Consider the following 72,089-nt stretch of genomic DNA (forward strand, 5'->3'; position numbering starts at 1 on the left):
CCACTGCACGGCCTAAACAAGTGGACAGCACAACCAGGGCCGACTGAAACTGATGCCCGTGCTTGTTTCTGCAGCTGGGTGAGTAATAGGCTAACGCTAACAAGAAAATGTGCACAAAGAAGATTTAAGCACTTCCCAAAGTTCAGTCTACTTCTGCTCTACCTACCCACTGGTAAACAAGAAAATGCACAGTAAATCTTAAAATATAAGCCTGGTCCTAATAAACGGCCAGTCCCTTTCAGCAGGCCAGTGTGGCTTCACATTTTGACAAATAAAGGCTTGTCTTGATTAAAGGCCTATAAAACGGAGGTATAAAACGGGTTGTTGGCTCAATAATTTAAGCAAATAATAGCCCAGGATTATGTTCTGGTCATAATCCTGGAACTCCAGCCCCCTGGTCAAATGTGCATTTATTATAAAAACAAAACAAAACAACAACAAAAAGAGCACTGTCTAAATCCCCTGACTCTGCGTACTATTTGACGATTGATGGTCCCTGCTCAAAACGGCCAGCAGATGGCAGCAGTGAATGAACTGTACTGTCAGACCTTTTGAGTGGTTATCCATTTGGTGTGATTATAGTTTGTTTCTCTCTTCCTGCATCTTTAGTTTAAATGAATATTATTTGTTAATTCTTTTGACTATATATGTGTTTTTCTCCCTTAATTTTGATCTCTTTGTGTTTTTCCCAAACATAAACTGGTATTTGTAAAGGAGGCGTGTGCAATGAAAATGTGCACACTTCATGCATTCCTCACCTACACACAGATTTAGCTGAGATAGCTGTGGGAAATATGCTAACATTGAGATTAAATGTAGGTTGAATGGAAGAAAATTGTTTTAAGGTTCATTGGCAAATGAACTGATTGCTTTATTTTTTACATCTTAGACTGCACTGTGAAAAATGTCAATGAAAGGCACATTTTTAAAGAGTTTAATTCTATAGGAGTGATGCATTTCAGCGTTATTTTTATTGACATTAACCTCCCTGTTAGCGATCATTTCATTTTATCATGGAGATTTTTGTAAAGTGAGGTTTTACTTGAGCTCTGTGAATGACTCATTCTGATGTTTAATAACCAGAATGATCAAGATTTCACTTTGACAATGATTTGCAGAAATGTGATGAATTGGTGGTGCAGATGCTACAAATATCCACAGCTGTGCGTAATGACGGTAATGTAACACAGACAGTGAAATTTCACTTTTTGCTGTATTTCACACTGACAGCTGTAATGATTTGTGGAGGGCACTCGTGTCAACATGCAAAGGGCGTTTCTACTTCCATTTATGACGAACTTTGGGTGTTGAAATGAGACTCATGCCTGTGCGCCCAGAATCACAATCAGGCATACGCACAGCTTTAGAGATCTGACAAAAAGAAAACGTTTGCATGTTTCTGCCTCCCTGCGCACACACAGCTCTATGTATCTGGCTCCAAAAACACCGTAAGAGCTACAAAAGTACACAGAAATAAATAAAACAAGCTCTTATCCCTTTGCAAACACAACCATTATCCATAAATACTCAGGGTTCCTGTTCATCCCTAAAAAGTCTTAAAAGGCACTGAATTCATTATTTAAAAATAGGGCCTGAACTGGTATTCAAATGTATTAAGTTAATCTTTGAAAAGTCTTGAAAGGCGAAGAACTAAAAAGGAGGATTTTGAAATTTGAAATGCATGGTACTTTTAAAAAGAAACAGGAAAAAAACAAGGAAAACTGAATGCCTCTGACATGACTTCATAACATCACCCAAAAAGTCATGTTTTATGTATCAATAAAAGCCCTAAAAAGTCAGAAGTTCCTTCTGGCATGAGCTGTAGGAGCACTGATACTATTTTAAGTACACATATACATGACATTGCTTTTGTATACACACACATGAAAGTCTCAACAAACCTGAGAAAACTGGCTTGCTTTCAAAAACAAGACAAGAGAACAAAATGAAAAAAGGCTACTAGATTATTTAAATAAACAACAAACTTACCTGAAAATAGGTGAAAAAAAAAAAAAAACAATAAATGAAAAAAGTTTTATAAATAAATTTTTCTTAGCTTTTCAAAAAAAGGTTTTCTGAATCTACTTATTTCTTGCAATTTGTGGATGATTTCTTATCAAAGTGCTCATTGCCATTTTTTGAAATAAACATGTTTCTGAAAGAAACCTCAGCAATTTGCTCAGGATTCACAGGTTCAGACTGTTGTGAAAGGTGTCTGAAAGCAGCACAGGAAAAGTGATGTTACTCCTGGTTTCAAAGGGTTAATCATGCAGCTATTTTTAGCATGACAGTGACAGTGATGCATAAATCAACACTTTTTTCTCCTCCAGTCAATTAAAACACACACCAGCAACGTAAACAAGAAAACATGTTAAATATCACTGCACCTTGTTTCCATTCCAGCGGACGCTCGACTTTACAAGAAAGCCAGTTTGATATTGCAGAGTAAAGTTTCACTGTTTTCCCTCCTTTGTTCTCAAACATTTTGGCCACAGTATCCTGTTTCCCTCCAAACAGGCATCAAAATAAAGGTCTCATAGGATCAAAAAAGGAAATGGGACTATCAAAATAAAGGCTTACAGGAAGTGAATGAACTTGTGCTTTAACCTAATGTGATAGAGTCATTTACTTTTTAAAGTCATTTACAACAACTGATTTCAGAGTTCAGTCTGCAGAGTTTTTATGCCTCTGTGCCGGCGAAGCCCGCATGTTTTTGGGTTGTCCGTCCATCTGCCTGTCCATTCTATTTTTGTCCCATTTATGTCAAGAACACCTTGAAGGATTTTCTTTGACATGAAGGTCAAAGGTTAAAGGTTAAGGCCACAATGACCTCTCAAACATTATTAATTTTGGCAATAACTCAAGAATTTATAGTTAAATTATGACAAAATTTTGCACAAGTGCCTAAAAGGATAAAATGATGAGATTTTATATCCAAAAGGTCAAAGGTCAGTTTCACTGTGCCACTTTTCTGCCATATTATTTCACATCATAAGTGAGGAACAAAAAGGGAGACACATGGTCAGAAACATCTGGTATAAGGTGTCCCACAGCAGTATAACCACCTGGTCCATATAATGCAGGACGAGGCCGACCAGCAGAGAGGGAAGGCTCTGTGAGTCCAGCTTGTGTTCTGGTCTTCACCGTGTCCTTGTCCTGTGAGATGTTTCATAAGAATAACCTGAATAACAATCTAAACTTTAAACAAAAACTATTTGACTTACTTTTCCTCACAGAAATGAATACAGTCTTGACATACAGGCCTTCTGTTTATACTGTGTAAAAAACAATACATGCCTGGTTACCCACAGTGAAACTTTAGCGACCTCTAGTGGGGATCAAGATCTCCATGCTGGGGCCCAACCTGTGTGTGCAGAATGGAGCTCCCTCAGTGCAACAGTGTGGCTTATTGGTGGTTTTTATCAGTGTTTTTGGACAGCTATGCAGCTTTATGAAAGTGGGATTTTTTTATGGGAATTATTCATAATAAGAGTATCACCGGACTTATCATTAACCCTTTGAAACTTGGATACAGAGCAGTTTTCTAAAACCTTTCAAAAACACATGGAAAATAGGCAATGGCCGACAAATTGCAACTAAATAGTAAAAGGTGACAACAAAACAACATAAAATTTGTTGTTGATGAGAAAATAACCACAAAAAAGGGAAAGTTGTCCAGAAAAAACAAAACACAATATATATATATATATATACATTTTGAAATAATATAGACGATAGTGTTACAGAACAAACTAAATAAATATATTCACATATTTAAAAACTGTTTTGTGTTTGTTTCGATGTTTTTGTCTTTTTGTTTTTTACTTTTTTTGCATATTATCAGGTCATTTTCATTTCTTTTTATATTTAAAATATTATATGTAAAATACATGCATTTTAATTTTTTTAATTTGTTTGATTCGATCGGTCATTTTCTTGCCTGTTTTTTACTTTTCATGTGTATTATTATGTCATTCTCTTAACTTTTCACAACTTTTTGTTTTGCTGATGTTTTGCACAATTCAGACTTTTCCAATAATTTGCACATGTGCAAAGGTTCAATTTGAATACCCGTCTACTTTATATGGCTTGCTGAAATCTTTGAAACTTTTTCATGTGTACTTAGAGGCCAAAAGTTGCAGTATGTCACTGTTGGTTAGCGGGTGCCATGTTTAAAAAAGGCTCATGGATGCATTCTATTATGGAACAGATGGAACAAAACAGTAGAATCTTGAGAAATTCTGAACGGAACATCTTCTAATAGGACTTCAGAGTCACAGGCTCTCAGTTTGACATTTGCAGACGCTTTGAACAGGTTAACCCTTTGTTGAGAGCTGACTTTAGCTACAAAACCATCGGCAACCATGTTCAATCTACCTTGCTGTGGACGACAGGTATGTATTACAGATCTTTCAGCAAGTTTTTGTAGATTCTGTTGTCTCTGAAGTCAGCTATGAAGCAAATCTTTTTTGACAACTTGCACTGAAATATATTTTACTTTAACTTTTACAGAGAAATCAAAAGGCAGCTGAGAAAGCTGAGAAGGTTGTGGAGAGTAGAAGACCACGCTCTGTCTCTAGTGTAAGGTAAGAAAAGTTACCTTTGAAGACGTTAACTTGATAACTAGACAAATAGAAAGAGCTGCATAGTTTGATGCAGTTTAAAGTGGTGTTTTGTGATATTTTGATCAAATCAGTTATATGAAGGAGTTAAAAAATAGGCTATCAAGAGTAACTAAACTCTCCACGCTGCCAGTTAAATAGACACACCTGCATTAAAGCAACATTATGCAACTTTTAGTTGACTGTTGAGTTTCATTCACATGTTGATGTTACCAAATGCATCTTTATTTTCTTTTAACCAGTTCACTTAGTTCCTTCTTCCAATGTTTTTTTTTAAACAAACCAAGCCATTTTGCTCAGATTTCATAGCATGAATTGTGTTTCATTATACCTTATAAATGAAATAAATGTTATATCTGCATCTTATTATTTAAATGGTCTGGACAAAGATATGAATCATTTATAGTTTACGATGATTCAAAAGAGATTTTTTGCTCAATAAATGACTTAATTGTTGAATCAGTTGCTGACATTGTTGGACTTGTTTTTGTGTCAGTTGACTATTTAGTTGACTAAAAGTTGACATTGCTAACATGTTGTATTTACAATAAAGAATGATTCATCTCTTTGAACAATCTCTGCTAATGAATTGTGTTTGTGTCTCTCACCAGAGTCTCAGACGCTCCTGCCGCCAAGCCCTCTGTGGAGGATCGTCCTGGGAGGACTCCTTGGCGGGACAGACTGTTCGGCCGACTTTTGGTATGTTGCACAGGAAGTGCCAAGGCTTCACATGAACCCATTTTCAATCTTTGTAGGATTCATATTTAGGCTCTGGGAACAAAATATACTTAACATGGTTTATCCTGATGATTTTTTTAGAAGACAAAAAGACGTCCAGAGGAACCTGCGATCCAACATGATCCAGCCACCACAACAACAGCTGGACATGTCAAAGCAGACAAGAAGCGCTGCTGGATATGCAGAGCCTTCGACCGCTGCAAAGTAAGTCTCTCTCACACACACACACACACACACACACACACACACACACACACACACACACACACACACACACACACACACACACACACACACACACACACACACACACACACACACACACACACACACTTACCAGACTGGACTTGTACATTACAGAGAAAAACATGGAATACTGAACCTTGAGAGTTTGTGTTTCCGCTAACAGAGAAAACATCGAGTGGCTCCAGCTGCAGGCGAGACTCCTCATGCTCCAGATGAGGTCACTGAGGTGGTGGCGTTCATCCCTGAGGAAGAGGACGAAGAGCCCAAGAAGGAGGTGGAGAAACAGAAGAAGGACGAGTGTCCCGTGGTCCAGCCTGTGAGCCGTCCACATACCACGAGGGACACGTCCTCCGACAGGTACGTCCACCCAATCACACGCTCTAACTTCTTATTCAAAAGCACAACAACAATAAGAGAGGGGCGAGGATCCATGCTCAGAACTGTTTCTGGTACCAACTGAAATTTGGTCTCAGCCATTTCTAAAGCTGTCACTGGATGTCTGATTAGATTTGTAATGTTTCTTTACTCTTAATGGACGGGTTCAGAACTTTTTGCCTTCTTCTTCGTTTGTGTTTCTAGCTGCTGGCTTCAGTCGTCTTGGTTGGGTTAGAGCTGAGTTTAGTGCAATTTTATATGCAAATTTGACTGATGAAAGAAAAAGTGAATAAATGCACGTTTCCACCCACTACAGTTACACAAATATTAGTCGTAGGGCGAACGATGATTATCGATTACTCTGCAAATTATTATTTCAATTTGTCAGTTCATCATTTGGTCTATAAAATATACAAGAAATTGTAAAGAAATGCTCGGTGACCTCTTCATGGTAGGTAATATCTTTGAAGGTTTTTAAGGATCTGTGGGAACCCTGGTTTATGCGTGGCCTAGTTACTCATCTCTTCAGTGGACGCTTGAGTCACATCAGCTCTGTTGATAGATCCACGATGCTTACTTCAGTTGAAAATGCCTGTCATGTTTGTTGACCGTGTGTTTGTGTGTTTTTCTTTCTGTAGAACCAGAACTCGTCAGGTCCACTTCAGTGATGTAGATGATGTCCCGCAGATCATCAGCACTCGGAGGCCGGCAGTTCAGCAGAAATGGTTTGGGTGAGTAAATCTGCCAAAAAACACAAGAAACACAGTTTTCTGTCAAACACCTTCATCCTGGAAGAACATCTTTGCCGCTTTTTCAACAAATCATAGAAACTGATATTGAAACTCTCTAATGTTAAAAGGAAAGAGAAAAAGAGCTCCAGTTTGTCCGTGTTCGTGATGCTCGTGTGTGCTGAGATGAGTTCTGTTTGTGTGTCAGGTTTCCAAATCCATCCCAGATTTGCTACATGAACTCCAGCCTCCAGAGTCTCATCACGCTGGCGCAGTTCACCACAGACGTCCGCTGCTGGGAGGAGCTGTGGCAATTGGTGCCTGAAGCTAAACTATTTAGGTACAGCAGCCACTCACACACACACACACACACATGCAGACTCTATCCTAATGACCAAAGTGAAATAACAGTGGAAACTTACCTCTGATTTCTTCTCCCCCCTCTGCAGAAGCTTCATGAACATCGTGCTGTGTCACCGCTCCGTAAACGTTGACCAGAAGCTCACGGCCCTCTACAGCCTCAAGTGGCTCGTCTCAATCCGGGCTCCTGAGTTTGAGGATTTCTGCCAGAAAGTGAGTCATCCAGTCTGATTGTTGTTGTTTCTCCTCCTCCTGATAGTTTGCTCTCTGTGCTTCAAACTCTCTGTGTGTCTCTGTGTGTTCAGGATGCTCACGAGTTCCTGACGACTCTTCTGGCTCAGATGAGCAGAGAGTCCCTGCTGCTGCAGGAGGTCGCTGCCAGCGTGGGATGGAGCTACAGGTGCCCCGTGGAGAGACACTTTGGGTTCAGGATGCAGACCACCTGGACCTGCAAGAGGTAAGACAACAGAGAGAAACACAGGATACACAGCAGGAGACAAATGCCAACACACTTTCAGTCTCTGCGTGTATCACTTTCACACTTTACATCCAGGCCAACAGCACTTTACTGCCTGTTCACCGTGACTCTAACCTCTGCTGCGTGGTACGGCACGGATCAACTCAACTCAACTCCTTCTTTGTTGGCTTTCTTTAGTAAAAGTTGTGGATAGTACAACTTTGTCGAGGTTTCAAGTTAGCTGAGCCTTTACTAGAAGACAGTTAAAGCGCTGCAGACGGCTGATTGGTCAAAGGGAATCAGCACTGACACAGGACCGCCTGCATCAACGCTGCTGCTTTTAAATAGCTGAGCTACTGCTTTGGCGATTAGCTGAGAATCCCCCCTCCACTGAGAGGGTGTTATCGGCATTAGAAATCGAAATGGAGAAAAGGACCTGTGCTAAAAGAGAGTTGAGTTGAGTTGAACCATGCAGTGCAAATGAGGCCTGAGCTGCATGCAGTTACATTGGGACACACAGTCAGGTAAAGTGCTGGGCAGTAGATGTAGAGCACTATAGAGGACAAGATTGTGGACGCAGCCTGACTGTTTATCTTTGAGCTACTGAAACAGTCCTGAAATTTGTTTAATAACCTCACGTTTTGAAAAATGAACGTATAGCCTGCACTGTCTTGATTAAGGAATCCATCTGTTCGACTCTGTGCCTTTGTCATCACCTCTGTAATTTTTTGTGTCCTGTCCCTTTAATGAGCAGCTGTGGAGCTTCTTCTGCACACGAGGAGAACTTCACCAACCTGTCTCTCAACCTGGAGCCTGGAAGCTCAGTCCAGGACATGATCCAGGACTACCTGAAGGTAAGATCCACCTGTCCTCTTCCAGTGACATCATCACAGCAACACACACACACACACACACACACACACACACACACACACACACACACACACACACACACACACACACACACACACACAAACACACACACACACACACACACACACACACACACACACACACACACACACACACACAGTCCTTGTTAGTTCATGTATATCTGACAGCATGTTGTCTCTGTGCTGTTTCAGGAGTCAGAGTTGGATTTCAGGTGCGACTGCGCGCCAACTCGTCCAGCCAGCAGTCAGCCTTCACACGCTGCCCAAGTAAGTGACAATAGTTAGAGTTGATTAAATACTAGATAATTGAGATTAACTGTGAAATGTTTGAGAAAATTATTAAGAATGAACACCATCGATCTTGTGCAACCTGCTCACGTTTTCTTCTTTTCACTTCCTGTCCACAGAGTGCTGATGCTGCATTTGAAGCGGTTCACCTTCACGCCAAGCGGCTGGGGCTGCAGAAGCTGAGAGACCAGGTCGACCTCTTCAGGGAGCTGATGGTGGTCTCAGAGCAGGTAAGAAATAACTCGTCTGAGATCAACTACAAAGGAAACATCTGGTCTGTGTGAACTGGTGTTTGTGTGTGTGTGTGTGTGTGTGTGTGTGTGTGTGTAGCTAACTCTTGTTCCCTGTGTTCCCTCTCAGGGTGACGGCTGGTACAGTCTGGTGAGCATCATCAGCCATCTCGGCTCCGGGCGCACGCAGGTAAGACATCTTTTCTTTTCCTGAGAAAGGAGACATTAAATGTTTCATGTTGCTGTTAAATCACTGTTGTATATCTGATCTTAGTCTATGTTTTATAACCTCTACTTGTTAAGACATCTGATGTAACGCTGATTTGTCTCCCGTTAGGACACTACATCAGTGAAGGTCTGCATCCAGATGTGGATTTGGATGACCCGCTGACCGCTGGCTGACCTTCAACGACTCAGAGGTCACACGCACCACCGGGTCCTCGGTCTGCCAGCAGCGTCAGCGTGACGCCTACATCCTTTTCTACCAGCGACGGATGGTAAGAGGACACCGTCACATCCTGGAGTCACACGGACTCTGACAGTTAGTCCAGCGACTCTGTACTGACTCCAAGTGTTCTGTGTGTTCTCAGATGTAGAGCAGTGGAGGAGGCCACGTGGAGGCGTGATGATCCCGCCCAGGTGATCTGGGCTCAGGTAGGTATGTCTGTTCTCTCTCTGTGTTTCCGCAGGCCGTGAAGGCGAGGATGGACGTTCCGTGATGGACCACCGGATGGTGAAGGACGACCAGCGCCCACCAGAGGAGCAGCAGCAGCGTGAAGCAGCAGGAGTTTCCCCCAGCCCTCAGGCGGAGGGGTTGCTCTCAGAGAGCCTGGTTCCTCCGAGGTTTCTTCCTGTGACAGGAAGTTGTTCCTCGCCGCCGTCGCCGTCAATCAAGACCAGACCCAATCAGAACTCGTCTCCAACACAATTCGGACTACATTGGCAATGAATTGGACTCATAATCATTTTTATCATCATGATTGGAGATGAGTTGGTGTGTAACAAATTGGCTTGCTCTCTGGGAAAAACTAACTTCAAATAAATAAATAAAAAAATAACTCAAAAATTAAGAATCATTTTTCTGTGTTTAACTTGTTCTCTGTCATTTTAAATCGTGGTTCAACAGTGATTTTCCTGAATGTCTCCACAACAACATTCTCTGTGTTATGGTGAAATAACTTACAGGAGAGTGAAAATGCGGGTTCACATCCTGCGTCTCATGTTGGTTTAGATACACAAACACTCAAGATTCAGAGCTTTTGTTTGTCATTCAAAGTAGGTTGACTTTATTCATAAATCATCCACAGACAAGCTGTGAACTCTAGTAAATAATTAATATTTATCGTGATTTACTTTAGCATACATTGACTTTCAATTAAAAAGGGCACAGAAACATGTACACAGATTGTAATATAATTCCCTACATGTTTCTGCTGTATTTGTGTGTATTAATCATCAAACAGTATTTTTGCAGCCTTGAAGTGATCCATAATATATTAAGTGATCATCACCACAGATTTGTAGTTTTATAGGTTCCTGTGCAATTTCAATCTTTGTACTTTGTTTTACTTCACAAAAGGATAAGTCAGGTTTATAGCTGGGTTTGTGCTGAAAAACATACACAGTGCATGTGGGGTAAGGGTATTTTTAAAGTGCTAAATGCAGATAAATGCATTGTAATGCAACAACAGACCTCTAATTAAAGGTTCAAAAGAAGACATAAGTCATAAAATAGTTTCAGATGGTATTGTTGTCACATAGGTAAATAACTGTAGAAAAGGTTATTGTGTTGAGTTATAATATATCCTATGGTTTCACACACAGTCATAAAAAACACATTGCAGGCCTGTATGCTGCTCCAAAAATATTGAGTGCAATACAAAAAAAGATAATATTAGTGGATTGTATCACTTCTTTTATTATGATTTGACCGAGTGGTACTTATATATCACACATAAAGTTTCAAAAGTGCAGTTCCCATAATGTGTTGGGGGATTAACAGGACGCAGAATTTTGCCATAATTTAACTTATGCTAGCCTCAAAATTTAACTTGTTTTTGTTTACAGTCTGGTGAAATGGCACCATTAGAAGTTCCTCAGTTTGCAATGTAAACATGGAATTACAGACAGTGTGCCAGCTACAATGCTGACCATGTGGGTAAAAGGGCCAATCAGCAGGCAAAAGTACAGAAACTAAGTACAGGCAAGTACAGTTCAAATTAAAGATTGCTGTCAGTCCTGGAGAGACAACATGGTCGTCAGAGGAGTTATCATCAGAGGCTAAAATCTTCATCAGAGGCACCCAAAGGCTTTGCCCGTCACCAGTGGAGGGATCTTTGGAGGGACCTTGGAACATTTACTGTCCAATGTGTCTCTCTATGAGAGCACCAACACAGCTTCTACAGTGACCAAGGGGGTCCATGTGAGCATCCAGCATGGTGTCCATGCTCCTTCTAGTCTGTGGTTCAACTATCCACCAGTTACACAAGCTGACATCAAGAAACTACTGCTAGCTGATGCTGGAGCTGCCGACTGTTACTTTGTCATTAATCCTTAGGAGCTGATGTGGCTTTACTTATTTATTTATTCATTTTGTAAAATTGGTCTTAAAAGTAGTAAATCCCAGGACCTGTAACTTCCGATTTCTCTATGGAAGACAGTAAAGTTATTGATGACATCATGGAGAGTTTGACGATTGAAATTCATTTTATGAAATTTAAGAGTATATTCTTGAGTTGCATATATACAGAGCACCTGGTTCTTCCATTGAGACATTCATTAGTACTGTTGTTGATGTTCTGGGAAAAGTATGTGAAAGAAATAACTATTTGTTTGTGGGGACTTTAACATTGATTTGATCAAATGGAATGAGCATAAACAGACATCAGACTTCTGTAACACAATGTTTAGTCTGGGCCTCTGGCCCTTGATCGACAAACCGAGTGGGATGACCAAAGAAAGTGCAACAATTATTGACAACATGTTTACCAATGCTCATTATAAAGCAACAAGTGGTTTGCTTATAAGTGACATCAGTGATCACCTTCCTATTTTTGTAATATAACATAATCTGAATGTTAAATATTCAGATGGTAAAGGTGAGTCTTATTGTAAATTACTGAGATTAAGGACACCAGAAAGAAGGCTTTACTGTAAAGATGGAACTTATCAATTGTAGTTGGGACGGGGTGTACATGGAGGATCCTAATCAGGCCTATGATGCATTTATGTTCACATTTTCAGAATTATATAATAAACATTGTCTCATTAGAGAGTACTGAGTGAAAGACAAACATACAGGAGAGCCATGGATGACCAAAGGTCTAGAAAGGGCAGGTAAAAAGAAAAATCCACTGTATAAGAAATGTTTACAGCTGAGGACTGATGAAAGTGAAGAAAAATATAAGTTGTATAAGATCAAATTGATCACCATTATGAGATTAAAAAAGAAGGAATATTACAGTAAGATGTTGGAGGACAGTAAAAATAATATGCAAAGGACCTGGAAAGTGCTAAACAATATTATTTGGAATCAGTGTAATATATCTGAACTTCCCAATTATTTTTTGAATGGCTCTAATACCACAGTGGACAATCCAAAAAATGTAGCTGAAGATTTCAATGATTTCTTTGTGGGTATTGGCACTACTTTGGCCAGAGAGATTGTAGTCCCTGATGACAAAAAAGATACGCTTAATGATCTAATAAATAGCAATATCCGCTCAATGGTTATTAGTGGAGTAAATGAAAATGATGTGACTGACACTGAAAGACAGTTCAAAAACAAAAGATCATCTGACATAAATGACATAGATATGGTAATTATTAAAGAAGTCAGACCTCTGACCTATATATGTCATCTGTCTTTTCAAAAGGGAATTTTTCTAATAATATGAAACTAGCAAAGGTAATTCAGTATTCAAAAATGGGGACAAGCACCACATGGACAATTATAGACCAGTATCCCTTCTTCCTCAGTTTTCCAAAATGTTAGAGATATTATTTGCAGAACAATAAGATTTGTTTGTCAGTAAAAATAAATTATAAAGTGAAAATCAGTCCAGATTTTGAGAAAACAGAATTACTTCTGATGCAGTAATGCAGATGGTTGAAGAAATTGCAATGGCTAATGAAAATGATGAATGTTCTGTTGGTATTTATGTGGACTTACAGAAGGCTTTTGATACTGTAGATCACAGCCGATTAATGATGAAGCTGGAGAAGTATGGGATACGTGGTGGCACAGCTTATTCTTGGCTACGAAGTTACTTACACAGCAGACAGAGTGTGTACAAATAAAAGTTATCATGTCAGGATTTAAGGAGATCACCTGTGGAGTACCCCAAGGATCTGTGATTGGTCCAAAACTGTTTACACGTTATATTATTGATATTTGCAATGTTACAGATCTGTTAAAATTTGTAATTTTTGCAGATGACACAAATTTAGTTTGTTCCGGTTAAAATTTAAAGGAACTTTTGAATACTGTGGAAAGGGAGCTGGAAATCCTCAAAACTTGGTTTGATGTAAACAAATTGTCTCTGAATATAAATAAAACTAAATTCGTGGGTTTTGGAAATCAAAAAGAAATTACTGCTAATATTAAATTATAAATCTGTAATACTAGTATTGTATAATAATAGTAACGTAATATCATGAAAACAACATTTTGATTATATTTTAGGGAAAATCTGTAAGTCAGCAGGAATCCTGCATAAATCTAGGGATGTATTGAATTAATGGGCCCAACATATAATTTATTGCTCACTTGTTTTACCTTACATGTCTTACTGTGTAGAACTTTGGGGATCAACCTTCAAAACAACTAAAAACTCAATAGTTGTTGTACAAAAACGAGCCATATGGATCTGGAACTGATTATTATGCTCACACAAATCCACCATTTCTAAATTCTCATGTTTGAAATTTAATGACTTGTTTTATTGTAAAATAATGCAAATAATGTTCAAAGCAAAATCAGTGTCACTGCCAGACTCTGAGCAAAAGTTCTTTTTGATACAGGAGAGCAAATATGATCTGAGAGGTGTTTATAGGTTTACTGTACAAAAAGCTAAAAAGGGATTTAAAAGGAGGTGCATCTCTTTTATTGGGGTCAATTTCTGGAATTATGCGAGTATAAGTTTAAAAATGCATAATTCACTTTTGGTTTTCAAAAGAATGGTTTTTTAAGCAATTTTTGAAGGGTACAAACATGAATACGTTTTTTGTTGGATTTTTTTTTTACATTTTGAAAGGTAGCTTAAATTGATGAGCATGTAGGTTCGGCATATATAAGCATTTTGCTGCTGCCTAAACCTGTTCAGTCTCTACATCATACACAGACTGTTTTTGTTTATACTGATGATACTGTTGGTGTTTATTGTATTATATTTGATGACTGAATAAAGTACTACTACTACTACTAAAAAAGAAGCAAAAGCAATGTCATTTGGTTTGGCAGCTTCGGAGCATTGACTTCTGAGGAAGAAAGAGCTCCCTTCGACTTGAACTTTGGGCTTTATTAGCTAGGAGACCTTTTACAAGCACAAAAATGCTATTCAAAACAATAAAGACAACAGAAAAAAAAACCAAAAGCATAATAGGTCTCCCTTTAAACAACTATTTATGTAAAATTACATTCATTCACAATTTTTTTCCTCTACCTGACCCGGCTAATAAGCGCATATTTTCAGACCAAATCGGTCAGGCTTTTGGGGCCCTGTCTGGCTCAGGTGAAGAGTGAGAACTCGACCATATATCTTTTACAAGGGGTATCATCAAAAAAGTATACTAACAGTATCAAAAACCCACAGCCTCTATATACTGTGAAATGCTACAACAGCTTTAAGTTTTGTATTTATTTTATGGTCAGGTGCTCAGTATTGAGGAGACTTGGTGAACTCTGACACTGACAAATCTGTAAATATTGAATTTTAAATGTTGAAACTGATGTAAAAAAAAACAAAAACAAATGCGCATTTAACTCTCGGAGTCCCTGACACAACACAGGCTTCGTGCTGGCTGTAGAAATGGATATTTTTGAATCATAATTCATCATTTTTACCATTTTACTACACATCCATACGCTGTCGGCTGTAAAGCCTGTAATATGGACGTCTTAGTGACATTTACTAAATGGTACTGAACGTAGTATTTACTTAAAGTTCAACTGTGTAATAATACACAGGGCAACGTTACAAGGCACCACCTTTTATTACCTTTTCGTGGGCACAACACTTTTTGATTCTGCTAATTTAATTTCTCCGATCGTGATTACGATATGATTCCCTGATAAGTTGTATATATGTGCGTGTGTGTGTGTATGTGTGTGTGTAGAGAGATAAATATACCATTATCAGATTATCATTATCATATCGTTATACCATCGATTATCAGATTATCAGGCTGGTGCTGCTAATAAGCTGATATAGCTCGTGCGAACGAGTGCTGTTCGCTTCGAGCACTCGGGTCATTTGTGTGAGTGAGGCAGTGAGTCAGAGTCAGTGCTCGGGTACTCGGCTGCACTCGGCCGCGTTCGGCTGTTGTTAATCACTTCTACGCATGCTTTATGGGCCAGAAGATCCGGGTATTTTACACTTTTCTAAACCCAGAAAAAGAGTTTTCTCTGCTTCATGCAGGCCCCCAGGAAGTGCACCACGCTCTGAAGCAAAATTTACATAGTGGCTGAAAGTGGAGTTACAGCGTCAGGTGATGCACACTGACCCGGAAAGACTTTTCCCCATTTGCTTAACATTTGAAAAAGAGACATCCTTAAATCACTGGATATTTTTTTGAGACTTGTTGACTTTTCAGAACGCATTTTTTTAATAGCCATTATTACAAATATTAAGTCCTAAAGACGGAAAATGCGCCATTTTCCAAAAATCCAGACATAAATAAACCCACATAGGACCCGCGGGACTCTACCGCGTAAACATGCATGTAACTCTTGGAGTCTCTGACACAACACAGGCTTTGTGCCGGCTGTAGTAATGGATATTTTTGAATCATAATTCATTATTTTTACCATCTTACAACACATCCATACGCTGTCGGCTGTAAAGACTGTAATATGGAAATCTTACCGTGTCTGTATCAGAGACCGTATATACAGTCTACGGTCAGTATTCAAACAGCCGATTATCAGTGTGGAGCACTAGAGACATTTACTAAACGGTACTGACCGTAGTATTCAGTTAAAGTTCAACTGTGTAATAATACACGGGGCAACGCGTTACAAGGCACCACCTTTTATTATATTTTGTGTGCACAACACTTTTTGATTCTGTTCATTTAATTTCTCTGGTCGTGATTACGATATGATTCCCTGATAAGTTGTATGTCGATGTGTCTGTGTGTGTGTGTGTGTGTGTGTGTGTGTGTGTGTGTGTGTGTGTGTGTGTGTATAGAGAGATAAATATACCATTATCAGATTATCAGGTAAATATTAAACCGACAGCACCGCTGTAGTTATACCACCGATTAGCTGCTGTTGCTAATAAGCTAAGCTAATATGAGAGGAATGCTCGTGCACGAGCGCTGTTCGCCTCGAGCACTCGACTCGGGTAACTTGTGTGAGCGGGAAAAAAAGTTTTCTCTGCTTCATGCGCCAATGAGCAGCTCTCATGGGAATGAATGAGGCCCCGCCCCCACGGCTGTATCCAGATTAAATAATAGATCCATGGACAGCAGCAGACATGAGAAAAGATGGCGTACCAGCGCCTACAATTGAAGTCAACACAGCCCACTGAGACTAAACCTTAAAGCAAGATGTTGTTGATCCGATTATAATGATAATCCGTAATTTATTCATGAAAATATAAAGTGTGTAAGAAAGTTTGCAATTCAAGGTGTATAACACAAAATATGAAGTGCTTAATATGAAGCTAAAGCTAAAGCTGTTGTAGCAGCATGATTCACTGTTGATTTGTCTGCACATCCTACCTTTACATAAGAGCAGACTGTCGTCATGAACTTTTGTTGATGCTGGCAGAGCTGTCACTCATGCTCCTCTTTTATCTTCATATCAACATGACAGGATGGGCTCCACCTGGAGAGGATGGCAGGCAGAAAGAGGAGGAGAGAACAAGGTAATGATGACAACTTTTTCTGCAATGAAATGTACTTTTTCAAAGAACTTCAATTTAATATACAATTCTACAATTCTACAATTTCATTTAGCAGACGCTTTTATCCAAAGCGATGTATAACACAAGCAAGAATTTAGACTTAAGGAAAAAACCCTTAGTAAGTGCAAAAAGTGCTTCAGGTGTGATTGGTCACAGGTATTGCCGTCTAGTGGCAGAAGAAGTGCCACAGCATCCCCCTCCCTTTTTTTTTTTTTTTTTGAAACTAAGTAATAACCAGTAGCGATCTCAGCATCTGAGATTCAACAATCTCAGTATCACTACTTATGATGACAGTCAACATACAACATCACACAACTTTGTCAGTGCTAGATAATCATTAGGTGCTGGGTTTTGGACCTTCTGACTTAATTTACCCCAAAGGGCAAAGTGGAGAAGAGTCAGGTTAAGTGCCGAGGTGTTCTCAGAACAAATGAGTTTTCAATTGTCTCTTAAAGGTAGAAAGGGACTCAGCAGAACGCACAGAGTTTGGAAGTTTGTTCCACCATTTGGGAACAGCAGAAGAGAAGAGTCTGGCTAGAGATTTAGATCCGTGCTGGGCTGGAAGCACCAGGCGTCTTTCGCATGCAGAGCGTAGTGGGCGAGAAGGAGAGTAGACCTGGATCAGGGATTCCAGGTAGGCTGGAGCAGTTCTTGTGATTGTTTTGTAAGCCAAGAGAAGTGCTTTGAATTTGATTCTGGCTGCCACTGGAAGCCAGTGAAGAGAAATTAGCAGCGGGGTGACATGTGCTCTTTTGGGCTGGTTGAAGACCAGACGTGCTGCTGCATTCTGGATCATCTGAAGAGGTTTGAATGAGCATGCAGGGAGGCCTGCCAGAAGAGAGTTGCAGTAGTCAATGTGTGAGATCACAAGAGCCTGAACCAGAAGCTGTGTGGCCTGTTGGGTCAGGAAGGGTCTGATCTTCCTGATGTTGTAGAGGGCATAACGGCAAGACCGAGAAACTGAGGCCACATGAACCTTAAAGGTCAGCTGGTCATCAATCATGACACCCAGGTTTCTGGCTGAGTTTGTGGGCACAAGTAGGCTCGAGTCAAGTTGGACACTGATCCGAGGCTGAACAGATGGACAAGCTGGAAAGACCATGAGTTCGGTCTTAGACAGACTTAGCTGAAGGTGGCGTTCCTTCATCCATGTGGAGATATCAGCCAGACACGCTGATATCCGAGCTGAGACCGTTCTGTCATCAGGTGGAAAGGAGAGGAAGAGCTGAGTGTCATCAGCATAGCAGTGGTAGGAGAAACCGTGGGAGCGGATCACTGCACCGAGTGAGGTGGTGTACAGAGAGAAGAGTAGGGGACCAAACACCGACCCTGAGGAACCCCTGTCGATAGGCCATGTGACCTAGACACCTCTCCTCGCCATGACACTCTGAAGGATCTGCCTGTGAGGTAGGACTTGAACCACCATAGGACAGAACCTGAGATGCCGAGCTCAGAGAGTGTGGAGAGGAGGATTTGATGGTTCACCGTGTCAAAGGCAGCAGACGGGTCCAGCAGCAGTAGGACAGAGGATTGACCAGCCGCTCGAGCCAGTCTCAGTGACTCAGTGACTGACAGGAGTGCAGTCTCATCTAATATAGATTTTTATATAACAGCTAAATGCTGATTAACTGTTTGAAACCTAGATGGACATCTGTATGTCTTCACAGGTATTTGAACCTTTGAAACCTGAGCAAAAAGGTTTAATTCTCTTCAGTGACATGAGAGAAAAAGCAAAAAAAGAGACAAGAAGACAAAAAATGAACTGAAAATGAATATAAAATGAAGGAGAGAGATATAAAATTATCAGAAATGATCAAAAAAGGGGGGAAATGTCTAGAAATTATATTTCTGATTATTTGACTTATCCATCATATATACATATATGTCCTGATAATTTTCCAGGGGATTTTGTTGCAAAAATACTAATTTGTTGCAAAGTTTTGGGTAATTTTTTTGTTGAGTTGCTCATTGCCTTCCTTGTATTTTTTGCCCAAGTTTGAAAGGATTTAGTGTTAAAATGCACAAACTGTGTTAGTTTGCCACTGATGCAGGTAGCAGACACTGTGTATGCAGATCTGTATGTCTGCCTTAACTAACTTTACATCTTTTTCATTTCTTTCAAGAAAAGTGGAGAGAAGGAAAAAGCATGAAGAAGCCAAACAGGTAAAACATCTGTCCTGCTTTCTTTTCTTTTTTTTCTAATGAAAAAGATATGCTCTCATTTACTTTGACTTTATTCTCTATTTTATTATTGACAGGAACTCCACGACATCCACTGCATGGCCTAAACAAGTGGACAGCACAACCAGGGCCGACTGAAACTGATGCCCGTGCTTGTTTCTGCAGCTGGGTGAGTAATAGGCTAACGCTAACAAGAAAATGTGCACAAAGAAGATTTAAGCACTTCCCAAAGTTCAGTCTACTTCTGCTCTACCTACCCACTGGTAAACAAGAAAATGCACAGTAAATCTTAAAATATAAGCCTGGTCCTAATAAACGGCCAGTCCCTTTCAGCAGGCCAGTGTGGCTTCACATTTTGACAAATAAAGGCTCGTCTTGATTAAAGGCCTATAAAACGGAGGTATAAACGGGTTGTTGGCTCAATAATTTAAGCAAATAATAGCCCAGGATTATGTTCTGGTCATAATCCTGGAACTCCAGCCCCCTGGTCAAATGTGCATTTATTATAAAAACAAAACAACAACAAAAAGAGCACTGTCTAAATCCCCTGACTCTGCGTACTATTTGACAAACGATTGATGGTCCCTGCTCAAAACGGCCAGCAGATGGCAGCAGTGAATGAACTGTACTGTCAGACCTTTTGAGTGGTTATCCATTTGGTGTGATTATAGTTTGTTTCTCTCTTCCTGCATCTTTAGTTTAAATGAATATTATTTGTTAATTCTTTTGACTATATATGTGTTTTTCTCCCTTAATTGTGACCTCTTTGTGTTTTTCCCAAACATAAACTGGTATTTGTAAAGGAGGCGTGTGCAATGAAAATGTGCACACTTCATGCATTCCTCAGGGCCACCTACACACAGATTTAGCTGAGATAGCTGTGGGAAATATGCTAACATTGAGATTAAATGTAGGTTGAATGGAAGAAAATTGTTTTAAGGTTCATTGCCAAATGAACTGATTGCTTTATTTTTTACATCTTAGACTGCACTGTGAAAAATGTCAATGAAAGGCACATTTTTAAAGTCTTTAATTCTATAGGAGTGATGCATTTCAGCGTTATTTTTATTGACATTAACCTCCCTGTTAGCGATCATTTCATTTTATCATGGAGATTTTTGTAAAGTGAGGTTTTACTTGAGCTCTGTGAATGACTCATTCTGATGTTTAATAACCAGAATGATCAAGATTTCACTTTGACAATGATTTGCAGAAATGTGATGAATTGGTGGTGCAGATGCTACAAATATCCACAGCTGTGCGTAATGACGGTAATGTAACACAGACAGTGAAATTTCACTTTTTTGCTGTATTTCACACTGACAGCTGTAATGATTTGTGGAGGGGCACTCGTGTCAACATGCAAAGGGCGTTTCTACTTCCATTTATGACAAACTTTGGGTGATGAAATGAGACTCATGCCTGTGCGCCCAGAATCACAATCAGGCATACGCACAGCTTTAGAGATCTGACAAAAAGAAAGCGTTTGCATGTTTCTGCCTCTCTGCGCACACAGCTCTATGTATCTGGCTCCAAAAACACCGTAAGAGCTACAAAAGTACACAGAAATAAATAAAACAAGCTCTTATCCCTTTGCAAACACAACCATTATCCATAAATACTCAGGGTTCCTGTTCATCCCTAAAAGTCTTAAAAGGCACTGAATTCATTATTTAAAAATAGGGCCTGAACTGGTATTCAAATGTATTAAGTTAATCTTTTGAAAAGTCTTGAAAGGCGAAGAACTAAAAGGAGGATTTTGAAATTTGAAATGCATGGTACTTTTAAAAAGAAACAGGAAAAAACAAGGAAAACTGAATGACTCTGACATGACTTCATAACATCACCCAAAAAGTCATGTTTTATGTATCAATAAAAGCCCTAAAAAGTCAGAAGTTCCTTCTGGCATGAGCTGTAGGAGCACTGATACTATTTTAAGTACACATATACATGACATTGCTTTTGTATACACACACATGAAAGTCTCAACAAACCTGAGAAAACTGGCTTGCTTTCAAAAACAAGAGAAGAGAACAAAATGAAAAAAAGTACTAGATTATTTAAATAAACAACAAACTTACCTGAAAATAGGTAAAAAAAAACCAACAATAAATAAAAAAAAGTTTTAAAAAAGTGCTTAAAAATTGTAAGATTCCTTTAACATTATACAGTTTCCCATGGCTTTTTAAAAATACATTTTCCTTAACTCTTCAAAATAAGTTTTCTGAATCTACTTATTTCTTGCAGTTTGTGGATGATTTCTTATCAAAGTGCTCATTGCCATTTTTGAAATAAACATGTTTCTGAAAGAAACCTCAGCAATTTGCTCAGGATTCACAGGTTCAGACTGTTGTGAAAGGTGTCTGAAAGCAGCACAGGAAAAGTGATGTTACTCCTGGTTTCAAAGGGTTAATCATGCAGCTATTTTTAGCATGACAGTGACAGTGATGCATAAATCAACACTTTTTTTCTCCTCCAGTCAATTAAAACACACACCAGCAACGTAAACAAGAAAACATGTTAAATATCACTGCACCTTGTTTCCATTCCAGCCGGACGCTCGACTTTACAAGAAAGCCAGTTTGATATTGCAGAGTAAAGTTTCACTGTTTTCCCTCCTTTGTTCTCAAACATTTTGGCCACAGTATCCTGTTTCCCTCCAAACAGCCATCAAAATAAAGGTCTCATAGGATCCAAAAAGGAAATGGGACTATCAGAATAAAGGCTTACAGGAAGTGAATGAACTTGCGCTTTAACCTAATGTGATCGAGTCATTTACTTTTTAAAGTCATTTACAACAACTGATTTCAGAGTTCGGTCTGCAGAGTTTTTATGCCTCTGTGCCGGCGAAGCCCGCATGTTTTTGGGTTGTCCGTCCATCTGCCTGTCCATTCTATTTTTGTCCCATTTATGTCAAGAACACTGTGAGGGATTTTCTTTGGCTCAAATTTCAACTTGGACATGAAGGTCAAAGGTTAAAGGTTAAGGCCACAATGACCTCTCAAACATTATTAATTTTGGCAATAACTCAAGAATTTATACTTAAATTATGACAAAATTTTGCACAAGTGCCTAAAAGGATAAAATGATGAGATTTTATATCCAAAAGGTCAAAGGTCAGTTTCACTGTGCCACTTTTCTGCCATATTATTTCACATCATAAGTGAGGAACAAAAAGGGAGACACATGGTCAGAAACATCTGGTATAAGGTGTCCCACAGCAGTATAACCACCTGGTCCATATAATGCAGGGGCAGGGCCGACCAGCAGAGAGAGGGAAGGCTCTGTGAGTCCAGCTTGTGTTCTGGTCTTCACCGTGTCCTTGTCCTGTGAGATGTTTCATAAGAATAACCTGAATAACAATCTAAACTTTAAACAAAAACTATTTGACTTACTTTTCTTCACAGAAATGAATACAGTCTTGACATACAGGCCTTCTGTTTATACTGTATAAAAACAATACATGCCTGGTTACCCACAGTGAAACTTTAGCGACCTCTAGTGGGGATCAAGATCTCCATGCTGGGGCCCAACCTGTGTGTGCAGAATGGAGCTCCCTCAGTGCAACAGTGTGGCTTATTGGTGGTTTTTATCAGTGTTTTTGGACAGCTATGCAGCTTTATGAAAGTGGGATTTTTTTATGGGAATTATTGATAATAAGAGTATCACCGGACTTATCCATTAACCCTTTGAAACCTGGATACAGAGCAGTTTTCTAGTGCTGTGTTCAGATGTCTTCCACAAGCTAGTTGAGCTTTTAAAACCTTTCAAAAACACATGGAAAATAGGCAATGGCCGACAAATTGCAACTAAATAATAAAAGGTGACAACAAAACAACCTAAAATTTGTTTTAAAAAATAAGTGTTGCTGATGAGAAAATAACCACAAAAAAGGGAAAGTTGTCCAGGAAAAACAAAACACAATATATATATATATATATATATATATATATATATATATATATATATATATATATATATATATATATATATATATATATATATATATTGAAATAATATAGACGACTGTGTTACAGAACAAACTAAATAAATATATTCACATATTTATTTTTATATTTTTAAAACTGTTTTGTGCTTGTTTTTTTGTTTTTGTCTTTCATTTTTTACTTTTTTGCATATTATCAGGTCGTTTCTGTTTCTTTTTATATTTAAAATGTTATATGTCAAATACATGTATATTTTTTTATTTTGTTTTTCGTTGGTCATTTTCTTGCTTGTTATTTACTTTTTATGTGTATTATTATGTCATTCTATTAACTTATTTACTTTTTTGTTTTGCTGATTTTTTGCACAATTCAGATTTTTCCAATAATTTGCACATGTTCAAAGGGTTCAATATGAATACCCGTCTACTTTATATGGCTTGCTGAAATCTTTGAAACTTTTTCATGTGTACTTAGAGGCCAAAAGTTGCAGTATGTCACTGTTGGTTAGCGGGTGCCATGTTTAAAAAAGGCTCATGGATGCATTCTATTATGGAACAGATGGAACAAAACAGTAGAATCTTGAGAAATTCTGAACGGAACATCTTCTAATAGGACTTCAGAGTCACAGGCTCTCAGTTTGACATTTGCAGACGCTTTGAACAGGTTAACCCTTTGTTGAGAGCTGACTTTAGCTACAAAACCATCGGCAACCATGTTCAATCTACCTTGCTGTGGACTGACAGGTATGTATTACAGATCTTTCAGCAAGTTTTTGTAGATTCTGTTGTCTCTGAAGTCAGCTATGAAGCAAATCTTTTTGACAACTTGCACTGAAATATATTTTACTTCAACTTTTACAGAGAAATCAAAAGGCAGCTGAGAAAGCTGAGAAGGTTGTGGAGAGTAGAAGACCTCGCTCTGTCTCTAGTGTAAGGTAAGAAAAGTTACCTTTGAAGACGTTAACTTGATAACTAGACAAATAGAAAGAGCTGCATAGTTTGATGCAGTTTAAAGTGGTGTTTTGTGATATTTTGATCAAATCAGTTATATGAAGGAGTTAAAAAATAGGCTATCAAGAGTAACTAAACTCTCCACTTTGCCAGTTAAATAGACACACCTGCATTAAAGCAACATTATGCAACTTTTAGTTGACTGTTGAGTTTCATTCACATGTTGATGTTACCAAATGCATCTTTATTTTCTTTTAACCAGTTCACTTAGTTCCTTCTTCCAATGTTTTTTTTTTAAACAAACCAAGCCATTTTGCTCAGATTTCATAGCATGAATTGTGTTTCATTATACTTTATAAATAACAAAAAAATCTTATATCTACATCTTATTATTTCAATGGGCTGGACAAAGATATGAATCATTTATAGTTTACGATGATTAAAAAGAGATTTTTGCTCAATAAATGACTTAATTGTTGAATCAGCTGCTGACATTGTTGGACTTGTTTTTGTGTCAGTTGACTATTTAGTTGACTAAAAGTTGACATTGCTAACATGTTGTATTTACAATAAAGAATGATTCATCTCTTTGAACAATCTCTGCTAATGAATTGTGTTTGTGTCTCTCACCAGAGTCTCAGACGCTCCTGCCGCCAAGCCCTCTGTGGAGGATCGTCCTGGGAGGACTCCTTGGCGGGACAGACTGTTCGGCCGACTTTTGGTATGTTGCACAGGAAGTGCCAAGGCTTCACATGAACCCATTTTTCAATCTTTTGTAGGAATCATATTTAGGCTCTGGGAACAAAATATACTCAACATGGATTATTCTGATGATTTTTTTAGAAGAAAAAAAGACGTCCAGAGGAACCTGCGATCCAACATGATCCAGCCACCACAACAACAGCTGGACATGTCAAAGCAGACAAGAAGCGCTGCTGGATATGCAGAGCCTTTGACCGCTGCAAAGTAAGTCTCTCTCTCACACACACACACACACACACACACACACACACACACACACACACACACATTTACCAGACTGGACTTGTACATTACAGAGAAAAACATGGAATACTGAACCTTGAGAGTTTGTGTTTCCGCTAACAGAGAAAACATCGAGTGGCTCCAGCTGCAGGCGAGACTCCTCATGCTCCAGATGAGGTCACTGAGGTGGTGGCGTTCATCCCTGAGGAAGAGGACGAAGAGCCCAAGAAGGAGGTGGACAAAAAGAAGAAGGACGAGTGTCCCGTGGTCCAGCCTGTGAGCCGTCCACATACCACGAGGGACACGCCCTCCAACAGGTACGTCCACCCAATCACACGCTCTAACTTCTTATTCAAAAGCACAACAACAATAAGAGAGGCGAGGATCCATGCTCAGAACTGTTTCTGGTACCAACTGAAATTTGGTCTCAGCCATTTCTAAAGCTGTCACTGGATGTCTGATTAGATTTGTAATGTTTCTTTACTCTTAATGGACGGGTTCAGAACTTTTTGCCTTCCACCCACTACAGTTATGCAAATATTAGTCGTAGGGCGAACGATGATTATCGATTACTCTGCAAATTATTATTTCAATTTGTCAGTTCATCATTTGGTCTATAAAATATACAAGAAATTGTAAAGAAATGCTCGGTGACCTCTTCATGGTAGGTAATATCTTTGAAGGTTTTTTAAGGATCTGTGGGAACCCTGTTTTATGCGTGGCCTACTTTCTCATCTCTTCAGTGGAGGCTTGAGTCACATCAGCTCTGTTGATAGATCCACGATGCTTACTTCAGTTGAAAATGTCTGTCATGTTTGTTGACCGTGTGTTTGTGTGTCTTTCTTTCTGTAGAACCAGAACTCGTCAGGTCCACTTCAGTGATGTAGATGATGTCCCGCAGATCATCAGCACTCGGAGGCCGGCAGTTCAGCAGAAATGGTTTGGGTGAGTAAATCTGCCAAAAACACAAGAAACACAGTTTTCTGTCAAACACCTTCATCCTGGAAGAACATCTTTGCTGCTTTTCAAGAAATCATAGAAACTGATATTGAAACTCTCTAATGTTAAAAGGAAAGAGAAAAGAGCTCCAGTTTGTCCGTGTTCAGATGCTCGTGTGTGCTGAGATGAGTTCTGTTTGTGTGTCAGGTTTCCAAATCCATCCCAGATTTGCTACATGAACTCCAGCCTCCAGAGTCTCATCACGCTGGCGCAGTTCACCACAGACGTCCGCTGCTGGGAGGAGCTGTGGCAATTGGTGCCTGAAGCTAAACTATTTAGGTACAGCAGCCACACACACACACACACACACACACACACACACACACACACACGCAGACTCTATCCTAATGACCAAAGTGAAATAACAGTGGAAACTTACCTCTGATTTCTTCTCCACCCTCTGCAGAAGCTTCATGAACATCGTGCTGTGTCACCGCTCCGTAAACGTTGACCAGAAGCTCACGGCCCTCTACAGCCTCAAGTGGCTCGTCTCAATCCGGGCTCCTGAGTTTGAGGATTTCTGCCAGAAAGTGAGTCATCCAGTCTGATTGTTGTTGTTTCTCCTCCTCCTGATAGTTTGCTCTCTGTGCTTCAAACTCTCTGTGTGTCTCTGTGTGTTCAGGATGCTCACGAGTTCCTGACGACTCTTCTGGCTCAGATGAGCAGAGAGTCCCTGCTGCTGCAGGAGGTCGCTGCCAGCGTGGGATGGAGCTACAGGTGCCCGTGGAGAGGCACTTTGGGTTCAGGATGCAGACCACCTGGACCTGCAAGAGGTAAGACAACAGAGAGAAACACAGGATACACAGCAGGAGACAAATGCCAACACACTTTCAGTCTCTGCGTGTATCACTTTCACACTTTACATCCAGGCCAACAGCAGTTTACTGCCTGTTCACCGTGACTCTAACCTCTGCTGCTGCGTGGCGCACGGATCAACTCAACTCAACTCCTTCTTTGTTGGCTTTCTTTAGTAAAAGTATTGGATAGTACAACTTTGTCGAGATTTCAAGTTAGCTGAGCCGTTACTAGAAGACAGTTAAAACGCTGCAGACGGCTGATTGGTCAAAGGAATCAGCACTGACACAGGACCGCCTGCATCAACGCTGCTTTTAAATAGCTGAGCTACTGCTTTGGCGATTAGCTGAGAATCCCCTCCACTGAGAGGATGTTATCAGCATTAGAAATCGAAATGGAGAAAAGGACCTGTGCTAAAAGAGAGTTGAGTTGAGTTGAACCATGCAGTGCAAATGAGGCCTGAGCTGCATGCAGTTACATTGGGACACACAGTCAGGTAAAGTGCTGGGCAGTAGATGTAGAGCACTATAGAGGACAAGATTGTGGACGCAGCCTGACTGTTTATGTTTGAGCTACTGAAACAGTCCTGAAATTTGTTTAATAACCTCACGTTTTGAAAAATGAACGTATAGCCTGCACTGTCTTGATTAAGGAATCCATCTGTTCGACTCTGTGCCTTTGTCATCACCTCTGTAATTTTTTGTGTCCTGTCCCTTTAATGAGCAGCTGTGGAGCTTCTTCTGCACACGAGGAGAACTTCACCAACCTGTCTCTCAACCTGGAGCCTGGAAGCTCAGTCCAGGAGATGATCCAGGACTACCTGAAGGTAAGATCCACCTGTCCCCTCCCAGTGACATCACCACAGCCACACACACACACACACACACACACACACACACACACACACACACACACACACACACACACACACACAGTCCTTGTTAGTTCATGTATATCTGACAGCATGTTGTCTCTGTGCTGTTTCAGGAGTCAGAGTTGGATTTCAGGTGCGATCACGGCGCCCAACTCGTCCAGCCAGCAGTCAGCCTTCGTCACGCTGCCCAAGTAAGTGACAATAGTTAGAGTTGATTAAATACTAGATAATTGAGATTAACTGTGAAATGTTTGAGAAAATTATTAAGAATGAACACCATCGATCTTGTGCAACCTGCTCACACGTTTTCTTCTTTTCACTTCCTGTCCACAGAGTGCTGATGCTGCATTTGAAGCGGTTCCCCTTCACGCCCGGGCTGGGGCTGCAGAAGCTGAGAGACCAGGTCGACCTCTTCAGGGAGCTGATGGTGGTCTCAGAGCAGGTAAGAAATAACTCGTCTGAGATCAACTACAAAGGAAACATCTGGTCTGTGTGAACTGGTGTTTGTGTGTGTGTGTGTGTGTGTGTGTGTGTAGCTAACTCTTGTTCCCTGTGTTCCCTCTCAGGGTGACGGCTGGTACAGTCTGGTGAGCATCATCAGCCATCTCGGCTCGGAGCGCACGCAGGTAAGACATCTTTTCTTTTCCTGAGAAAGGAGACATTAAATGTTTCATGTTGCTGTTAAATCACTGTTGTATATCTGATCTTAGTCTATGTTTTATAACCTCTACTTGTTAAGACATCTGATGTAACGCTGATTTGTCTCCCGTTAGGACACTACATCAGTGAAGGTCTGCATCCAGATGTGGATTTGGATGACCCCGCTGACCGCTGGCTGACCTTCAACGACTCAGAGGTCACACGCACCACCGGGTCCTCGGTCTGCCAGCAGCGTCAGCGTGACGCCTACATCCTTTTCTACCAGCAACGGATGGTAAGAGGACACCGTCACATCCTGGAGTCACACGGACTCTGACAGTTAGTCCAGCGACTCTGTACTGACTCCAAGTGTTCTGTGTGTTCTCAGATGTAGAGCAGTGGAGGAGGCCACGTGGAGGCGTGATGATCCCGCCCAGGTGATCTGGGCTCAGGTAGGTATGTCTGTTCTCTCTCTGTGTTTCCGCAGGCCGTGAAGGCGAGGATGGACGTTCCGTGATGGACCACCGGATGGTGAAGGACGACCAGCGGCCCACCAGAGGAGCAGCAGCGTGAAGCAGCAGGAGTTTCCCCCCAGCCCTCAGGAGGAGGGGTTGCTCTCAGAGAGCCTGGTTCCTCCCGAGGTTTCTTCCTGTGACAGGAAGTTGTTCCTCGCCGCCGTCGCCGTCCAATCAAGACCAGACCCAATCAGAACTCGCCTCCAACACAATTCGGACTACATTGGCAATGAATTGGACTCATAATCATTTTTATCATCATGATTGGAGATGAGTTGGTCTGTAACAAATTGGCTTGCTCTCTGGGAAAAACTGACTTAAAATAAATAAATAAATAACTCAAAAATTAAGAATCATTTTTCTGTGTTTAACTTGTTCTCTGTCATTTTAAATCTTGGTTCAACAGTGATTTTCCTGAATGTCTCCACAACAACATTCTCTGTGTTATGGTGAAATAACTTACAGGAGAGTGAAAATGCGGGTTCACATCCTGCGTCTCATGTTAGTTTAGATACACAAACACTCAAGATTCAGAGCTTTTGTTTGTCATTCAAAGTAGGTTGATAAATCATCCACAGACAAGCTGTGAAAACCGGTAAATAATTCATACTTTTAGTGATTTACTTTAGCACACATTGATTTTCAATCAAAAAATGCACAGAAACATGTACACAGATTGTAATATAATTCCCTACATGTTTCTGCTGTATTTGTGTGTATTAATCATCAAACAGTATTTTTGCAGCCTTGAAGTGATCCATAATATATTAAGTGATCATCACCACAGATTTGTAGTTTTATAGGTTCCTGTGCAATTTCAATCTTTGTACTTTGTTTTACTTCACAAAAGGATAAGTCAGGTTTATAGCTGGGTTTGTGCTGAAAAACATATACAATGCATGTGGGGTAAGGGTATTTTAAAAGGTGCTAAATGCAAATAAATGCATGGTAATGCAAAAACAGACCTCTAATTAAAGGTTCAAAAGAAGACATAAGTCATAAAATAGTTTCAGATGGTATTGTTGTCACATAGGTAAATAACTGTAGAAAAGGTTATTGTGTTGAGTTATAATATATCCTATGGTTTCACACACAGTCATAAAAAACACATTGCAGGCCTGTATGCTGCTCCAAAAATATTGAGTGCAATACAAAAAAGGATAATATTAGTGGATTGTATCACTTCTTTTATTATGATTTGACGAGTGGTACTTATATATCACACATAAAGTTTCAAAAGTGCAGTTCCCATAATGTGTTGGGGGATTAACAGGACGCAGAATTTTGCCATAATTTAACTTATGCTAGCCTGAAATTTAACTTGTTTTTTTGTTTACAGTCTGGTGAAATGGCACCATTAGAAGTTCCTCAGTTTGCAATGTAAACATGGAATTACAGACAGTGTGCCAGCTACAATGCTGACCATGTGGGTAAAAGGGCCAATCAGCAGGCAAAAGTACAGAAACTAAGTACAGGCAAGTACAGTTCAAATTAAAGATTGCTGTCAGTCCTGGAGAGACAACATGGCCGTCAGAGGAGTTATCATCAGAGGCTAAAATCTTCATCAGAGGCACCCAAAGGCTTTGCCCGTCACCAGTGGAGGGATCTTTGGAGGGACCTTGGAACATTTACTGTCCAATGTGTCTCTCTATGAGAGCACCAACACAGCTTCTACAGTGACCAAGGGGGTCCATGTGAGCATCCAGCATGGTGTCCATGCTCCTTCTAGTCTGTGGTTCAACTATCCACCAGTTACACAAGCTGACATCAAGAAACTACTGCTAGCTGATGCTAGAGCTGCCGACTGTAACTTTGTCATTAATCCTCAGGAGCTGATGTGGCTTTACTTATTTATTTATTCATTTTGTAAAATTGGTCTTAAAAGTAGTAAATCCCAGGACCTGTAACTTCCGATTTCTCTATGGAAGACAGTAAAGTTATTGATGACATCATGGAGAGTTTGACGATTGAAATTCATTTTATGAAATTTAAGAGTATATTCTTGAGTTGCATATATACAGAGCACCTGGTTCTTCCATTGAGACATTCATGAATACTGTTGTTGATGTTCTGGGAAAAGTATGTGATCAGAAATAACTATTTGTTTGTGGGGACTTTAACATTGATTTGATCAAATGGAAAGAGCATAAACAGACATCAGACTTCTGTAACACAATGTTTAGTCGGGGCCTCTGGCCCTTGATCGACAAACCGAGTGGGATGACCAAAGAAAGTGCAACAATTGTTGACAACATGTTTACCAATGCTCATTATAAAGCAACAAGTGGTTTGCTTATAAGTGACATCAGTGATCACCTTCTTATTTTTGTATATTACATCATTTGAATGTTAAATATTCAGATGGTAAAGGTGAGTCTTATTGTAAATTACTGAGATTAAGGACACCAGAAAGAAGGCTTTACTGTAAAGATGGAACTTATCAATTGTAGTTGGGACGGGGTGTACATGGAGGATCCTAATCAGGCCTATGATGCATTTATGTTCACATTTTCAGAATTATATAATAAACATTGTCCCATGAGAGAGTACTGGGTGAAAGATAAACATACAGGAGAGCCATGGATGACCAAAGGTCTAGAAAGGGCAGGTAAAAAGAAAAATCTACTGTATAAGAAATGTTTACAGCTGAGGACTGATGAAAGTGAAGAAAAATATAAGTTGTATAAGATCAAATTGATCACCATTATGAGATTAAAAAAGAAGGAATATTACAGTAAGATGTTGGAGGACAGTAAAAATAATATGCAAAGGACCTGGAAAGTGCTAAACAATATTATTTGGAATCAGTGTAATATATCTGAACTTCCCAATTATTTTTTGAATGGCTCTAATACTACAGTGGACAATCCAAAAAATGTAGCTGAAGATTTCAATGATACTTTGTGGGTATTGGCACTACTTTGGCCAGAGAGATTGTAGTCCCTGATGACAAAAAAGATACGCTTAATGATCTAATAAATAGCAATATCCGCTCAATGTTTATTAGTGGAGTAAATGAAAATGATGTGATTGACACTGAAAGACAGTTCAAAAACAAAAGATCATCTGACATAAATGACATAGATATGGTAATTATTAAAGAAGTCAGACCGCTGACCTATATATGTCATCTGTCTTATCAAAGGGGAATTTTCTAATAATATGAAACTAGTAAAGGTAATTCAGTATTCAAAAATGGGGACAAGCACCACATGGACAATTATAGACCAGTATCCCTTCTTCCTCAGTTTTCCAAAATGTTAGAGATATTATTTGTAGAGCAATAAGATTCGTTTGTCAGTAAAACTAAATTATAAAGTGAAAATCAGTCCAGATTTAGAGAAAACAGAACTACTTCTGATGCAGTAATGCAGATGGTTGAAGAAATTGCAATGGCTAATGAAAATGATGAATGTTCTGCTGGTATTTATGTGGACTTACAGAAGGCTTTTGATACTGTAGATCACAGCCGATTAATGATGAAACTGGAGAAGTATGGGATACGTGGTACAGCTTATTCGTGGCTACGAAGTTACTTACACAGCAGACAGAGTGTGTACAAATAAAAGTTACCATGTCAGGATTTAAGGAGCTCACCTGTGGAGTACCCCAAGGATCTGTGATTGGTCCAAAACTGTTTACACGTTATATTATTGATATTTGTTACAGATCTTTTAAAATTTGTAATTGTTGCAGATGACACAAATTTAGTTTGTTCTGGTTAAAATTTAAAGGAACTTTTGAATACTGTGGAAAGGGAGCTGGAAATCCTCAAAACTTGGTTTGATGTAAACAAATTGTCTCTGAATATAAATAAAACTAAATTCGTGGGTTTTGGAAATCAAAAAGAAATTACTGGTGATATTGAATTAAATATCTGTAATACTAATATTGAAAGAGTTTATGAAACAAGATTTCTTGACGTTGTGATTGATCATAAATTATCATGGAAACAACATTTTGATTATATTAGAGGGAAAATCTCTAAATCGGCAGGAATCTTTATAATTATTATTATTATGCTCACACAAATCCACCATTTCTAAATTCTCATGTTATGAAATTTTATGATTTGTTTTATTGTAAAATAATGCAAATAATGTTCAAAGCAACAACAATGTCACTCCCAGACTCTGAGCAAAAGTTCTTTTTGATACAGGAGAGCAAATATGATCTGAGAGGTGTTTATAGGTTTACTGTACAAAAAGTGCAAAAAAAGCTAAAGGGATTTAAAAGGAGGTGCATCTCTTTTATTGGGGTCAAATTCTGGAATTATGCGAGTATAAGTTTAAAAATGTGTAATTCACTTTTGGTTTTCAAAAGAATGGTTTGTAAAGCAATTTTTGAAGGGTACAAACATGAATACATTTTTATTTATTTATTTATTTTTTTTTAACATTTTGAAAGGTAGCTTAAATTGATGAGCATGTAGGTTAGGCATATATAAGCATTTTGCTTCTGCCTAAACCTGTTCAGTCTCTACATCATACACAGACTGCTGATTTTGTTTATACTGATGATACTGATGATACGTATACGTAAGTATTTACTTAAAGTTCAACTGTGTAATAATAAATGGAGCAACATTACAAGGCACCATCTTTTATTATCTTTTCGTGGGCACAACACTTTTTGATTCTGCTAATTTAATTTCTCTGATCGTGATTACGATTTGATTCCCTGATAAGTTGTATGTAGATTTGTGTGTGTATGTGTGTGTATAGAGAGATAGATATACCATTATCTGATTATCACGTAAATATTAAAACTGACAGCACTGCTGTCGTTATACCGTCGTTTAGCTGCTGTTGCTAATAAGCTAAGCTCATGCTCGTGAATGTTCTTGAACGAGTGCTGTTCGCTTCGAGCACTCGGGTCATCTGTGTGAGCGAGGCAGTGAGTCAGAGTCAGTGCTCGGGTACTCGGCTGCACTCGGCCGCGTTTGGCTGTCGTTAATCACCTCTACGCGTGCTCTATGGGCCAGTAGATCCGGGTATTTTACACTTTTCTAAACTTGGAAAAAGAGTTTTCTCTGCTTCATGCAGGCCCCCAGGAAGTGCACCACGCTCTGAAGCAAAATTTACATAGTGGCCAAAAGTGGAATTACAGCGTCACGTGATGCACACTGGCCCGGAAAGACTTTTCCTCATTTGCTTAACATTTGAAAAAGAGACATCCTTAAATCACTGGATATTTTTTTTTTGAGACATGTTGACTTTTCAGAACACATTTTTTTAATAGCCATTATTACAAATATTAAGTCCTAAAGATGTAAAATGCGCCATTTTCTGAATAACGATTTGGAATTCGGTTTATCTCCAGACATAAATAAACCCGCGGGACTCTACCGCGTGATAGGACCCGCGGGACTCTACCGCGTGAACATGCATGTAACTCTTGGAGTCTCTGACACAACACAGGCTTTGTGCCGGCTGTAGTAATGGATATTTTTGAGTCATAATTCATCATTTTACCATCTTACAACACATCCATACGCTGTCGGCTGTAAAGCCTGTAATATGGAAATCTTACCGTGTCTGTATCAGAGACCGTATATACAGTCTACGGTCAGTATTCAAACTGCCGGTTATCAGTGTGGAGCACTAGTGACATTTACTAAACGGTACTGAACGTAGTATTTACTTAAAGTTGAACTGTAATTCATGTCTTTAATTTGCCAAAGACCCACTTCTTTAGATACTTACAAATCCGAGATTTTACTCTGAAACATTTCCCTGGTTTTAATACTATGCCTCCTTCTCACCTGGTTGATGGTATATTTAATATTAATCCCCATCTCAAAAGGTACCATTACCAAGTTGTACAACATTTTTCTCACGCGCCTACCTTCAGAGTCTGACAGTCTACGTTGTGCTTGGTCCAGCGACCTTAATATTGAGATAGATACTGAGGTCTGGCAGTCAGTTTTGAATAGGATCCACACATCATCCATTTGTGCTCGTCACAGGGTTTTGCAGTGTAAGGTAGTTTGCAGGGTCCACTGGTCTAAAATGAAACTAGCCCTCATCTATCCTGGCACCAGTTCAAACTGTGATAAATGTCATCTGGGCCCAGCTAATCTAACCAACATGTTTTGGACATGTCCTGCCCTGTCTTCATTTTGAAAATTTGTTTTCAACTCTCTTTCGTCCATTATATCTGCCAACATTCACCCCTCACCCTGAGTTGGCCTTTTTGGTGTTCTACCCATTGACCTTTCTTTGCCGTCCTATTTTGTAGCATTTCTCACATTGCTAGCAAGGCGTGTTATTTTGATGCACAGGAAGAGCCCTTCCCCCCCTTCCCATACTCGCTGGATAAAGGACGCTCTGTCATTTATGAAAGTAGAAAAAAATTAAACACTCTTTACGTGGCTCCAACATAAAATTTTCTAAAATATGGCTACGTCTCTTAGAATATGTCAGTTCAGCTGGATGCTGTCCAAACTAACTGAGCACTTCAAACCCCCCCGTATTACACTTTGGGACCAAGTCTTGTTTTTTCTCATGTTTGTAGCACACATTATGTTTAGTAAGTTACAGTCTCTAAATTGTTCTGTTTTGTATATACGATGTTGTTCTATGTTTGCGCGGTCAGTTTTTATTTATTTATTTACTGTAAATTTATTTTCGTTTCCCTTTGTTTTTGTTGCTGATTTATTTTTGCCTTGTCTTTGTCTAACTTGTTCTTTTGCCTACATCTAGAGACCTTCTCTTAGTTAATTACACATATTCATACGAAGGTTTTTGTATTGTACATATGCTTCTTGTGTCAAAAACTTCATAAATAAATCATACATATAAAGTTGAACTGTGTAATAATACACAGGGCAACGTTACAAGGCACCACCTTTTATTAAAGGTGTTGTGGGCACAACACCTTTTAATTCTGTTAATTTAATTTCTCTGGTCATGATTATGATATGATTCCCTGAAAAGTTGTATATATGTGTGTGTGTGTGTGTGTGTGTGTGTGTGTGTGTGTGTGTAGAAAGATAAATATACCATTATCAGATTATCAGGTAAATATTAAACCGACAGCACCGCTGTAGTTATACCACCGATTAGCTGCTGTTGCTAATAAACTAAGCTAATATGAGAGGAATGCTCGTGCACGAGCGCTGTTCGCCTCGAGCTCTCGACTCGGGTAACTTGTGTGAGCGGGAAAAAAAGTTTTCTCTGCTTCATGCGCCAATGAGCAGCTCTCATGGGAATGAATGAGGCCCCGCCCCCACGGCTGTATCCAGATTAAATAATAGATCCATGGACAGCAGCAGACATGAGAAAAGATGGCGTACCAGCGCCTACAATTGAAGTCAACACAGCCCACTGAGACTAAACCTTAAAGCAAGATGTTGTTGATCCGATTATAATGATAATCCGTAATTTATTTATGAAAATATAAAGTGTGTAAGAATGTTTGCAATTCAAGGTGTATAACACAAAATATGAAGAGCTTAATATGAAGCTAAAGCTAAAGCTGTTGTAGCAGCATGATTCACTGTTGATTTGTCTGCACATCCTACCTTTACATAAGAGCAGACTGTCGTCATGAACTTTTGTTGATGCTGGCAGAGCTGTCACTCATGCTCCTCTTTTATCTTCATATCAACATGACAGGATGGGCTCCACCTGGAGAGGATGGCAGGCAGAAAGAGGAGGAGACAACAAGGTAATGATGACAACTTTTTCTGCAATGAAATGTACTTTTTAAAAGAACTTCAATTTAACATAGATTTTTATATAACAGGTAAATGCTGATTAACTGTTTGAAACCTAGATGGACATCTGTATGTCTTCACAGGTATTTGAACCTTTGAAACCTGAGCAAAAAAGTTTAATTCTCTTCAGTGACATGAGAAAAAATTGACATAAAATTAACTGAAAATAAATATAAAATAAAGGAGAGAGATATAAAATTATCAGAAATGATCAAAAAAGGGGGGAAATGTCTAGAAATTATATTTCTGATTATTAGAATTATACTTTATATATACATATATGTCCCGATAGTTTTCCAGGGGATTTTGTTGCAAAAATACTAATTTGTTGCAAAACTTTGGTTAATTCTGTTGTTGAGTTGCTCATTGCCTTCCTTGTATTTTTTGCCCAAGTTTGAAAGGATTTAGTGTTAAAATGCACAAACTGTGTTAGTTTGCCACTGATGCAGGTAGCAGACACTGTGTATGCAGATCTGTATGTCTGCCTTAACTAACTTTACATCTTTTTCATTTCTTTCAAGAAAAGTGGAGAGAAGGAAAAAGCATGAAGAAGCCAAACAGGTAAAACATCTGTCCTGCTTTCTTTTCTTTTTTCTAATGAAAAGATATGCTCTCATTTAATTTGACTTTATTCTCTATTTTATTATTGACAGGAACTCCACGACATCCACTGCATGGCCTAAACAAGTGGACAGCACAACCAGGGCCGACTGAAACTGATGCCCGTGCTTGTTTCTGCAGCTGGGTGAGTAATAGGCTAACGCTAACAAGAAAATGTGCACAAAGAAGATTTAAGCACTTCCCAAAGTTCAGTCTACTTCTGCTCTACCTACCCACTGGTAAACAAGAAAATGCACAGTAAATCTTAAAATATAAGCCTGGTCCTAATAAACGGCCAGTCCCTTTCAGCAGGCCAGTGTGGCTTCACATTTTGACAAATAAAGGCTTGTCTTGATTAAAGGCCTATAAAACGGAGGTATAAACGGGTTGTTGGCTACCTGCTGGACTACATTAGTTAGCTGCTTAGATCATGCATACAATATGCATCAACAGTATGTTTCAACTTTTGTAAACATGGACATACTTCTCACAATGTTAGCTTGGTAAGATTATCTGCAATTCAACCATTCAGTCAATTTTACTGACAGCATGAGCACCAAAGAAGATGGTATTACAGGCAGAGTAAACAGGGTTGCAAAAAAGAGATTAGTGTCTGTAGAAGACTACTTTTACTAAAGTTAAGTAAAAATATTCAGTGAACTGTATACATAAGTATATTTTTATTTTTTTACTGAATTATTAGAATTTTTTAATGACTTCTTTCAGATAATTTCTTGCTTTGCTTTTTATTGGTTAGCGTTCAGGTAATTTCATTACCTTATTCCTATGTTTTTGAAAAAACAATAAAGTCAATTTGCCCAGGTTTCAAAAGGTTAAATAAACAATTTGATTGTATTCCCCATTCCCTATCTTTGCTGAGCAACACTGCTGTTTGAAAGGAAATAAAAGCCCGTCCCAGACGCCTGTCCCAAATATAAGCCTGTTGAGGTCAGTAATTTAAGCAAATAATAGCCCAGGATTATGTTCTGATCATAATCCTGGAACTCCAGCCCCCTGGTCAAATGTGCATTTATTATAAAAACAAAACAAAACAACAACAAAAAGAGCACTGTCTAAATCCCCTGACTCTGCGTACTATTTGACAAACGATTGATGGTCCCTGCTCAAAACGGCCAGCAGATGGCAGCAGTGAATGAACTGTACTGTCAGACCTTTTGAGTGGTTATCCATTTGGTGTGATTATAGTTTTTTTCTCTCTTCCTGCATCTTTAGTTTAAATGAATATTATTTGTTAATTCTTTTGACTATATATGTGTTTTTTCCCCTTAATTGTGACCTCTTTGTGTTTTTCCCAAACATAAACTGGTATTTGTAAAGGAGGCGTGTGCAATGAAAATGTGCACACTTCATGCATTCCTCAGGGCCACCTACACACAGATTTAGCTGAGATAGCTGTGGGAAATATGCTAACATTGAGATTAAATGTAGGTTGAATGGAAGAAAATTGTTTTAAGGTTCATTGCCAAATGAACTGATTGCTTTATTTTTTACATCTTAGACTGCACTGTGAAAAATGTCAATGAAAGGCACATTTTTAAAGTGATTAATTCTATGGGAGTGATGCATTTCAGCGTTATTTTTATTGACATTAACCTCCCTGTTAGCGATCATTTCATTTTATCATGGAGATTTTTGTAAAGTGAGGTTTTACTTGAGCTCTGTGAATGACTCATTCTGATGTTTAATAACCAGAATGATCAAGATTTCACTTTGACAATGATTTGCAGAAATGTGATGAATTGGTGGTGCAGATGCAACAAATATCCACAGCTGTGCGTAATGACGGTAATGTAACACAGACAGTGAAATTTCACTTTTTTGCTGTATTTCTCACTGACAGCTGTAATGATTTGTGGAGGGGCACTCGTGTCAACATGCAAAGGGCGTTTCTACTTCCATTTATGACGAACTTTGGGTGTTGAAATGAGACTCATGCCTGTGCGCCCAGAATCACAATCAGGCATACGCACAGCTTTAGAGATCTGACAAAAAGAAAGCGTTTGCATGTTTCTGCCTCTCTGCGCACACAGCTCTATGTATCTGGCTCCAAAAACACCGTAAGAGCTACAAAAGTACACACAAATAAATAAAACAAGCTCTTATCCCTTTGCAAACACAACCATTATCCATAAATACTCAGGGTTCCCGTTCATCCCTAAAAAGTCTTAAAAGGCACTGAATTCATTATTTAAAAATAGGGCCTGAACTGGTATTCAAATGTATTAAGTTAATCTTTGAAAAGTCTTGAAAGGCAAAGAACTAAAAAGGAGGATTTTGAAATTTGAAATGCATGGTACTTTTAAAAAAGAAACAAAAAAAAAAAACAAGGAAAACTGAATGCCTCTGACATGACTTCATAACATCACCCAAAAAGTCATGTTTTATGTATCAATAAAAGCCCTAAAAAGTCAGAAGTTCCTTCTGGCATGAGCTGTAGGAGCACTGATACTATTTTAAGTACACATATACATGACACTGCTTTTGTATACACACACATGAAAGTCTCAACAAACCTGAGAAAACTGGCTTGCTTTCAAAAACAAGAGAAGAGAACAAAATGAAAAAAAGGCTACTAGATTATTTAAATAAACAACAAACTTACCTGAAAATAGGTAAAAAAAAAAACAATAAATGAAAAAAGTTTTAAAAAAGTGCTTAAAATTGTAAGATTCCTTTAACATTATACAGTTTCCCATGGCTTTTTAAAAATACATTTTCCTTAACTCTTCAAAATAAGTTTTCTGAATCTACTTATTTCTTGCAATTTGTGGATGATTTCTTATCAAAGTGCTCATTGCCATTTTTGAAATAAACATGTTTCTGAAAGAAACCTCAGCAATTTGCTCAGGATTCACAGGTTCAGACTGTTGTGAAAGGTGTCTGAAAGCAGCACAGGAAAAGTGATGTTACTCCTGGTTTCAAAGGGTTAATCATGCAGCTATTTTTAGCATGACAGTGACAGTGATGCATAAATCAACACTTTTTTTCTCCTCCAGTCAATTAAAACACACACCAGCAACGTAAACAAGAAAACATGTTAAATATCACTGCACCTTGTTTCCATTCCAGCCGGACGCTCGACTTTACAAGAAAGCCAGTTTGATATTGCAGAGTAAAGTTTCACTGTTTTCCCTCCTTTGTTCTCAAACATTTTGGCCACAGTATCCTGTTTCCCTCCAAACAGCCATCAAAATAAAGGTCTCATAGGATCAAAAAAGGAAATGGGACTATCAGAATAAAGGCTTACAGGAAGTGAATGAACTTGTGCTTTAACCTAATGTGATGGAGTCATTTACTTTTTAAAGTCATTTACAACAACTGATTTCAGAGTTCAGTCTGCAGAGTTTTTATGTTTTTGGGTTGTCCGTCCATCTGCCTGTCCATTCTATTTTTGTCCCGTTTATGTCAAGAACACCGTGAGGGATTTTCTTTGGCTCAAATTTCAACTTGGACATGAAGGTCAAAGGTTAAAGGTTAAGGCCACAATGACCTCTCAAACATTATTAATTTTGGCAATAACTCAAGAATTTATAGTTAAATTATGACAAAATTTTGCACAAGTGCCTAAAAGGATAAAATGATGAGATTTTATATCCAAAAGGTCAAAGGTCAGTTTCACTGTGCCACTTTTCTGCCATATTATTTAACATCATAAGTGAGGAACAAAAAGGGAGACACGTGGTCAGAAACATCTGGTATAAGGTGTCCCACAGCAGTATAACCACCTGGTCCATATAATGCAGGACGAGGCCGACCAGCAGAGAGGGAAGGCTCTGTGAGTCCAGCTTGTGTTCTGGTCTTCACCGTGTCCTTGTCCTGTGAGATGTTTCATAAGAATAACCTGAATAACAATCTAAACTTTAAACAAAAACTATTTGACTTACTTTTCTTCACAGAAATGAATACAGTCTTGACATACAGGCCTTCTGTTTATACTGTATAAAAACAATACATGCCTGGTTACCCACAGTGAAACTTTAGCGACCTCTAGTGGGGATCAAGATCTCCATGCTGGGGCCCAACCTGTGTGTGCAGAATGGAGCTCCCTCAGTGCAACAGTGTGGCTTATTGGTGGTTTTTATCAGTGTTTTTGGACAGCTATGCAGCTTTATGAAAGCGGGATTTTTTTATGGGAATTATTGATAATAAGAGTATCACGGGACTTATCCATTAACCCTTTGAAACCTGGATACAGAGCAGTTTTCTTGTGCTGTGTTCAGATGCCTTCCACAAGCTAGTTGAGCTTTTAAAACCTTTCAAAAACACATGGAAAATAGGCAAAGGCCGACAAATTGCAACTAAATAGTAAAAGGTGACAACAAAACAACATAAAATTTGTTTTAAAAAAGAAGTGTTGCTGATGAGAAAATAACAACAAAAAAGGGAAAGTTGTCCAGGAAAAACAAAAACAATATATATATATATATATATATATATATATATATATATATATATAAATAATATAGACAACTGTGTTACAGAACAAACTAAATGAATATATTCACATATTTATTTTTATATTTTTAAAAACTGTTTTGTGCTTGTTTTTCGATGTTTTTGTCTTTTCATTTTTTACTTTTTTTGCATATTATCAGGTCGTTTCTGTTTCTTTTTATATTTAAAATGTTATATGTCAAATACATGCATATTTTTTTATTTTGTTTTTTTCGGTTGGTCATTTTCTTGCTTGTTATTTACTTTTTATGTGTATTATTATGTCATTCTATTAACTTATTTACTTTTTTGTTTTGCTGATTTTTTGCACAATTCTGATTTTTCCAATAATTTGCACATGTTCAAAGGTTCAATATGAATACCCGTCTACTTTATATGGCTTGCTGAAATCTTTGAAACTTTTTCATGTGTACTTAGAGGCCAAAAGTTGCAGCATGTCACTGTTGGTTAGCGGGTGCCATGTTTAAAAAAGGCTCATGGATGCATTCTATTATGGAACAGATGGAACAAAACAGTAGAATCTTGAGAAATTCTGAACGGAACATCTTCTAATAGGACTTCAGAGTCACAGGCTCTCAGTTTGACATTTGCAGACGCTTTGAACAGGTTAACCCTTTGTTGAGAGCTGACTTTAGCTACAAAACCATCGGCAACCATGTTCAATCTACCTTGCTGTGGACGACAGGTATGTATTACAGATCTTTCAGCAAGTTTTTGTAGATTCTGTTGTCTCTGAAGTCAGATATGAAGCAAATCTTTTTTGACAACTTGCACTGAAATATATTTTACTTCAACTTTTACAGAGAAATCAAAAGGCAGCTGAGAAAGCTGAGAAGGTTGTGGAGAGTAGAAGACCTCGCTCTGTCTCTAGTGTAAGGTAAGAAAAGTTACCTTTGAAGACGTTAACTTGATAACTAGACAAATAGAAAGAGCTGCATAGTTTGATGCAGTTTAAAGTGGTGTTTTGTGATATTTTGATCAAATCAGTTATATGAAGGAGTTAAAAAATAGGCTATCAAGAGTAACTAAACTCTCCACTTTGCCAGTTAAATAGACACACCTGCATTAAAGCAACATTATGCAACTTTTAGTTGACTGTTGAGTTTCATTCACATGTTGATGTTACCAAATGCATCTTTATTTTCTTTTAACCACTTCACTTAGTTCCTTCTTCCAATGTTTTTTTTCAAACAAACCAAGCCATTTTGCTCAGATTTCATAGCATGAATTGTGTTGCATTATACCTTATAAATGAAATAAATGTTATATCTACATCTTATTATTTAAATGGGCTGGACAAAGATATGAATCATTTATAGTTTACGATGATTCAAAAGAGATTTTTGCTCAATAAATGACTTAATTGTTGAATCAGTTGCTGACATTGTTGGACTTGTTTTTGTGTCAGTTGACTATTTAGTTGACTAAAAGTTGACATTGCTAACATGTTGTATTTACAATAAAGAATGATTCATCTCTTTGAACAATCTCTGCTAATGAACTGTGTTTGTGTCTCTCACCAGAGTCTCAGACGCTCCTGCCGCCAAGCCCTCTGTGGAGGATCGTCCTGGGAGGACTCCTTGGCGGGGCAGACTGTTCGGCCGACTTTTGGTATGTTGCACAGGAAGTGCCAAGGCTTCACATGAACCCATTTTCAATCTTTGTAGGAATCATATTTAGGCTCTGGGAACAAAATAAACTCAACATGGTTTATTCTGATGATTTTTTTAGAAGAAAAAAAGACGTCCAGAGGAACCTGCGATCCAACATGATCCAGCCACCACAACAACAGCTGGACATGTCAAAGCAGACAAGAAGCGCTGCTGGATATGCAGAGCCTTTGACCGCTGCAAAGTAAGTCTCTCTCTCACACACACACACACACACACACACACACACACACACACACACTTACCAGACTGGACTTGTACATTACAGAGAAAAACATGGAATACTGAACATTGAGAGTTTGTGTTTCCGCTAACAGAGAAAACATCAGTGGCTCCAGCTGCAGGCGAGACTCCTCATGCTCCAGATGAGGTCACTGAGGTGGTGGCGTTCATCCCTGAGGAAGAGGACGAAGAGCCCAAGAAGGAGGTGGAGAAAAAGAAGAAGGACGAGTGTCCCGTGGTCCAGCCTGTGAGCCGTCCACATACCACGAGGGACACGTCCTCCAACAGGTACGTCCACCCAATCACACGCTCTAACTTCTTATTCAAAAGCACAACAACAATAAGAGAGGGGGCGAGGATCCATGCTCAGAACTGTTTCTGGTACCAACTGAAATTTGGTCTCAGCCATTTCTAAAGCTGTCACTGGATGTCTGATTAGATTTGTAATGTTTCTTTACTCTTAATGGACGGGTTCAGAACTTTTTGCCTTCCACCCACTACAGTTATACAAATATTAGTCGTAGGGCGAACGATGATTATCGATTACTCTGCAAATTATTATTTCAATTTGTCAGTTCATCATTTGGTCTATAAAATATACAAGAAATTGTAAAGAAATGCTCGGTGACCTCTTCATGGTAGGTAATATCTTTGAAGGTTTTTTAAGGATCTGTGGGAACCCTGTTTTATGCGTGGCCTACTTTCTCATCTCTTCAGTGGAGGCTTGAGTCACATCAGCTCTGTTGATAGATCCACGATGCTTACTTCAGTTGAAAATGTCTGTCATGTTTGTTGACCGTGTGTTCGTGTGTCTTTCTTTCTGTAGAACCAGAACTCGTCAGGTCCACTTCAGTGATGTAGATGATGTCCCGCAGATCATCAGCACTTTCGGAGGCCGGCAGTTCAGCAGAAATGGTTTGGGTGAGTAAATCTGCCAAAAAACACAAGAAACACAGTTTTCTGTCAAACACCTTCATCCTGGAAGAACATCTTTGCTGCTTTTTCAAGAAATCATAGAAACTGATATTGAAACTCTCTAATGTTAAAAGGAAAGAGAAAAAGAGCTCCAGTTTGTCCATGTTCGTGATGCTCGTGTGTGCTGAGATGAGTTCTGTTTGTGTGTCAGGTTTCCAAATCCATCCCAGATTTGCTACATGAACTCCAGCCTCCAGAGTCTCATCACGCTGGCGCAGTTCACCACAGACGTCCGCTGCTGGGAGGAGCTGTGGCAATTGGTGCCTGAAGCTAAACTATTTAGGTACAGCAGCCACACACACACACACACACACACACACACACACATACACAGACTCTATCCTAATGACCAAAGTGAAATAACAGCGGAAACTTACCTCTGATTTCTTCTCCACCCTCTGCAGAAGCTTCATGAACATCGTGCTGTGTCACCGCTCCGTAAACGTTGACCAGAAGCTCACGGCCCTCTACAGCCTCAAGTGGCTCGTCTCAATCCGGGCTCCTGAGTTTGAGGATTTCTGCCAGAAAGTGAGTCATCCAGTCTGATTGTTGTTGTTTCTCCTCCTCCTGATAGTTTGCTCTCTGTGCTTCAAACTCTCTGTGTGTCTCTGTGTGTTCAGGATGCTCACGAGTTCCTGACGACTCTTCTGGCTCAGATGAGCAGAGAGTCCCTGCTGCTGCAGGAGGTCGCTGCCAGCGTGGGATGGAGCTACAGGTGCCCCGTGGAGAGGCACTTTGGGTTCAGGATGCAGACCACCTGGACCTGCAAGAGGTAAGACAACAGAGAGAAACACAGGATACACAGCAGGAGACAAATGCCAACACACTTTCAGTCTCTGCGTGTATCACTTTCACACTTTACATCCAGGCCAACAGCAGTTTACTGCCTGTTCACCGTGACTCTAACCTCTGCTGCGTGGTACGGCACGGATCAACTCAACTCAACTCCTTCTTTGTTGGCTTTCTTTAGTAAAAGTTGTGGATAGTACAACTTTGTCGAGGTTTCAAGTTAGCTGAGCCGTTACTAGAAGACAGTTAAAACGCTGCAGACGGCTGATTGGTCAAAGGGAATCAGCACTGACACAGGACCGCCTGCATCAACGCGCTGCTTTTAAATAGCTGAGCTACTGCTTTGGCGATTAGCTGAGAATCCCCCTCCACTGAGAGGGTGTTATCAGCATTAGAAATCAAAATGGAGAAAAGGACCTGTGCTAAAAGAGAGTTGAGTTGAGTTGAACCATGCAGTGCAAATGAGGCCTGAGCTGCATGCAGTTACATTGGGACACACAGTCAGGTAAAGTGCTGGGCAGTAGATGTAGAGCACTATAGAGGACAAGATTGTGGACGCAGCCTGACTGTTTATCTTTGAGCTACTGAAACAGTCCAGAAATTTGTTTAATAACCTCACGTTTTGAAAAATGAACGTATAGCCTGCACTGTCTTGATTAAGGAATCCATCTGTTCGACTCTGTGCCTTTGTCATCACCTCTGTAATTTTTTGTGTCCTGTCCCTTTAATGAGCAGCTGTGGAGCTTCTTCTGCACACGAGGAGAACTTCACCAACCTGTCTCTCAACCTGGAGCCTGGAAGCTCAGTCCAGGAGATGATCCAGGACTACCTGAAGGTAAGATCCACCTGTCCTCTTCCAGTGACATCATCACAGCAACACACACACACACACACACACACACACACACACACACACACACACACAGTCCTTGTTAGTTCATGTATATCTGACAGCATGTTGTCTCTGTGCTGTTTCAGGAGTCAGAGTTGGATTTCAGGTGCGACTGCGGCGCCAACTCGTCCAGCCAGCAGTCAGCCTTCGTCACGCTGCCCAAGTAAGTGACAATAGTTAGAGTTGATTAAATACTAGATAATTGGTTTAACTGTGAAATGTTTGAGAAAATTATTAAAAATGAACACCATCGATCTTGTGCAACCTGCTCACACGTTTTCTTCTTTTCACTTCCTGTCCACAGAGTGCTGATGCTGCATTTGAAGCGGTTCACCTTCCCGCCAGCGGCTGGGGCTGCAGAAGCTGAGAGACCAGGTCGACCTCTTCAGGGAGCTGATGGTGGTCTCAGAGCAGGTAAGAAATAACTCGTCTGAGATCAACTACAAAGGAAACATCTGGTCTGTGTGAACTGGTGTGTGTGTGTGTGTGTGTGTGTAGCTAACTCTTGTTCCCTGTGTTCCCTCTCAGGGTGACGGCTGGTACAGTCTGGTGAGCATCATCAGCCATCTCGGCTCCGGAGCGCACGCAGGTAAGACATCTTTTCTTTTCCTGAGAAAGGAGACATTAAATGTTTCATGTTGCTGTTAAATCACTGTTGTATATCTGATCTTAGTCTATGTTTTATAACCTCTACTTGTTAAGACATCTGATGTAACGCTGATTTGTCTCCCGTTAGGACACTACATCAGTGAAGGTCTGCATCCAGATGTGGATTTGGATGACCCCGCTGACCGCTGGCTGACCTTCAACGACTCAGAGGTCACACGCACCACCGGGTCCTCGGTCTGCCAGCAGCGTCAGCGTGACGCCTACATCCTTTTCTACCAGCAGCGGATGGTAAGAGGACACTGTCACATCCTGGAGTCACACGGACTCTGACAGTTAGTCCAGCGACTCTGTACTGACTCCAAGTGTTCTGTGTGTTCTCAGATGTAGAGCAGTGGAGGAGGCCACGTGGAGGCGTGATGATCCTGCCCAGGTGATCTGGGCTCAGGTAGGTATGTCTGTTCTCTCTCTGTGTTTCCGCAGGCCGTGAAGGCGAGGATGGACGTTCCGTGATGGACCACCGGATGGTGAAGGACGACCAGCGGCCCACCAGAGGAGCAGCAGCGTGAAGCAGCAGGAGTTTCCCCCCAGCCCTCAGGAGGAGGGGCTGCTCTCAGAGAGCCTGGTTCCTCCCGAGGTTTCTTCCTGTGACAGGAAGTTGTTCCTCGCCGCTGTCGCCGTCCAATCAAGACCAGACCCAATCAGAACTCGTCTCCAACACAATTCGGACTACATTGGCAATGAATTGGACTCATAATCATTTTTATCATCATGATTGGAGATGAGTTGGTCTGTAACAAATTGGCTTGCTCTCTGGGAAAAACTGACTTCAAATAAATAAATAAATAAATAACTCAAAAATTAAGAATCATTTTTCTGTGTTTAACTTGTTCTCTGTCATTTTAAATCTTGGTTCAACAGTGATTTTCCTGAATGTCTCCACAACAACATTCTCTGTGTTATGGTGAAATAACTTACAGGAGAGTGAAAATGCGGGTTCACATCCTGCGTCTCATGTTGGTTTAGATACACAAACACTCAAGATTCAGAGCTTTTGTTTGTCATTCAAAGTAGGTTGACTTTATTCATAAATCATCCACAGACAAGCTGTGAACTCTAGTAAATAATTAATATTTTGAGTGATTTACTTTAGCATACATTGACTTTCAATTAAAAAGGGCACAGAAACATGTACACAGATTGTAATATAATTCCCTACATGTTTCTGCTGTATTTGTGTGTATTAATCATCAAACAGTATTTTTGCAGCCTTGAAGTGATCCATAATATATTAAGTGATCATCACCACAGATTTGTAGTTTTATAGGTTCCTGTGCAATTTGTCTTTGTGCAGCTGACATCTTTGTACTGTTTTACTTCACAAAAGGATAAGTCAGGTTTATAGCTGGGTTTGTGCTTAAAAACATATACAGTGCATGTGGGGTAAGGATATTTTAAAGTGCTAAATGCAGATAAATGCATGGTAATGCAACAACAGACCTCTAATTAAAGGTTCAAAAGAAGACATAAGTCATAAAATAGTTTCAGATGGTATTGTTGTCACATAGGTAAATAACTGTAGAAAAGGTTATTGTGTTGAGTTATAATATATCCTATGGTTTCACACACAGTCATAAAAAACACATTGCAGGCCTGTATGCTGCTCCAAAAATATTGAGTGCAATACAAAAAAGGATAATATTAGTGGATTGTATCACTTCTTTTATTATGATTTGACCGAGTGGTACTTATATATCACACATAAAGTTTCAAAAGTGCAGTTCCCATAATGTGTTGGGGGATTAACAGGACGCAGAATTTTGCCATAATTTAACTTATGCTAGCCTGAAATTTAACTTGTTTTTGTTTACAGTCTGGTGAAATGGCACCATTAGAAGTTCCTCAGTTTGCAATGTAAACATGGAATTACAGACAGTGTGCCAGCTACAATGCTGACCATGTGGGTAAAAGGGCCAATCAGCAGGCAAAAGTACAGAAACTAAGTACAGGCAAGTACAGTTCAAATTAAAGATTGCTGTCAGTCCTGGAGAGACAACATGGTCGTCAGAGGAGTTATCATCAGAGGCTAAAATCTTCATCAGAGGCACCCAAAGGCTTTGCCCGTCACCAGTGGAGGGATCTTTGGAGGGACCTTGGAACATTTACCGTCCAATGTGTCTCTCTATGAGAGCACCAACACAGCTTCTACAGTGACCAAGGGGGTCCATCTGAGCATTTAGCTGTAGACACCAACCAACTCGTCTGAATGTATCATTTCACACATAAAAATGTGACACCAGATTAATGTTTGAGTACACAAACACAAACAGTTATTATATGAGAGATGTCATACACTAAATTTGGGAAACTCATGAACATTGCTACAAAACGCTGAGTCGCCAAAAAGGTGAGCGAGTTTATGAGACACTGCTCACAAAGCGTTGCTTTATTTTTTGTCTGTGAAGGTGCTGTTTTCTAGCAAGGAGGGTGGAAATAAGAGAAGTCATGGTCTGAAATTACACCACACATCTGGGGTACAGTTGTGAGTTTATTGGGTAACTGAAGAGTCTGCAATGCAGACCAGAGCTGTAGGCCACCCCAAATGTGTGAAGTCATTTGAGACTGTGACCTCTCCTCTTTCCACCCTCCTCGTTTTCTATGTCAAAGTTATTGTCAATAAACTTTGTGATTCGGTCTACACTTACTTCTTGTGTTATTTTCGAAAAATCCTCATTAGGCCAGTTGCCATTACAGATACATTTTTTGCAAAAATTAATCGATATTTTCAAAATGTTGATAAAACAGCATTGCAAGATGACTGCGTTTCCATTGAGTGATGTTATGCATCTTTTCTCACCATGTTATGCACTCCTCCTCTTCTAAGAAGCATGGCGATGGATTTTCAAAACATCAGCAGGTTTATTTCTTGCTGTCATAATTTCATATCAAAGGCGACGTAGACGTGTTATGTGAGCGTTAATGGAAAGACAAGCACCTTATATATGGGAACGGCCACATATGAGGGATTTCTGGGAGGTGATGGACCATGATTTCACAGGAATTGTGGATTCAAAACTTCCAGATGATCCGCTCAACTTTTGAAGAGTTATGTGATGCAGTAACACCTCTTGTAGTCCCTGCTGCATCACGCCCGCAAGAGCCAGTTCCTACCAACAAGTGCATAGTCATAGCATCAAGTGTTTCCATCGCAGTTTTGCAAAGAATGGCGTTGTCAAATCACCTAAAATACCCCCTCATGTAAGCAAACTGTAAAAATGTTTTTCCAAAATAAATGTGTTTCTGTTAGGGCATTCATTATATTCGCAAATTCAGTTTGCTCAATTTGAGAGTTAATGGAAACCTGCCTATTGAGTTTGCATTGACATTGTCAAGTCATTTTAACACATTTTTTAAGTTTGTTAATTTCAGTGTATTTTATCTATTAAAAAATAAGTATTCGTCTAAGTATTCAAAAATGGTATTGCATCACTTCTAGGATATCTGTGGGCAGTTTTTCCAAATCAAAATATTTTTTTTTTTTTTACAAATGAACATGGTTGGAGCAGTAGGGAGCACTGTACAAAGATAAAGGTAGTGTCAAATCACGCTGGGGCACAGTCCTGTCTTCTTCTCTGTTTAAAAACCTCACATATCCCACTTGCCATGAACACATCATGTGCCTGCAACCTCAGCACAGGACAGTACAACAGTTCATTTTCCCACCTGAAAAAAAACCCTAAAATGTCAAAACCACTTTTAGACACATGAGGGCACTGCTACTCTATGATTTCAATGCTGAAACACACTGCACCAAGACTGAACAAGATATAATACCCCTCTAGTCCTCTCTCAGGTTGTCCATCATGTCCTGAATCCTCACCCCTCTCCCGCCTTTCTCTTTCCCTACATCCCTCCATGCTTACGTCTAGGTTTTAGACATTTTTGAGATTTCATTATTGTCTTTTGCTCCAAACCGTATCACCTCACCATAGCCTTTTCTTTAACTGCACACGCCACGCAGGTGTAGGAATACATACATATGGTCCTATGACACATGAATAGCAAATAGTGTTTTCTCACAGGAATAGCTGATGGCTGGATGATTGGAAGAGAAAGGTGGACTTTGCTTAACCCTTTCCCATGTGCCACACAGTGGTAAAGATTTCTCACAGGACGTGGGGGGATGGATGGATGGATAGATGGATGGATGGATGGATGGCTGGCTGACAGATTGGGTGGAGAATAGAGTATGTGAATGTCAAAGCTTAGACAGAAAAGTGTCATGGAAAGATGGATGGATGGCTGGATGGATGAGGACGGGGAGGAGGTAGAGGAGGAGTTGCACTTAGCAGAATGTCACAGCTCCGGTAAGTATTAGTCATAGCGAGCCATGTAGTCTGCCACCTTCTCTCTCTTTTCTTAATGTCTGCAGCTTTCATCTTCAGCTTTCTGTCCCTCCGTTTTCTCTGGCACAGTCTCTCTTAAAATAATCTCTCTCCTGCCCTCTCCTCCTTCCTCCCCCCTCCCTGCCTCTCTCTCCGGTTTGATTGATTGCCGTAGTTTTCGAGGGCTTTCACTACAGATAAGGTTCTGCCTCGGGTTGCACACAGAGTTCGCTTTCCGGGGGAGACCAATTTGCAAGACATTGCGAGTCAAAGGTCACTAATTTCAATCAAAATTCTTTTCGGAAAATAAAGCATTGCATGATGTATTTGAAGTGCATTATGGGAGTTATTTTCTTGACCAATAAGAGCTCAGAGATTACACAAATTTGTTTCAGTTTGTTGCGTGTGAAGTTCACAACCCTGCCTGTGTCTCTCTCTGCAGACTGTGAGAGTCTTTGGAAGATGAAACGACTAAAATCAAAGTGAAGCACACATTGTTATTTGCATTTAAAGTATATTTTTACTGAATCAAATGTCATATGACAGTTATTTAGCTTTTTACCTTTTAAAAAGAGAATTAATTGATTTCATGTAGACATTAAAATCCATGCCGATTTAAAATTTTGTTTGTGCCTTGACAATGATCTATCTGCTGTTGATTGTATAGAAGATGTTGGATGTTGTTTTCATTAAGTTTATTAGTCCATGCTCATTCTGATGTTGTGTCCATAGCAGTGTTCTTACTATAAAACTCGTCACATGGTGCCGCTCTGTCAGTGACCTTCTGCATCTACTTATGACGTTTTGAGTTTTGTCTCCTTTTCTGGTCAGTTTTAGTAATATTTATATATCAGAGGGGTGGCTGGGGTAAGACTTTATTCATTCATTTGGATTATTATTTGGATACTTAAAGAAAACATGCCTATTAATTGCACTTACGGGTTTTGTGATTGTGAGGGTATCAAAGTAAATCAACATAACAAACAACATCAAAACATCAACATCAAAAAAAAATACATATAAAGTTGAATTTTCCTCCCCATAGCCAAATTAAAAAACATCACTGCATCCTGATGTTTAACAAAAATATGTCTAAGTTTAGTACCACTGCCTCCCCTCTCATAAGTAATGAACAGTCCCTAAGGTTATACTGACAAAGGCCGGGTTCATGCTTTTGCATTAACAAACAGAGATTTCACCATCTTTCTCTTAGAAATGTCAGCTTTCCTTTGGGACAGCCCGGAGTCACACGGTGCACAGGGGCCTTCAGGGACTCCGGAGTCACCAAAGTCATCGGGTTTAATGTTTCACTGCTAGGAGCTTACAATCCACTTGAGATTTTGGTGACAGAAGTTGGACGGATTGGGGTGGCTGGGGTTGCAGATCTTTGTCAGGTACTTAATAATGAGACGAGTGCTTATTCCAAAACTTTTTATTCCTTGTAGACTGCATTGTTGTGGTGACAAGTTATTTATTTTTTTTTACTGAGGGCATGTTGGAGAAGAGGCTATGAATTACTGCAGAAAGCATGCAGGAAAAGTTGCAAAGCAATAGAAGACAATCCTGGGGACACCCTCCTGTTTGCTGTTGAAAACATGCATCCCTTGATGATAGGCTTCTCATGGGACTCCACTTCCCAGATAGCTATTGCTCTAGATTTTCACAAGGTCATGAACGATAAAAGTCTAACTGACTTGGTGTTGCTTGTTAAAGATCTTTTGTTGTTTCCACTTAAACAATCTTAACAGTCAGATTTTGTGAACATGTTGCATTAATCCACAGTGTCATTGAATAGATGAGCTGCAACATGAAGCATGCAGGGTTCCTACAGCTTAAGACAAATTAAATTTAAGACTTTTTAAAGACTTTTTAGTTTTTATTGCAATATGAGATTAAATTTTAGACCAATTTTTACAATAACGAAAATAACGAAAGGATAATTTTGCCCAAATGTTTATTATAACATAACACATTATTTTTTTTCCCCTGTGCAAACATTAGATTATCCATACCAAGTGAAACACATGTTAAACAATTAACATTTTAAAATATAACAATCTGTTTGGTTGGTAATATATGACATTTTCTGTCTGGCTTTCTTTCCAATTTTGTGCTTTCACTCTGTATGTGAGATCCCACCGCCTGATCATATTATGACAAGTTTAAAAGAAGGAATTTGGGAAAATTTTTAACCAAAGGTAGATGCACTTATTTTGAGATTTTACAATGCAACATCAGAAAACACACTACTTCTCATGTCCCACAAAATGTTTAAGACTTTTGAAAGATTGATTTAATACATTTCAATGACAGTTAAGGCCTTATTTTTTAAGGATTGGCAGGCACCCTGGAAGCTGAATTAAACTTTTAAATATAACTGATAAAAATGATTCAGTGGTTGCTGCTTTTAGCCAGTTGTCATCCCCTGGGAAAAGGCTGGTTAAAAAGGGTTAATAGATCCACAGTGAACACAGAACATTCACACAAGGGGCTCATTTCTACGAGGGATATTCAGTTTCCCTCAATATCAAATCAAGTCCTTAACATTACATTTTTGTTAAGATCTCTCTTTTGCTTCTCTTTGGCGACACCTGTCTTGATAAGTGTTAACTGTAGTGTGTTTGTTGAAAGACTAAAATCTCCTAGACTGAGGTGTTAGCACTCTTCTGAGTTTAGTGCAAGCTACACTGTGCGACATGGATCTAATAAACATGGGTATGACTTCAAGTTTGATGTAAGCAGACTGAACAATGATGTAAGTTGTAGCCTACTGAATCGCAGGCTACAACTTACGTCCATCGACGTCAATACGCAAAGACAAAACGTCATCAGCATCATTCATATACACTGCTGTTGTCATAAGAGAAAAATGAAAACAAACACCAAATACAAATACAAATGGATTTTTGTAAATCTGCATGTGCGATTCTGCGTTTTTTGTTCGGTTGCAGTAACACAATTAATCTTGAAATGCTTTCACAGTATCAGGTTTTATTCAGCAGCTGTCCAGTCTCCAACAGCCAAATTCATTACCACCGTAATCCTGCTCTCTTTTCATCACTGAGACCAATTAAACACTCTCACATTGGATTCTTAATATTACAACTTTCCCTTTCTGCTTCTGTTGCTCCCCAGACCCCCCCAACACACACACACACACACACACACACACACACACAATGCCCTTCTTAAGAGCGTTATTGTGCATTTAAATTAAACCTCATTCAAACAAATAAGCAGTTGGACTTGACTCATTACACAAAGCCAAATTGGTTGTCCCAGAGGGCTGTGTTTTACTCCAGCCAAACAGAGAAATTGTTCAAGGCTCAGATTGGATTTCACAATGTAATTTGATCTCTAAACAAGAAAATCCAGATTTGAATTAGTTATTTTGTGAGTGTTCGCTGCTCGCACTCGCTGGGAGGAAAAAGCAAAAACTGCTATTGAATGGTTTGCACTTTGTTGGTGGAATTTATTTGACTCTCTAATTGAGGCGTCCATTTGAATTTTCAACAATTTGTTTCAATCAGTGTCGAAACTGACGTTCTTTCTCAAGAGCAAGTCAACACCACTACTGTCCTGCGTTTAAAGGGGATACTGCTGAATTTAAGCTTTTGGATGTGGCTCCATCGTGACAAAGTCCCTTTGCATCCCATGAACAAATGATAAGACTGCTGAAAATAAAAGAAGAAAACAGGAGTTCAGTGTGAGAGGAGCAAATGAGTGGATTATGGGAGATGGCCAAATAGACCTCCATTTCAGTAATGACAATACAACAATAATAATGTAGAATCAATGCAATGGAAGTACCTAGCTATCAAGGAAATTGATGCCCATCTAGAATATGATCTAGTGTCTAAAACCAGCGCTCAAGGCACTGAAACTCTTTTCCCTAAATGCTGACTGATCTGATCAAAGCAAGGACATTAAAAGAAGCTTGATTTATATCTTCAGAATCACACACTAGTTTCCCCAAGACGTTCTTTCACATTTGGTTGTTACTTAAGAACTATCAGGGAATTGAGGTAGTGACAGCACACTCTTTGACATGAAATGCAAAATAATTTTCAGGTTCATACTTGTATTTTGAGTCATTACCAGAACATATTTAAATGTTTTAATGGTCAAAAAATACTTTATTTTTTTTTCTTCTTATACCATCTGTGCTGGAACACCTGTTCGCACCTACTGTCTACACTGAAGTAAAAGTTAAAAAAAGTTAAATAAAAAAAAGTTGATTTCCCCCAAATGAATAAGTTTAGTTTGAACAAACTAAATCTCACAAGTACTGTTAAATGAAAGAAAGTATCTTCATTAAACCATTGCACATTTTTACATGTAAATAACTCAGGATTTTTATTTGGAATCATCTTTCTGCTTTGCATCAGCTAATAGTTTTAGCCTTAGCCAAAATCTTACAAAACTAAAAGATAATATTTTGTACAAATATATAATTGCGTTGTACAAGTGCCACTTTTCCCCAACTGAGCAGCATATTAATTACCAAGGCTAAATATGTTATAATAACATTTGCGCCATACAGGCGGGCTTGGCAGATTTTTGAAAATGAATGCTGTGCAAACTTTCTCTCATTTCATCTATTTTAGATGATGACAGACAGACAGATTGCTCTCAGGCTACAGCCAGCTCAAATCACCCATCAGCTTCCCCTTTCACGCAGAACACTGATCGGGAGGCAATACGAGGATTTAGAAAGAATCGAGGCAATAAGCAAAATTGATCATGGCATTTGTATTACAAAAAAAAAAAGAAGTATAAATTCTGGTCCCTAATACATGATTTACTTGTGTCACTGCTCCTATTTGCTCCCATGATTGCTTCCATTAACGGTCTATAGAAGAATATATGGATAGTTCACTCTTGTGCTACAACATGCATTAGAATCACAGCAGGCAGCCTTGAAAACATAAACTGTATTCTCCCCAACTGCTAGTGCTGCAGAAAACACTGCCACCGGCTCTCTATTTAGTCATCTGCATAATTCAGTGACAGAAATGCAGGTCAGTTGAAATGATTCTCATCATCAAATGTGCTTGGGAAGTTAAAACTGTTAGCTTCCCCTGCATCATCATACTTTCTCCTCCATCCTCCTTTTCCCTTCTTTCTTCAACTTCTCTCATCCATTCATATTTTTCTCTTCCTCACCCTGTTCATTGCCTTTCACCTCCGTCTTTTCTACTTTTTTGCATTTCAACATATACTGTGTGACCCTGTTAGCAGGAAGGATTAGCTGGACATTTGACAGTTGCATCATTTTATCACACACACACACACACACACACACACACACACACACACGCACACACACACATGCGCACACACGCATGCACATATGCACACAAACATGCACTGACATATGCACACATGAGTGTTGGTACTAGTCTCCGTAACAGATGGTCAGGCTAATTGGCTGCTCTCTCAGCTTGGTTGCCCCTGTGCCTGTATGCTGCTTTGTTTAGTGTGTATGTGAGTGTGTGTGTGTGTGTGTTGCCAAATTACCACGTTGTTTTGTCTAGTATGTCCATAAAGTGTAGTGTGTATGTAAATATAGCATAGAAACATTCGGCTCGACTCTGTTCCAGTTGACGTCTCTAGAGGCGCGGGGAGCGCAAAAAGTGTGTGTGGTGTGTGTGTGTGTGTGTGTGTGTGTGTGTGTGTGTGTGTGTGAGACAGATCAGCTAGAGTGCAGGGTCGTTGTGCACCTTATGCCTGAAGCACAGATGCTGTGCTGATATGAATCAATAACATGTACATACACACCTGTGAGTGAAAATGTCCACAAATAGCCAATACAGCCAAAATAACACAAGAGGACACACTTTTCACATGAGTGTACATGTGTGCACATGCGAGTGCACACACACACACACACACACACACACACACACACACACACACACACACACAGGGTCCCTGCTGCCCCAACAGGACTTGATAGCCCCCCTCCCCGCTGCGCTCTTGGTGTCTGTCATACAGAGGGTCAGACTGGGGGATAATGGCAGTATGAATAATGTATCTTCACCTCCAACTCCTGACATGACATTATTATCCATCGGGAACATTAATAGCTCTATTACGCTCTTTGGTATTTCGATTCACAACATTACATACAGCAGGGGTGTGAAAAATATGATAAGAGTGGCAATGGTTTTCAGCTGTGTATGAAATTGTTTCAGTGTTGCATGACATGCATAATGAGTACTAGTTGTGTATGGTCAGTTATATATATATGAAAATTATGAAACAGGGTGAGACAATCCATAATTTATGAAGGAATTAGAATCCCCTATTCCATATGAGAAATTAAAAGTGCCTGACAATTACTGGTGACATACTCATATTTTTCCTGCACTTTTTCCAGTGCAAGTTGGTTTAGAGGCTTCAGTCTCAAACCCCAATTTGGTCAGAGACACCTGTCACAGCACTGGGCATTTATAGTAAATGGATAAACAGTTGGATGTGAAGGCCTGAGTCTCTGATAGATCTCTTGAAAAATCTGAGCAACAGCAAGGATTCTGCTGGATGAACATTTACTTGCCTCATAAAAGGATTCGCAGATCAACATATTCTCATCACAGCTTGTCGAATATCGCTGCTTGGGCAGTACCATTCATGTCTACATATGACACACTGGGTATACTCTTGCAATTGTTGTTGATGTTTCAAGATGGCGTGTCGGTTTACACCTGTTGTATGCATTACATTTTTTCAAAACACCTCCTTTTTCACAGGAAATGTACAGTTTCTGTTAGTTTTTTTTAGTTAGATACATGCAGTCTTTTCCAAAAATAAACTTACAGGTAAAAACATCTTGTCATATGGGAAGCAAACAGCAGGCCCCCGGGTAAAAGTCCGGGGCTTGTTGGACCCATACACCACCCGTCCTGCCTGCCCCTTGAGGACTTTCCAGTTCTTTAAAATATGTGAGAGCTTCAAGTGACTGGCTTCAAGCCCTTCTTGTCCAACAAAAACAAGCAGCTCAAATGCCAAATCAAAGCCGCAAGTGGCAATGACCGGGTTTCAGGCTACACAAATCTGAGCAAAGTCCCTTTAGCTAGTTTAATTCTGTCTAAAAAAGAGTGAGACCAGTCAATCAGACAGTTCAACATTTCAGTTATTGCACATTCAAAGTCCTGCCTTTTGTTCTCCTTTTATTTAATATAAATGAAATTTGGTGGGTATGTTCAGGACTTAGTGCAAGATACCATGGTGTGTTTCCTTCTAAACCCCCAAAGACTTTTTGATTGATGGCAGCCATGTTTATTGACTGATTTTGCACAATTATCGTAGTATTGCATATCTCAGTCCCACACTTTTTTGTCGAGCACATTGAGCAGGATATGTGTGCCAAAAGTCATTAGGAGTTATGGTATTAGGGGCATGGCTTTCCAAAGTTGCCTTTTGGGGCCTTAATTACAGCGGCACTATGTGGTCAATTTTGGGCCATATTTCTTGGGAAGCATTTGGACATCATTTCCAGTTATTGGGCCAAGGTTTTTGTTTAGCTCATTTCAGCTCACAGTAATTTGAGCTGTGGCAGCTGATGACAAATAATAATGACAACATACCGACACAAACTTAATTGGGTTACGTCCCCTCATGGCTTAAACCTTAATTGCAACACCACCTGCATGAATTGGGAAGTGCTTGACAGTAATGTCAGTTGTAAGCAGATCCCAGTACGAATGAACAAAAGTTCTTTATGAGCATTTTGATGAATGCCTATTTCCTCCACGTGAGAACAGAGGATTTAAGGACGAAGCTGTTCACAAATCTCCCGATGAACAGCCTCTCACTCGCACAGTTGCTTTCTTTCTCTTTGAGCCACACACACAGGCGCACACACTTAGCCTTGCACTTCCTAACTCTAATCTTTGCTGTTGGCCAATATGAACCTGTCACAGCACTTTACATCTCCAAATTTCCATTAGCAGCGGGGTCAACCCTCTCTGATATGAGCTGGAAAAGAGTGTATGCCTGTGTCCATATGCGTTCGTGAGATTAATGAGAATTCATATATCTTGTCATCATCAGAAGACAAGTCTGAGGATACAGCAAATAATAGATTTCAAGTCCTGATAGTCCTCTGGTTGGCATATATCAGTCTTTTTCTGTTTCTTTTCATATAGAACGTTAAAAGGTGTTGTTGGATGGTGAGACCATACACACTTATATGTAGTGAGTGCCTTTTCTGTCCTTTCCTTTACCAAAACATCAACACACATAACCTATTAAGTAGATCGCCATTAACTAGCAGGCCAAAGCTTACTAAATCACTGAAATATGGCCAGCCATGGAGATATGGTACAGGCATTAATGTTCCCCTCAGGAAGAATTTAATAAACTTGTGTGCTCTCCTGACTTTTCATCTAGCACCATTGACAGATTAAATATTTTAATTATCAAATTCTTTGGTTTACGACCGAATGCATGCAACGCTAATGATTATTCCCTCAGCCTCAGCTGTATTTTGTGCTTTGCACTAATTGGAAAAGGTTAACAAGCTAACACGCTAAACTTAGATTGTGAACACTGTTAACATTATGGGCTAAATGCATGTCAGTATTGCGCCCGTGTAAGCATGCTAACGCTAGCATTCAGTTTAAAGAACTACTGTTCCTAAGTACAGCTATGGATGTATTAAGAGACCTGGAAACAGCACTGGAGGCAGGACCACTTTGATTCCTTTGAAAGTTGCTTAGTGGCGCATGAAGCAAAAAAAAAATAAAATAAAAAAAAAAAAAAGCTGTATATCCACAGTATGCATTACCTAGGTGATCAGCACTGCTTCTGCATCACTGGGCCCATGGAGCCAGGATAAACAGAATTCTGATGCGTATTTTCAGAAATGAAACACATATTTAAACTCCAGTCACATTAGTGTGATTTACTGACAGACTCAGGAGAAAGTTAACACCCATATTTTTTTTCTCTTTGGGGTCCAAAGGGACTCAAACAGATTTTAGTTGGCAATTTCTTAAAAAACAAAGCACTTTCATACTGCTGTGTTACTGACTTTATGAATCCTGACAGAATGTATTCTGTTGGTCCAAGCACACAAGTGCACATCCTGCTCAAACTCATCTTAGTTCCCTGCACAGATCTGCTAAGTTCTCATTTGACCTCTTTCTGACTCATCTTTTAAAGAAAGCTGAACATCGTTGGCAGACATTTCTGATAAGGGATTTTTGATGTCTTCTCTCAGCTGTCTATGAGATCCAAACACTCGACCTTTTCCTCGACTAAACACTAAGGTCTTGAAGGAGGTTTACATTTAGCAGAGGCCCCTAGCATCAGCAACATGCCCTGATGTTCTTTTTCTGCCCCTGAAAACAATATTTATCTCTGAACCTTGAGAGATGCAGTCACCCCTGTGAAACCCTCTGAAATTTTTCCTGTGACTCATCACCAAGCTTCTGTCCTCGGTCTCTACCTCATTAAACATACAGCATTCCATTTTTACCATCACATACAAGCAGGAAGCACCATTTATATTTAGAGGACCTTCCCACAAAACAGCAAACCATCCATTAGAGACAGAGAGGGGAGAACTCCTTCAGCTGAGACCAACAGGCCAGCACTCAAAGGCTGAATCCAGGGTGAATTATAAGAACTCATTCTGACTGAGGTTATCCATTTATAACACAAACGTCTTGTTTAAAGAGACAGTTCAACCCCAAATCAGACACATTTTTTTCCTCTTACCTGTTATGCTATTTATCAATATTGATTGTTTTTGTGTGAGTTGTGTGTGTTTGATTTTTCAGCAGTAGAGATGTCTGCCTTCTCTCAAATGTGATGGTACTAGATCGCACTCAGCTTGGGAATCACCAAAAAAAATACCCAAAACAAAAACCAGCAACATTTCTTTCAAGAAATCATGACCCGGTTACTAAGCATAACCCAAGACCTTGTTATGAGCAGTTTCATGGAGGAACTTTTTTCTTCTACCAAACTACACTTACTGTCCATATTACAGTGCAGAGGATATCCCCATACTCTGTAACTTACACTAAACAAATCTAGATTGATAAATGGCAATACAGGTAACAGGAAAAAAATTGATTTTTGGGTGTACTGCTCCTTTAAATTATTTTAATAAGTTGACTAAGTCAACAAAAATAACAACATAGGAACACGTTTTCATCAGGAATTATCATATATTGCCGCTTTGCAGTGGACTTCCACATCCACATATTTTGCTATAAGTATGTTTCTTTATCTGCTGTTGACATCCCAGGATGCCGCTACCATAATGTCAACACAAGCAAATGGTGGGATGACACTTCACATGGTTATGTTTAGGCAACACAAGCAAATGGCAGAATGTCAACAAAAGCGCATGCAGGCACAGATGGTTGGATTTAGGCAAAATGGCACATGGTAAGGTGTAGACAAAACACATCACATTCACATGGAAAGCGAACCCCAGACTCCCACAGTCTGGGGTTTTATGGATCCATCCACTGCCCCTCCTACCTGCCCTATTAGAATCTTTGTGCTGCTTGTATTACATCCTTAAAAAAAGCATTTCAATGTGACGTTGTCCAGAGGCGTATCACACGGATGTTGTTCTGTCAGGCTGCATTGACTCAACTCACTCAGCTGACCCCAACAATCCAAGTATCATGCTGCCACAGAAGGTGCCATTGGTGGTGTATGGTTGTGTCAGACTGTGTTCTCAGCTCACGCAACCCAGTGGCATATGATGTGGATGCATAAAATGGCTTTTGGTGTCGAGATCTTATGCCAAAATCACTGGAAAAGCGGCAGTATTTGATGACTTTGCAGTGAGAACAGGCTGGAAGAACACGGTCTGAATCTATCAAATGAGTCCGAGCAGAAAACCAGACGAAACTAGCCAAAAAACATCAGACCAAGGAGTAAAAGCATATCATCAGCTTTCTTAAGTTAAGAAAAGACTCCTACCTTTGCTGTTACATTGCAAAGCTCTAAAGGCATCTAACGTGTTAGGAGCTGCCAGAAGATGTCTCTCAGGCAGAGACTTTTAAGAATTTTGTTCAGAATGCAAGAGACCTAATTGTGTCTCCACCCCCTCAACAACTTGTGATTTGGTTCTGTCACAACCAACAATTTTTGCAGAAATAAATCTAACTTTGATCATCTTCACAGTGCCTCAGATAATAGGATATTTTATTAATTTCCAAGTCATCGAGAGTGTAGCTGAAAAACAAGCTGAATTCGTGCAAATTGGGTTAAAGCATTCATTATTAAAATGTACCAATGTCAGATCTATATTAAAGGGACAAGTGAGACATTTTGGGTATTATGCTTATTTGTATCCTTGTCAAGACTTCGATGAGAAGACTGATATCTCTCTCATGTGGATCTGATAAATGTGAAGCTACAGCCAGCTGCTGGTTATCTTAGTTTAGCATAAAGACTGGAAACAGGGTGAAGCGTATTTCCAAAAATGTCAGACTATCTCCTAATCTAATCTCCTTTTCTCATCTGCTCTGCCCATAAGCCTCTACCCTGTCTTCGTCGCCCTTAGTTGAACCCACTGGCACTGGCCTATATGGTGACAAAATAACGACAAAGCTTGTGTTCAAAAGAATGCTGCTCTGTAAAGCTTGTTAAAGGCATCCTTGCTTGTTCAAGTATCCTCAGTGTGAGCAATTTACTGTTCCCAAATGGACAAGAGGCATCCTTGTGTGCACGAGTGTTCCCAGAAAGCCTGCAGTGAAGTGTGATGCACTCACAGAAGCTGTGTGGTCTCCTCTCAACTCGGTTCAAAAGTTTTATTTTATTTTTTGCATCCAGTGGACTGCTTAAGTCAGGATCTGTGGAGACTTTGCTGGTTCAGAGCTCTCTTGTGGTCAGTGTCAAGGCAGATTTGAAAAGAAAAAAGCCAAAAAGCTCCAAGTTTCAAGACAGTTTCCTAAAACTTAACAGCTGTACAGAGGTCATGCACATTAGAAATAAGTTACTACAGTATTATTCAGTTGTAGTATGAAACTGTACAATTGAAGGGGTCATGATAGAAGTGGTACGATTTGAAGGGATGTCAATGTTTCCCTGCAAACATCCAAAATACATTGTTGTCCCTTTAGGTCCTTCATATGACTTACAAGACATGGGGTACCTGAATTTCTCTTCATTCACAATACTCTGCTACAAATTAGGCTTTATTATGAAGGTAGTTCTCGACTACATATTTTAGTCCTGTCAGTCTACTTTGGAAATTATTTCCTTTGGAATATCTCCTCAAGAATATCATCGGAAATGCCATATTGACATGCTGGGTGCGAAAGCTTGGTTGAGTTGATAACAGTAACCAGTAGGGTAGGACTTAGTGAAGGGTCAATTACGAGAAAATCCCTTTCCAACAAAGAACCTCAAAGAAGAGAGGATCACTGTTCTCATGCACTGTTTGTACCTATGCCTACGAAATGTAACGCACCACAATATAGTTAATAGCCAGTACTTTTGTGTATGATCCAGGTAATCTGGGAGGCTTTAATGGAAAGAAAGTAGTGTAAACACCAAAAGTTTGCGTAAGGAGGGAGGTTGAGGTGGTCAGTGGGTTAAACAAACACAGAACTTTCCCCATGAGACTTGTGTTAAGAAACGTGAAATTAAATGAACATTGTTGTATATGTTAACTGTATATATAACTGTTAAAGCAATGACCATGTATAAAATTAAGATAATGCAGGTTGGGGTGAACACAGCAGACTTCTGTTCATTTGTATATTTGCTATGTAATTTATACTGGACTTAATTTTCTGACTGCCTGGCTCACCTCGACATGAGACAGCTGAATCAGAAATTATCACTTACCAACCTGGAGTGCACACAATATGGCCTTTCTTCATGAAAAGTGTATTACAATCAAATGTGCCACTGGTGGAACTTAAGTCTGATGTACAGTGTGTTGGACCTTGCTCTAGGTTATATGTGATCACATTTGATTAAATCAAATTACATTAAATGAGGTGAAACAGCATACCAAGACACATTCCTAGCACATGACAAAAAAAAGTCATAAATAAGTCATTTTATATATTTGTGTGAATACATGTATACCACTATATTTATCACTCAAAGTACATGATGACATTTGTCCTCAGAGGTGTTGGGTCAGAAAATCAGCAGAGTGCATCTCGCCTAGAGAGTAGCATTTCACCTGTAAGTAGTCACTGCGCTCTAAATGGGTAATTTTTCTGTCTCAAGTACCCCAAGCAGAGGTCATGCTCTGCAGAAGTCATACACTTTGGGGTGCAATAAAAGCTGAGAGTAATTCTGGTCAAATCCTTTATTGCTCTTCCAATGCTCAGACCTGCATGTTGGAGAAGACACTGCACTGATACAACAGCATTTTGTTGAGAAATTCTTTCTGACTCTACTGTGCTGGATAAGTTTCTCTCTTTCTGCCTTCATTTGTGTTATAAAGAATTACAAATTCAACATTTGCGCATCATTCATACAATGTTTTTTAATAACTGTGTAAGACATGTTTTTTTTACAGTGATACATCATATGCAAATACATAAAACATAATATATATTTGTGTACAACTACATTACAGAGTGTTAATGTCAGTAACACTGTCTAAACGCTAATTAAAATGTTGAATATGGGTTAAAATAAATAATCATTATGGTCTTGATAAGACTTTCTGTCAGAGGGAATGACCCTTTCAATGGGGAGAACTTAGCTGACAACTACAAGGATGGATGGTCTGTTATAATTTATTGATGGTCAGATGTTTGCCAATGTTCATTTACTTATTACCCCAAAGAAGGTCTGTTTTCAGTTTCTCTGTTTGTCAGCAGGATTGTGGGAAAACTATTGGCTTGATTTTACTGACGCGATGGAAGGGTGTAGCATAAGCCTAAGAAGAATCTTTGAGTCCACCTTGGAGTGATTTTGAATCATGGGACGGATATACCCATTTTTTAATTTTTATTTTTTCACACTTTTGTTTAGATAAGGCATTTGACTTTGGCAGGGGTGTGTTTTCTCCAATATCATTTCCTGTTTATTTGTATATTGAGCATTAACCAGACCCCATCAAATGTCTTGTGATTACGGTTTGCTTTGCTTATTAGCTTTTCACATCCACCAAGGAGATTGGTTTTGGTTTGGTTTGTTTGTCAGCAGGATTAAAGAAAAAACTACAGGCCCTGTTTTAATGAAACTTGGTGTAAGGGTGTAACTCAGGATAGGAAAAACCCATTACATTTTTGAATGGATTTCAGTCACAGAGAAGATACACAAATTATTTTCATTTTGCTTAATATTGCAAGATAGAACATCTTGACTTGGCAGAAGTCTGTGCTCTCCCAGTGCCCTTTTAGTTCTCTTATATATTCAGCATTGACCATATCCATTTGGAAATCTTGTGATTAGGGTTTGCTTTGCTCCTCATCTTATTACCTCTGCCATTGTGGTCTTTTTTGGTTTGAATTGTTTGTTAGCAAAAATAAAAGAAAAATGCTAGCAGAATTTTCAAGAAATTTGGTGGAAGGGTGAAGCTGGGGGCCAAGGAAGAATCCATTAAATTTTGGAATGGATGTGAATCACGTTGCAGATACCCAAATTATTTTTCACTTTTGTTAAAGTTGGGAGATAGGGCAATTGGCCTTTGCAGAGGTCTGCCCTCTGAGTGCCTTTCTTATAAAACTGTTCTTTCTGGTAATCTCAGGAAACATTTTGGATGAAAAGTCCAATTTAAAAAAAAACAAAAAACATGGGTAACAAATTTAGTGCTGGTTTAAGGCTAAATGCTGTTTGAAATGAAGTCTAATCATGTCTTAATGTTTCAGTGTTTATAGCAGTTCAGAACAACCATTCTTAAAGAAGAGAGTCAGACACCTTAAGAGCAGGATATTATATAACTGATCAAATGAAGATAATGACACACACTTTCACTCAGTCTCTCAGTGAGCACATTTATATTGTTGTGACACTGAAGACAAAGAAAGAGACAAAAGCTATTCTGTGCAGATTGAAAAGAGATATAGAGTTAACAGTTTGCTATGTAACCTCTGCACAAACAATTACTGTGAGAAGTAAATGTGCAGTTTTAGAATGTTAAAAAGCTGGCCAACAAATAACAGCAATAAAGTGATCAGTGTTTTGAGAAAGATGATAATCTTGCTGAAAAGACTTTTCAACAGGTCATCTTATAATGCTGGATTGTCCTTTAAGTGATACAGTCAATTGGCTCCATGCTGGTGAACCATGCTGGTTTCTTTGTGGTTATAGCTGTACAGATCTTCTTAACAACTTCCAGCAAACTGGATGCTGCACAAGACTTTTTGTTACTTGTGCATATGCATATGACCACTGACGCTTTACTCTGATTATTATCAAATTAATAGTCTGCATGTGTTTGTACTTATTTTTTATGCACTCCTTTCCATCTCCCATTTTACTTTCGTTTCAGCATGTCCATTAACACCCTTTTCTCAGTGCAGCCTTCCAAGCGTGTCCCGTCCCTTCTGCTCTCACTAACTGTCTATGCACACAACGATTTTTGGATGACTCATGCTGCAGTTTAGGGTACATACATTTTTGATTGGCATTTCATAACTAGCTGGATCTGTTCTGATAGAAGGATCTGTGTACAGTGCTGAAACATTTTTGTCAGTTCTCTTTGCCAGTTGGAATAAACTCCTGCACATTATGCTTTTCTCTATGGTTCAGTAAACATGCCAATAAACAGTGTAAACACTTATGTCACACAACATACCTTGGCAGAGTCATTTTGAGTCTTTTCGCTATTACAACTCCCATGTTTTAAAAGTCCATTATATAGGATTTAGTGGCATCTAGCATTGAGATTGCAGAGCTGAAACTTGAACTACACTAGCCAATGTTTAAACAAGCAAATGACCCTATTTTGAGCCCATATTTTGATTAATCTATTTTGAGAAAACAAACAGAAAAACATGGTATATTCGCTCCATATGCTGGTAAAAATATCTCAATCTAAGGTGACAAAAACATAAATTTTATTTTCAGGTAATCATACATGAATGAAAACATAGCTATGAATATTATATACCACTTTTGCAGATAGATGACCCTAAATCCTACATGCTGGACCTTTTAAGTATTATTTGCTTATTTCTAGAATCCCAATGTGAATGATAAATTACTGCAATTGCTATCAAAACAAAAAAAGCCCTATGGATTGGAAGTGTTGTTGGGCTGTTCCAGAGACCTATCATTGCTGCTGGCTACTGGCAGAAATCTTACATTATTGACTGGACAGCTTCTAAAAGACCTTTATTGTGGTTATTTATTTACGTGGATCGGATTGTTTAGCTTCTTTCCCAGCATGACTGTACTGCCTGCGAGCGTGTGTTTATTACCTCCATAATGCACCTCATGCATCAATTTTATCCCAACTTCCACTCTTATATAACTAAAACAACGTCTGTCTCCGTTACAGCACAGCAGTTAATATAAGTAGAATCTTTATTTGCATAGCTCTTAATCTCAGTTGCAGCCTGGAAATATCTCAATATCACCCACATGATTCAGCAATGAATTAAACAAACAATACTGACTAATCATATATTCGCTGTCAGAACTTCTACAGAAAACTCATTAAGGAGGGCAAACCTTGTGCGAGGCATCAGAGAGAGAGTGAGAGATCTCTAATAGTTTGCTGTTAAATCGATGCAAAGTGTGCAAACTGATTAAATGTTAATAACATTTCAACAAAACATACACAACACCACCTGTTGCAGTAGAAATTCTTTATTAGCTGTAGGAAGCCAACAGATACCAAGAGGAGATCTAATTAATTTGAACTCAGCCAGCGCCTATATTGGTATTTTTGCTTGTCATTTCTTTGAGTATCTTCAAAAGCTTCATATCTCTAAAATCTGTACAACCTTATCTAAAGGGTTATTCAAATCAGTAAACCATAATGAATAATAAATAATTTAAACAAAAATGGTATGAAAATTGGACTTGCTTGTTCATCAGATTTTAGTAAATAAATACACAAAACATACCGATCCAAATGATTTCTGAATGTAGAAACATAAACAAAATATTTCTTACCATTCTAGAAGTTGTTTGAACCATGCACATTATTTAGTTTTTGAGATATACTCATTTTTGTGAGCAGAGTGCAAAGGCATTTTGCAACCATGTGTTTTTGTGTGGTTTCATATCAATATATACACAGAATTACGTATTACAATCTCCTGCTGCCATCACAGGGAAATTCAAGGAGAAACTTTGGTGTAATTACACCAAAATACTATATCTGCATCACATGAAATCTTACTCTTCTTTTGCAAAAACAATGAATGCTCTAGCTATTATGGTTTTTGTTTTAGATCTTTTTCAACAGGATCATGTAAACAATAGTCTCCCATGGCCGTCTCCAGAATGTCCATTTCTAAACTGCTGAGACAAAAAGCATAGTGCTGTTGCTCAAAGGCTCTGCCTTAAAAATAATGCTTCTGTTAAGGGACATGAATTTAATTCAGCATGAGCCTCAAATACTCCACTGGTCACTGACCATGCCTTCTTTTCCCCCTACAAACAACTGCTTGCTCCATCTAACAGGACCCTTATATGTCAAGGTCCTTGTGTGGCTGCTATGTTTGTGAGTGTATTGCCAAAGGTCAGCTGAATGAAGACAACCTGAACAGCATCATGCACAGAGCAGTAGCTTTAGCCTTTTTCCTCTGCTGCCGATGAACCAGAACAAACTCTCTGACACACACAAAGGCAAAACTGAATATAGACACTAGAAATATAGAAAAGACTGACAAAAAAGGATGTATCATTATCAAAACATGATTTAAGTCATAAACCAAACACATAAAGCTACACTATGATCAGTGCAAGTGTTTTTAGCAGCACTTGCAGATGGCAGTATCAGTCATTCATTCAGTTGGTCCATCAACTTTCGGTGATGTCTTGAGTTTTATAGAATATACAGACCGAAAATTGAATTGTGCTTATTTGCCGATTCATTGACTTTACTGCCCGGGGAGGGGAAGGTAAGCATAAAATGAAACCAGAAATTTCGGAGCAAAACCGGAGACCTTGATCAATATATTAGAGATAACGCTAATAAGTTCACAACACACAAGCGCTAGGATATTTGTGTGATTTAATCAGCTGTCTGCGGAGATGACACTTCACTGAGAGCACCAAAGAAAAACAAAAATCAGGCTTGTGCTTTTCAGAAACTGAGGTCACTTGGAAAAAAAACCCAACTTGTCACTCAAGTGTGTTTGGAGTCTTTGTGGACTGATCGTTTTGATAACTTGGAAGAGTAACTCTTCTGTGAGACAGGAGAGTGACAGACGTTTAAAAAAACAATCTCCATGTGAATTGCATGGTTGTCTTGTGCTTCTGAAATTGAAGAAGAGAAAAAAGGAATCTTGTGCACGTCTGATCACTTGTACTTTATTAAAAGTGTTTCTGCCATTACATCTTAATCAGGTAAAATTAGAATTACCTCCATGCGTACCAGTCAAGCATCACTTAAGAGTTTATATTCATGTCTGTGAAAAAATGGATGCTTCACACACACATCTTCTCCCTGGCAGCAAAGAAGATCAAAGCTATCAGCACAGTTTCAAGGTGGACACCCAAGATTAGTGTCACCATTTCAGTATATGACCAAATGTCTCCTCCTCTGTTGTGGAGATATGATGCACAATAATGGCGAGAAAAGTTTTTTTTGCAGAACATTTAATGTCACAGTGAAGTTGACCTTTGACCTTTTGATATAAAATGTCAGCACTTAATCATTATATCATATGAGATATTTTTTATTACATTTTGTAATAATTAGCATATAAATCTTTGACTTATGGACAAAAACATGTTTTGTAAGGTCACAGTGACCTTTGACCACCAAATTCTAATCAGTTCATAGTTAAGTCTCAGTGGAGGTTTGTGCCAAATTTGAGGAAAGTGCCTCAAGGCATTCTTGAGATATTGCATTCATTAAAATGAGACGGACGCCAAGATTACAGTGACCTTTGACCATCAAATTCTAATCTGCTTGTCCTTGAGTCCAAATAAAACATTTGTGCCAAACTTGAAAAAAAAAACTTTCAAGACGTTCTTGATGTTTGTGCCAAAATTCTGAGATATTCCCTAAAGGCATGTCATGAGATATCATGTTCATGAGAATGGGATGTATAGACATACATATAAAGGTAAGTATGGACTACCTGAAAACATAATGCCTCTTGCCACGTGGCTTTGTGCGGCGGCTTTAAAAAAACATGGTTCTTTGGTTCCTCCACATACAAGTTTTTAATTTTATACGTTATTTTATATGTTTGGTTATCAGACTTTATGGTATTCTTTGTCTGATTGATCCCTTTAGAATAAGAAAATCATGTTTTTGCCCTCCCTAAAAAGTGCTTCCTTGTAAGCATGGGGAATTGTGTCATTTATAGCCAAGAGTTGGCAGATTTTTATTCAAACCAAATGCTACTGCAGATGGTTTCACGGATTCCTTCCCTCTCTCTGGATGAAGGTACTAACCAATGAAATCATATACGCTTTGGTCACAATTTAACTACGAAGAAGACAGAATTGAAAGACAGTTCACAGCAGATGACACAAAGAAGTAAACATGTAAGTAATCTGACAAACTCATGAACTCACCTTTTTGGCTAAAAGGCACATTTTAATGGGGTGCGCAGGAACTGAAAAGGTATTTCTTGCTTCAGAGAAAAGACGACTGGCGGATGACTCACTTGCCATTAGTTTCATAAACAATATGTTGATACAAGCACTGACTGTGTTCTCAACTGCAACTGTCATCTGCCTGCTGGATTTTAAAAAGTAATTTTCTGCCTTTTATTACAGGGAAGCGAGACCAAAGGCACTAAAATAGGCCAACAAGACAAGTAGTGAGTCACAAACAAGGGGCATGAATTAATGACAGAAAAATGGAAGTTCCATTACCGTGGGCTACTTGATGTACCGTGTTTCCTCCTTGTTTCTCTCCAGGGGGAGACGGAACAAGAGCTATTTACCATTTCTTTCATACCCCTCTCACTGTGTCTCAATCACACGCTCTTCCCCTCTCTGTCTCCATATTCCTTTCCCTGTCGCTCACTGTCTGTCTCCATGACCAAAGTAAAAGCTATTAACCATTTATTTGTCATTCCTTCCTAATTGCCTTTATGTACTGACCCCCTTCATCTCCCTCTGTCGCACTCCCTAGAGTGCTTTGGCGCCAGAGGATCCACACGACAAACACACCAACACGCAGTCCGGCTCTAAGTACAGTCACATTACCATTCACCTGATTTGTTTTTTATCCATGTAAATTAGCAAACACTCTCTGAGTGCGCTGGCGGACCTGAAATGCTTTTAATGTCTCGCTAAGCTGTCATGATGGTGGCGTGTTTCTTTACTCCTGCTGCCGGTAATGGGCTTTGTGAATACACAGCTTTAAAAGGCGAGGAGGAGGGAAAGGAGACAGGGCAACACCTGAAGAGCTGCTGGGGTTCGCCTAAAACTCTCTATGACAGAATCCATCCACATGGGATTTGAACAGGTTGTTTTGTTGAAACAAGGCTGCAAGTCGAGTATTGAAACATTGTTCCCTTTAATTATGGATTTTTTTTCGGTCTTGGCAGCTTCAAGTCTCATTTAAGCCTTCTTTTTCTTATCTGTAGATATTTTGTAGTTGTTTTTTTTTTCAATAATAGCTTTTCTTTAGAATTGAGAAAAATGTTTTAATGCCCTCACACCACACTGTCCAGATTGTCTACTGCAAAGCATATAGAAATACTTTCTTCTAACTGGGA

The 72,089-nt window shown here is 39.2% G+C and overlaps 3 long non-coding RNA genes and 3 pseudogenes across 8 annotated transcripts; 4 read left to right on the forward strand and 2 right to left on the reverse strand.

Annotated features, from left to right (window-relative positions):
- Positions 1 to 4,364: 4,364 nt before the first annotated feature.
- Positions 4,365 to 9,677, forward strand: LOC121964599 (ubiquitin carboxyl-terminal hydrolase 12-like; annotated as a pseudogene). Its single transcript, XR_015777321.1, has 15 exons — positions 4,365 to 4,394; positions 4,513 to 4,586; positions 5,234 to 5,321; positions 5,442 to 5,564; positions 5,770 to 5,963; positions 6,620 to 6,712; positions 6,918 to 7,049; positions 7,159 to 7,282; positions 7,375 to 7,526; positions 8,281 to 8,380; positions 8,612 to 8,690; positions 8,827 to 8,937; positions 9,068 to 9,126; positions 9,273 to 9,434; positions 9,528 to 9,677. The product of XR_015777321.1 is annotated as a ubiquitin carboxyl-terminal hydrolase 12-like (transcript).
- A 7,203-nt stretch (positions 9,678 to 16,880) lies between these two features.
- LOC148188971 (uncharacterized) lies at positions 16,881 to 22,365 on the reverse strand. Its single transcript, XR_015777307.1, has 2 exons — positions 21,784 to 22,365; positions 16,881 to 16,987 (listed from the first exon to the last, which is right to left on the reverse strand). It is a non-coding gene; the product is annotated as an uncharacterized LOC148188971 (long non-coding RNA).
- A 1,659-nt stretch (positions 22,366 to 24,024) lies between these two features.
- Positions 24,025 to 25,439, forward strand: LOC148188972 (uncharacterized). Its single transcript, XR_015777308.1, has 4 exons — positions 24,025 to 24,128; positions 24,778 to 24,865; positions 24,988 to 25,110; positions 25,252 to 25,439. It is a non-coding gene; the product is annotated as an uncharacterized LOC148188972 (long non-coding RNA).
- A 74-nt stretch (positions 25,440 to 25,513) lies between these two features.
- LOC148188973 (ubiquitin carboxyl-terminal hydrolase 37-like) lies at positions 25,514 to 27,882 on the forward strand (annotated as a pseudogene). Its single transcript, XR_015777322.1, has 6 exons — positions 25,514 to 26,073; positions 26,275 to 26,406; positions 26,534 to 26,657; positions 26,750 to 26,900; positions 27,649 to 27,748; positions 27,868 to 27,882. The product of XR_015777322.1 is annotated as a ubiquitin carboxyl-terminal hydrolase 37-like (transcript).
- An 87-nt stretch (positions 27,883 to 27,969) lies between these two features.
- LOC148188974 (uncharacterized) lies at positions 27,970 to 40,513 on the reverse strand. Of its 3 annotated transcripts, none has more exons than XR_015777304.1 (3): positions 40,345 to 40,510; positions 36,476 to 36,581; positions 27,970 to 28,442 (listed from the first exon to the last, which is right to left on the reverse strand). It is a non-coding gene; the product is annotated as an uncharacterized LOC148188974 (long non-coding RNA). The 3 variants fall into 3 exon arrangements; XR_015777306.1 differs by lacking the exon at positions 27,970 to 28,442 and adding an exon at positions 29,901 to 30,869 and having other exon boundaries at positions 40,345 to 40,512; XR_015777305.1 differs by lacking the exon at positions 27,970 to 28,442 and having other exon boundaries at positions 36,475 to 36,581; positions 40,345 to 40,513.
- Positions 40,514 to 44,770: 4,257 nt separating this feature from the next.
- Positions 44,771 to 47,913, forward strand: LOC148188975 (ubiquitin carboxyl-terminal hydrolase 37-like; annotated as a pseudogene). The gene is made up of 9 exons (XR_015777145.1): positions 44,771 to 44,896; positions 45,018 to 45,141; positions 45,234 to 45,385; positions 46,138 to 46,237; positions 46,381 to 46,457; positions 46,599 to 46,708; positions 46,823 to 46,883; positions 47,031 to 47,191; positions 47,285 to 47,913. The product of XR_015777145.1 is annotated as a ubiquitin carboxyl-terminal hydrolase 37-like (transcript).
- Positions 47,914 to 72,089: the final 24,176 nt, after the last annotated feature.

This window comes from Plectropomus leopardus, chromosome 8, assembly GCF_026936395.1.
Source record: "Plectropomus leopardus strain MGB_pleo_1.0 chromosome 8, ASM2693639v1, whole genome shotgun sequence".
In the NCBI taxonomy this organism is placed as follows: Eukaryota; Metazoa; Chordata; class Actinopteri; order Perciformes; family Serranidae; genus Plectropomus; species Plectropomus leopardus.